At 41.0% G+C, this 72,089-nt stretch overlaps 1 protein-coding gene across 1 annotated transcript; it reads left to right on the forward strand.

Annotated features, from left to right (window-relative positions):
• The first annotated feature begins 15,588 nt into the window (after window positions 1-15,588).
• On the forward strand, window positions 15,589-58,071 carry SIVA1 (SIVA1 apoptosis inducing factor). The gene is made up of 4 exons (XM_044074350.1): window positions 15,589-15,795; window positions 22,560-22,751; window positions 42,573-42,729; window positions 57,870-58,071. Exons 1-4 carry the CDS (start codon window positions 15,678-15,680, stop codon window positions 57,922-57,924), a joined length of 522 nt encoding a protein of 173 aa, XP_043930285.1. The 5' UTR covers window positions 15,589-15,677; the 3' UTR covers window positions 57,925-58,071.
• Window positions 58,072-72,089: the final 14,018 nt, after the last annotated feature.

Genomic DNA, 72,089 nt, shown 5'->3' on the forward strand with positions numbered 1-72,089 from the left:
GACTACGTATCCCAACTTATGTTTAAAATTACAACCTCCATCTCAAAAATGAGGGAGACAGAGTTAACATTCTACTTCCATACAGATATTCACTCAATAAAGGACTGTGTGCATAATAATATATCCATTAACACCCTTCATAACCCAAAACCAGCCGTGTAGCCAAAATAATGAAAACATAATCTGAATGCATGAAATGGACCTGAACTTACAAATACTTGCTTTAAATATCCTAACATAGCATCATTTGTATCACCAGTTTCAAATGTGTCCGCCATTAAAGTTGGAAACCTGGATTGATTTAACTTTGGATGTAAAACTTGTAAACTGAAACCACATGACTAAACAAAGAAAAAAAATCCTTGCCCAATAAAGCCTGGGAGTAGTTTGAAACATTATTCAGGATTTAATTTGTTGGTTTATATAAACATACCAAAAATATTTTCTGAAAGCCCAACATGCAGCACCTCCTTGAAACAAAGATTGCACTACTCCCTGCAAGATACCAAACTACATCCCAGTAATCTCAACAAGCATTAACACAAATCATGCTGTTACAAAAGTATTCACCCACCATTCTGTCTAAAAATGAATGAATAAATAAACACATCATGCAAGTAATTACATAAGCAAGCAAGTAAATATATATACATGAGAAAATAAACAGATGTTCCTTCAAAGCAGCATTATGAACTGTTATACCATGATTATGCAGACAACTAAATAATCTCAATAAAATAAAATTAGATGGCCACTGGTATCCAGAAATCCCAAATAATTCCTACATTCAGAAATTTCCAAAGAAATTTGTTATGAAAGAGAAAAGCAATAAATACAACAGTAGTCATTAATGGTGTCTGTTGCTCGGCACTAGCTAGTAGCAATGTGGAGCATAACACCTACAATGCACTATGCTGAATGCCACATGGTACTTCAATGTCTTCTCTTAACTGAGCCTAATAGTATACACATAAAGCCCCCTGTTCTACAAAAAAGACATTGTGCCCAGTCTCAGAGAGGTTACCATGAGGTGTCACAACAATATTTCCGTATTCAAAGATAGCCCTACCACAGTGCTTTTGCATATAGACATAAAGCAACATGGTAGTCTGTCTCTGTGGTCATGGTAAATACTAATGAGACTTTTTGGAGAGATGCATATCTCACTTAGCCATGTGATCTTCCTTGGAATTGTCTGTGGTAAGGCATTCTTGTCTACATAAATTAATACTCCCCCTACTGGCTGCTCATGGTAATGAACACAGCCAAAGGGTTTTGTTCATCCACTGTGGTAGAGGTAAGTGCTGGAGATTTTAACAGTGAGGCAGAGTTAGGGTGTTTGTGTGTGTGTGTGTGTGTGTGTGTGTGTGTGTGTGTGTGTGTGTGTGTGTGTGTGTGTGTGTGTGTGTGTGTGTGACAGAGGGGTGCTTGTGTGAGTGTGATTCTGCCTGGGTTTGCAGTAGGGGGAGTTAGAGAGGGGGGTAGGTTAGGTGCATATGTGTGTGTGTGTGTGTGTGTGTGTGTGTGTGTGTGTGTGTGTGTGTCTCAGTGTGTATGGGTGAATGCAATTGAATGGGGAGGAGCGGAGCTCTCACGTCTGTGTGTGTGTCTATGTGTTTGTGTGTAGGTGGGTGGATTGGGAAGACTGGCATACTTCCAAAAACTCCTAGACTAACAAGCACAGCCTGTAATAATGGGTTAGGGGAACACCAGTCACCAGGGAGAACACTAAAAATGAGGGGTGGGGCATCCCACTAGCCACCTTGGATAACTGTAGATTATCATGCCTTAACGGCTTTTGGGGGACAAGTAGACACCAGGCAATAACTCATCTTGTGCCTTAATAACACTTATACTTACTGATCTGAGGGGGACCTCTGGGCACCAAGGATACTGTACATATTATGCCTTAAGGCTACTTAAAAAAAAAAACAGAACAACATGGAGCATGAAGCGACTACATATGACTGGTACTCTAAACAGCATGCCTTAAAGGCACTGAAAAGGATTCCAACCCTGTACTCTTCCACCTCCCAAACAGGATATTAGTTCTCTACAAAATTACTACACACCATAAATTAAATGCAAATAAAAGTACAAAGGAAGGAGGGCTTCAAACCCTGCATCCTTGTCACTTTCAACATCAGCATTAACTCACTGCACTGACTGATAAATTAGTACAACATTGTTTTTTCTAACATACAAGGACAAACTTGGGCATTATTCAAAGCCTGCAACAATTCATGGGTTATGAGGTACAGGGACAGGAAAAAAGGAAGCAGACTTCTCTACCAAATATCTCAAGAAATATAAGCAAAGCCAAACAGTAGGACAAAGACACACAGTCAAGGACATATTTTAATTATTCCCCTAGCAAAGTTAAAAAGTCAGTAGAATAACTGATTTTGCACTTGCATGCATTTACTAAAGGATGTACTTCCGCGGTGGTGCAGCGGTAGCGTTGTTGCCTCACAGCAAGAGGTTCTCCCGTTTGATTCTCGGCTGGAGTGCAGGGAGTGCCTTCTGTGTGGAGTCTGCACGTCCTCCCCGTGGTTGGGTGGGCGTTTGAAAGACATGCGTAAATGGGCGTGCCTTCGTTGAAGGCTGAACATCGAGCTGGCACCTTGGCATTCGTGCAAATCTACTGCCAATCATTAATGGACCAGAGTTCCGTTGTGGCGACCCCTAACCGGGAAAAGCCGAAAGACAACAACAACATGCATTTACTAAAGGATATGAAGTGTGAGACTGTAATTTCTGGCATTAGTGACTGGCTGTAATCATTTATGTTGGAAGGACAGAGGAGACATCAGGTATGTTGTCACAACACATGAACACGTTTGGGTTAAGTGGTGAGTATGTGTTTGACTGTGTGTATTGTGTGTGTGAGAGTGAACAGGAGTGCCTGTGCTAATACAGTGCAGCCACTGTTAGCCTGTGCTAATCTGCACTCATGGTAGCTGATGGCAATTCAATAGACATACAAATTGGTCAATAATGAGGTAATTTCTCATTGAAGATAATGTGTCTCTGAATCACAAAATTGTGCATTGCAGAAACAAGACCCTTTTCCACCTTTTTACATTAGTTGTGGGGTTCTTTCTGAATCCTTGGGATTATATTGTCTAAACCCTAAAAAGTGTCTCTGAAGTGTGCATCAGTGTGACTCACCTTTAGGATCTCCACAGCCCTTGTATATAACATCTTAGACTTTAAGGATTTCAAAGGTAGTAAGTATCAAATTCACTCATGGTAGTATCAGTTCTGATAAAGACGCTGCTGGTAACTTCATGAAGGAGCTCTAAACCCATTTAGATAACTGCATACAGATGGCAGTCCCAGAACAAAATATAATGTGAAACATAAAAATATGGGCCTAAGACTCTTGCACGAATGCACTTTTTACCGAATCGCGAATGGGCGGGCATACTTACGGGAAAATGCTTTTCACCGAAGCAGCATTTTCACATAAGTATGCCTGTTGTGCCGGTCGTACTACGGTGCAGATAAGGGAAAATTCCCTTTTCCCCACTGTAGTGCGATCTCGGAGTGAGAACATTAAAGTGTGGGGGAGTAGGGGGGGGAGTAGGGGGTGCAGGGGGGCTTGCCCCCCTGCGTAAAAGTAGATTTAATGTTTTGTTTTTAACACACTTTAGCGAAAGTGTTTTTTCGGTGAAAGCACTTTCGTTAAAGTGTGTTTGGTGATAGTGGATTCAGACTGTTGAACTTTCGTTCAACAGTCCTAGATCCATAAAAATATATCTCCTTGAAATAAACTTTACAAGAAAAAAAGAATATTCTTTAAACTATACAGCAGATTGTAAAACCTTCATGTTAGGGATACTTACAGAAATATAACAAAAAACTTGAAAATTTCTATTAGATTTACTAAAGCAGCCCATGAATATAGGTTATCCTATGCAGCTAAGGAAAGTTGAAAATCCTTCAGATAAGTTAGGAAAATAAGGAATAACACCAAACATTGTTCTGAATTTATTCAAAATTGTATCATCTATTCATGTAAAATAGACATTTTAAATATACTAGTAAACAAATTCACTGCTAAATTTACCTCTGAGATTGCTTTCCAAAGTCCATGTATCCCTGAATCCCTTAAACTCCTTGTTGTCACAAAGGAATATGCACTGAATGTATTTTCTAACACTAAAATTACTTCTTCCATGGGATGGGACAATGTACATGGTTGTTTAATAAACAGTACTTAGTAAGCCCTGGCAGAACCATTTCGCAAACCATTGAACTTAAGTTTAGCTACAGGTTTTGTGCCTGATGCACATTGCAATGGTAATATTACTCTACAAGGAGGTCCTACCACCAACCTTAGGAATTATAAGCCCATTGGTCTGATGAGTCTCACTTGGAACCTAGTGGCCTAATGGATAAGGCACTGGTTTCCTAAGCCAGGAATTCTGGAGTTCAACTCCCATCTGGGAAGATATAATCTTGATACAAGTAGAGCTTTTTGCTCACAATTGAGGACTGGCATAATGGTTAAGGTGTTTACTTTATGAACACAAGGTAGTGTGTGTAATTCTCATCTTGACAAAAAACTGACTAGGTTTAAATGGACCACACGGGCACTTAGCCTTGTATTCACTCATGAACAGACCTTACAGGCTATATCAAAAACCTCATAGGACCTGGCCCACAGCAGCTTGGCTTTATCAAGGGAAAATCCTGCCTAATGAATTTGGTTAACTTTTTTGAGGGGAATACAAAGGCTGTTGAGAGTGGTCGTGCTGTTCACATAGCACATCTTGAGGTAGTCAAGCCATTTGACATCATACCCCATGCTGGCATTGTAAGTAAACTTAACAACTTAAAAATAGACCCCCACCTGCTAAGATGGTTAGCAAACTATCTAAAAGAAAACACATATGATGCAAGTGGAAGGTGCCTTATCCGAAAGTATAAAAAACAGTGGTATTTCCTAGGGCTCAGAGTTGGGAATCCTTCTTTTCAGCCTTTACCTCTCCAAGCTGGAAACAAAGACCTCTGGCTAACTAAGCTGTAGATGATTGTAAACTGTGGGTTATTGTCAAGTCCCACTCTAATATCCTAACACTTCAGCAACAACTTACATAAATAAATGGTGTACTGAAAATGTGCTCAAATTAAATGCAAAAAAGTACAATATTGCCATGTCTGGTAGGCAAACCTCGCCCCCCAGCATATGGCATTGCCAAGAAAAAAATGTTGTTGGAAACCTTCCAACATAGGTAAATAAGTATCTTTTTTTTAATCATCATGTGACAACAGTAGTCAGAAAATCTTTCTGTTTAGCAGGGCTAATTTCCAGTGGAATATTATCTAGATGTAGAGACATCATGCTTCCTCATACTCAGCACTGATTAGGTCAGTTTTGTTTGTGTCTTTCGGCTTTTCCCGGTTAGGGGTCGCCACAGCGGAGCTCCGGTCCGCTAATAATTGTCAGTAGATTTTTACGTACTGGCTTGCCAGGCCTAACGCACAACCTTCAACGAAGGAATGCCCATTCACTCATGTTGCTACACAGAAGATGCTCTAACTGAGAATCGAACAGGCAACGTCTAACTGTGAGGCTACAACGCTACCACAGCACCACCACCGGTCAGTTACTGAGTATAATTCCCTTTTGGGAGGTACCTCACTAGAAAAATCAAACAACTAGGGAGACCCAAGAAATTTCTAACTAAAGAAATCACAGGATTAAAGATACTGAGCTACCAGGACTGTCTCCTTATTCAATATCTTATACTCTCTTGAGGAGAGATCTACACCTTGCCCATTGCCTTCTCGGTCACATGAGACCCAGTTGCACTGGATCTCTTGCATCTCCACATAGATCTTCTCCAACACATAAATAAAATGCAGTGGGGGGACGGCCTAAGTGTGAGTACTGGAAAGCCATAAATCATCAAGGGAATTGGTTGCCTTGAAATTCCTATGACTGTTATGAAAAAACTGATGTCAGCTTCAGAAAAAATAATCCATTAAGTGATGGGAGATATCCAAAAGGAAATATCAAATATAGAATTGTTTTCTTCTTTAATTGCAGTCCTTAGTTACACAGGGTAAGGCAAGCTGCTGCAGCTGAAATATAACCAACACAGTTGCATATCATTTTAATTTAAACTATTTTATTTCACAGAGTTTTTTTCTCCCGGGAGTCACCACTGACTTTTTTTTGCACCTAGTCAGACTTCTCCAGTAAAAAAATGCAAATAAATAATAAAAAGCAGCAATTGCCAGCAATGCAAAATAAACAAAACAGAGACATTTTGCTTCACTGCTAGAGGGCAATGATGAAATACACTGTTAAATGACTGCATTATCACCAATCAAAAATAAATGCAAACCAAGTAAATAAATTAATAAGTAAAGGAAAAGGCTGTCAAACAGTACAATGCTTATAACCAAACACTTATACAAAGAAAATAGTCAAAATTGCGATTGTCCAGAAAGTCAGAGATTCCCACTTCAGATCCACAGTAATAGCAGCATAACCCTGAACTTCACTAAACAAATATTGAAAATAAAACACATTATCAGTCCAATAACATCAACAGTAGTTCACAAAAAAGTGAAACACAAACAGTAACACCTCTGGATTAAAGTTCTTTGTGAACCCATAGCATAACAATAACATTAATTATACTTTGCAATGAAAAAGAAACAAGCTGTGAAGTAAGAATTTTGTTTCCCATGTTAAGCATCATCTTTGTACAGAAAAGTAAAGTTGGGCTGACACATAACTACCTTACAGGTTTGTTCAATCAAGCAACATTTAATTCAATAAAATAAAGTATGGCAGTGTTAGGAAAGAAAAAAAAAAGCTATGACAATATGCATTCCTCGCAACTGCACCCGATTCTGCCTAGCATTTTTGCCCCAGATGTATCTTTTGAGAGAATGTCTCAACTGTGCTTGATTTTGCCTATGTATTTGCCCAACCCCTTATTAAATTTTTGAGTTACCAGTAAAATGGTAAGGAGTACAGTCCATCAATAATGGGATGCATTAGAATTTCTACTTCTTATTCAGAAAAATGTACACTAATGGAAAATCTGTTGCTGTATAACCTTTTCAAGAGAATTAAAGTAATATCAGTTCAACTCAATTCCCGATTTTGGATCTTTCACTTGATTCCCGATTTTGGGTCTGTCCACCTTTGCTTTGCCCCTTATTCTTGAGCAAAGAAATTGAGAGCTATAAAGGAAGCAATCGGTACCGATATTGCTGTTATTGTCTCGTCCATTGTAAAATATGTAATTTTCTGAAAAAGTAGTGATTATTGCAGATGTCAGCAGTACCATATATTGTTAAGAAAATACGTGCTTATGCAAAACATGTTGCTACATTATTTTTAAGGGAATTAAAAGCAATATTTAAAAACTCTCACTGATTTTGGGTCTTTGCCCGCAGCTGTAGCGAGGTCTCCAGGCACCCTATAAAAAAATCTATCTTCTCCAACAAGCTGAGCAGCCATTGCGCTGATTTGTGACTTTAGAAATCTTGCAATGAAGAACAGAGTCTGCTGGGCTTGGTTTTTGCTAAGTGTATCGTTATTCTCAGGCTGTGTCATTGTCTTGCATTACTGTAAATAAGGGCTTCTGCATTTACATCTGCCATTTTTCATATAGCTACAAGTAACGATGTTATCTCTGAAGGGTGACTGCAGTTAGTTACACACAATGAAGAAAGCTGTAGGATGTACAACATTTAAAACTCCAGGATATTTGTTCAAGAAGGTTACATAAAAATGTCAGAGCTTACTGGCTTAGGGATACATATGAGCATTGTTTGAATGCTTGTATTTTTTTATTCAGTGTTTTTACTTGGTATGCCGCTTGATTACTCTGATGTGACACAGAGGAAGAATAATGTCATATTTAGTACTCTGTGAAACAATAGTAAATGCAATTTATGTGCTTACTTATAGTTGAATAACAAAATAAAAAAATAAGATTAATCTTTTGACCATCACATCTGATGAGAGATGCATTGAAGTTAAGTATTTCACTAGACAATTGTGGGAAAGGTAATGAACATGTTTTAGAAGTGGATTTTTTTATCATTACCAGTTAGCATTAGCTTCATTGTTGAACATTACTCTCCAGGTTGCTATGAAATATGTAAGCTGTTGCTATTTCAGTAGCATTTGTGCTTTTGATTAGCAACATTATGAAGTGGATATGTTATGTGCAATCTGAAAAATAAATTGCCATTATTTAACTAATGTATTAATGAATGGTTCGCATTTATCTTTATGCATTTCATTTTTACATACTATAGCACGGTGATACAGCGGATAGCATTCCTACCTCACAGCAAAAGGTTCTCCGGTTTGATCCTCGGCTGGGGTGCCTTCTGTGTGGAGTCTGCACATCCTCCGTGTGGGTTTCCTCCAGGTGCTCTGGTTTCCTCCCAAAGACATGCTGTAGGTGGATTGGACACTCTAAATTAGCCCTAGGCATGAGTGTGTGCCTTCTGTGGAAGGTTGGGTGCCGGGCTGGCAACTTGACACTGTAAAACTCCACTGCCAATCATGAGCAGACAGGTGATCCACTGTGGCGACCCCTAGCTGGGAAAAGCCGAAAGAAGAAGAAGATTTTTACATACTATAGCAAGAATGAGACAGGAATGCTTTGATTAGTACATGATACGAAATTGGAAAGATAAAGCTTTTTAAGATAATGATTACAGCTGTGTTAACAAGGCCAGGTTTACAGACAGGCAGTAGACGAAGAGCATACTTTTGCATTGAGGTTTTCAAGTCCTAGAACAAAGACAACAGTGCTGCTTCAGTGTGAGGTCAGTAAAATAATCACCCATCTGGGTAACATACTAAAAGAAAAAAGCTAGAAGGACCCCCCCCCCCCCGTTCACACATATACTTTGGGGGAAATTAAGATAATCTCTGAGTCCTTGCAGTCAGCTATGTGACATAAGAGATACATTGTTCTACCTTCTTGACAGGTTGGGGCAAAGTGGATATCAAAGAAGAGTCAGTTCCTAGATACTCTGTGCTTCTGCGTATTAGTACTCAACTGCTCTCTTTTTTAGGAGAATTTCTGTCCCTGGCAGTTTCTGCTCCTAGAGAGATTAATGGTTTAAGCTTAGAACAATGTAGGTCTGCTATCAGGCAAGTATGAAACACATCCCAAAAGAGTAATAAGGTCCGTAGACAAAGAGAGAGACAGCTGGCCATAACTCAGATGGGAAAAATAAGAATATTTATTGTGCCCTTCACATACTTTGAGGTCTTAGGCAACCTCTGAATGTACAGATCCTGGAAAAAAAAACAGTAAGGAGTCATGTCAGTAACACTTTTCTTACTTGTAGCAGTTTGTGCGGAAAGAAATAGGTTACTTTGTAGTCATGGTAGGAACTGTGACTTTAGAGAGACTTGAATGTTAAAGTAATGAACAGAGGTGGGAACCTAGGGTTTAGCTAGCCATACTTAGTATACTCAAGTGAGTGCATTCTTTCTGAGCATATTGTAGAAATGTTATGGGTGCAACATAGAATGCTTAGAACATTTTAAATTACGGTCTAATAAATAGTGCTGTCCAAAACATACCTACGTATTAGGAATGTGTTTTGTAAAACTAGCCTTTTTTGGCTATAATTGGCAACAGTTGAAAACAGCAAGTCATTTTCTGAAGAATGTATGGGCAGCAATTTAAGGACAGTACATTAACAATGGGGTAACACTGACTGCTTGATTGAAAAGCAGTAGACATCTAAGAGGCATAGTGCATTCAATGTTTGGAAGGAAAGGTTTGTAGTGAGTGATATCAAATGTGTGACAGAAGGGTAAGATGAGAAATTTGGGGGACATGCTTCATCTTGGGAATGGAGTACTTTTCTGAAAAAGCAGAGCATTTATTATTTGAAGAAATCAAGAAGTTCCCCAGGAGGGTTGGTCAAATGGAAGAAATGATTGGAGTTAACAGAGTGAGGGAAAAGATGCAGGTATTTTTGGGTCCGGCATGGGGATGAATCATAACTTGGAAGAATAGGAGAAGCAAGTAGAAAGAATTTGTTGTTTATGACCAACATGAATAAAGAAACTAGGGGTAAGCAGCTGCCTAGCTAACTTGACTGCAATACAAAATGTAGTCTTTTTACTTATGAAGGCAACAGTATCTTCACCAGGTTGTGTACATCATAATTAATGGAAGTAGGTCACTTTTATCTGAACCATACTGTTTGTATATTGCATTTCATAAATGGTTTCTGCTGACTTTGTTTTATTTGACGTTCATCCTACTGAATTTTAAAAATATACAGTATTCACTTAGTACTTCTGTCAGAAAGCCCACTTCAACCAGGTCCCATGGAAATGGTGCATTTTTACGCAATGCGAAAATATTATGTTCTACATTTTGACTGTTGTCACACATTGATAGGGTCTGTGTTCCACATTGGCCTCTTAAGAGGTTGAGACCTATGCCAACAAGGTAACAATAACCAAAAAAAAAATTGCATCTAAAACTACAGCAAGCTGCTTGCCATTAATGTAAAAAGCAGTTTAGTACATGTAAATCACCAGAACCGTAAGTACTTCAGCTGTGACTGCAAATGCAGTAACAGCATTCGTTTACCGAGTCGGTACCGCGCCATACCTTTCAACCATTCCAAATTACTCGTTTTTTACAGAGTTTTGGGATCCAAATGAAGGGGTGCCATGATTTTTTCTTTTGGTTTTCTTAAGTATTTCAAATATCACGCTGTCTGAGCTGATGTCATCACGTGCGTGATGACGTCAGCTCCGTCAGGGCCGTCAGCCAGTCAGAACTGAGCTCCTTCAGCTCACATCATCATTTCCAGCTGCAAATGTGAGCGGGAAACAACAAAACTCTTTTGGATTACTTTTTCTTCATTGTGGATTTATTTACCAAGAGCAGGCTGGTCGTTGTAGATTTATTTAGGGCCGGGATGTGAAATGTTAGCAGCACTCGTTTCAATGGAATCAAGTATTATCGTTGGGGAATCTAGCAGCAGCATTTGGATTTATTGCAGGCCGGGAAATGTTAGCAGCACTCATTGAATCAAGTGATGGGGATTATCATTGTTGGGGACTCAAGTAAGTGTGTTTGTGTGTGTGTGTGTGTGTGTGTGTGTGTGTGTGTGTGTGTGTGTGTGTATGCATGTTTGGAACTTTACTACTTCCATTTAGTTTTTGAAATTTTGTGCATTTCCTCATCTTTTTCTTTTGTCTAGTTTTCCATCTGTACCTACAAGAAGTGTTTCTAGAGCAGTTTTTTTTGTCACCTTTGAAAGGAGTTAGAATTAGACTTGTTGTCTTCAGGCTATGCTAAAAGATGAACCCTATAGCTGTGATGTCTTTTCTTGGTGGTGTTCCCTTATCCAGCACTTTTGAGTTTCAATACACATGACAGATGTGCTGTTGTGCAGACTTTTGATCCACAGAGCATCATTACAAAGACTTCCCAGGGTAATCTGCTGGCACTGCTCATGAGGTAATTCACTGGCATTACTGCAGCTGAACCTTTCGACATTCTTTCTTCATGTTTTGAACTGCTACCTTTTAGACAGATAGTACTGTGTGCCTAGGGTTAACTGCCTAAATTCTCAAGAGTTCTTTGCTTGTGTCAACTTACCTTGAATTAACCTTTGTGAATTGCAGTATTTCTCCAGTTACATGTCTTGTTTTAGATAGTCTGCTGATGCCAAATGCTTGCAAAAATTCTGTAGCAAGTAAAGTATGAGAATGTGAACGCTACTACCCCCATCAAACTTTTTTTTTCGCGACAGCAACAGGTTACTCATAATAATCATGATGTGGCAATCCTGTCCCCATCTAGAAAATAAGAAAAAGGGGTTGATGATGATGGTGATTAACCTGTCCTGTTTAGGTGGGCAGCACCTTACTGCCAGCTGTAATTTTTCTGTCTGTGCTAGGCAAGTCTTTTACAGACACAAGTCAGATGACACTGTTGTGGATGCTTGAAGACTTCTGGCAGTCACTCTATAATTCAGTCTTTTTATTGTTCATGTGCATTAAGAAAGACGTAGTGGTAGTGTCTTGTGTTTATCCTACATGCATTAAGACTTCTAAATCCTCAGATTGTTGGGGTACAGTGAAAGTAACAAAATGCAACAGAAGGGTCAGAATATGTGTGTGTGTGTGTGTGTGTGTGTGTGTGTGTGTGTGTGTGTGTGTGAAAACGTAATACACCTGGTGGCTAGAGGTATTCAGGCTCAAACCCTGTACCTTTGGTACAGGGTATAAAGAGCCTAAAGTCCCTAGCCACCACCACTTCTGAGCTTTGTCTAGATTTTTTGTGCTAAGAGTTGAGAGCTAAGCCTATGGTGAGAAGTGAACAGAATTTGTATTCCCCTATTATTGGCTTTGTCCAGGTTTTTTGTGCTAAGAAGTTGAGAGCTATGGTGAGAAGTGAGAACTGAATTCACTACATGATAGACATTTTTTAGTGGAGTGCCAATTTGGCATAGTGGTATACTGCTCTGACTGTAGTACATAGGGTCCTGGGTTCAAGTCTTGCCAGTGACATACATGGTGGTAACACATTTTATTCTAGCAACTTTCCAAAATTATACAAGCAATGTTTAAAATGTATCCCTGTTTTTTGATCTTTTGCCCCCCCCCCAAAAAAAAACTGAAGTTGAAAATAAGTGTGAGAAGCCGTGCAAGATGCCTATGGCTTACACTACTGTCATTCTATTTATAGTGTGGGTGTGGAAGTAGACTTTTGTGATGGAAATGTTCTGAATTGGGCAGTTTTGTCATTATTGGTTCATGCATTTTGTTTCATTGCCTACAGTACAACCTACTGGAAAAATGTTCAAACAATAAATTTAAAATGCACACTGTATAACAAGTGTGCTGTATTATACAAGGAATATAACTTAATAAAGTCAGGAATGTGTATCAAAGAAAAGAAAACATGTATGTTTCTTGTTTTGTGTGCAAGGGGCCAATGATTTGAAAACAGCCCAAAGGTAATGTATCCATCTCTGGCCAGATGCATTTTCTTTGGATGTGGTGTGTGGGTTTCAATGCTATTTCAATGGATGTGAGTTTCAAGGGCAGTGAAGTTTTAATGCCAAGTCTGTTTTCATTGTGAGACAGTATTGCTTTGTTTAGCAGATGTCTGTTAGTGTTTTGTGCATTGTTGTGCTGCAAAATGTACAAATAAAATCCAAATAATCATTGAAGAAGTAAAGCAGTATGCACACATTAGTGTTTATGGTAAATGGGGAGAAATCGCCAGGTAATGGGACATTGGAATGGCTGCAGGGGACTCTGGTGCGGTGCCATATTTTGGTTGCCTGTTCTTCAGTTTGCATTTGAAAGTTGGTATCCCACAATTCCACTGGAGTGGGTGGGGCTGCATAAGTATGTATGCAAATTAGATGTTAAACAGTGTACAGATTTGTACCTATTTTTCATGGGCCTTGTCCAGATTTTTGATGTTTCCAGGTTGAGAGGTATGCACCGCACTGCCTCAACATCGCACCCCAGTAGCTGGTATTCTAATACCTGAAGTTGAAAAAAGACAAACGGTCATGAATTACACCTAATAAAACAATGCCAATACATAGTTACATCATTATTTCACTTCTGAAATGTGCCTTAATTCACATTATATTTTTGGTCAACATCTCTAATAGTTCTAATATTTAAAAGGTATGTCTGACTATCCTGATTATTTTTTTCTGTTATCTGTAATCTTTGGAGTTAAGAGGTTGAGAGCTAAGCAGCTGATGTCAAAAGACAAGCTTGCATTTCTGTCGTGCTCCACTAATAAGCTGTCCCCACCTTAGGTTCGGGTCTAGGATGCATAAATTCCTAAATCCTTAATAAAAGGCAGTGAGTGACATCAGGTTTTTGAAGAACTGTTCAGCCCATTCCTTTCAGGAATCATTTTAGGAAATGTCCCCAGAGTAACCAGGAGAAATAGTTGCAAGCTGTCTGGCAGAAATAGCTCAAGATGCTAATGGGGTTACATTTTCTGAAACAAGTTTCACTGTAATATTTTCTTTTACTTGTTTGGAACACAAACCCTATTACAGAAGACAGTTTGCAGCTATTTCTGCAGGTCTGTCAAGGGAGGTTTACTATTTTGCTGCACTATAATACTATTAAAATATCGGGAATACTTATATCTCTCAACTGTCCCTGATTTAGTCCGTTTCCGTACTGCACCTCGCAACATTTTTGATTTCCTGCTAAATCACTGAGGATTCCATTCAGTGAATAATGCTATATTTAAAGAGTTGCGTGCTTCTTGTTCCGAAAATGCACTATAATGCAAATACCATTATTGTGTTAACTTTTCAAGAAAAATCGAGAATGTACTTAAAAATTGTTTCCAATTGTCGAGCAAAGAAGTTAACAGCTATGAATGTGATCGGTACAGAACAGTACATACACAGGACCAATATTGATGGTAAGCTTTTTGTTGTTCCAGCTCAGTTTAGAGCTATGAAGGAATGGATTAGTAGACAACATTACAGTACTGCTCTCGCTGCCAAGATACTGCTGCATATGAAAAAAGTGTTCTGAAAGCTGCATCATTGACACTTTCCCTTTAAAAAACTAACCATAAACTCTCAACCAGGCGGGAACAAATCTCAACAGAATTAGGAACAAATAAAAAATCATGGACAATGAGGGATACTTTTAAAATATTAGCACTATTAACTTGAGACACTACACGAATATGAAAATGTGAATTAATATATATTTTCTGAAGTAACATAAGTTTATTAATCTAATTATTGTCATTGTTTATGAAGTGTAATTCAACACCTTTTCCCGGAAAATTACTGATTTTTAGGACGGAATAAGGACAGAGCTACATTTGAGTCAAAATTGTGGACCTACAGTTGAGCGGTAATCTCTAATCGTATCCCTAAATGTTTAACCCTAACCCCAACCACCTAACTTTAAAACTCAAAACCTGTATTCCTAGCCCTAAAATTAAATGTAACATTTAAACTCTAGATGAGAAAGAAATCTGGTAACAAAAATAATGTTATAATACAACTTGCCCGTAACTCATACTTAACGCGGCTTACTTAGAGAAGGTGCCTGTCTGCCGTAATTTAGTATCACGGTCTAATTTGTATGGCATATTAAGACTATCTCACGGTCGCTGAGCATCAAAAGAGTCGCAACTCTTTGCTCTCAGATGAGAGCAACGCAATATTGTGCCATCGACTTCTTCCAGTGTTACACCTAGTACGATACTGCACATTCATTTGGTACCGCTGAACCGTAATAGTGCCGCGACTTTCAATTGTACTTTTTACCGAGAAGGAAAGGTGACCAAAGAACTAGTTCTTAGATTTGCTCATGCTCTTGCCTCCTTCGTTCAAAACAAAATGCACGTTTCAAATCTGAGCTGATGGCTTTATAACACTTCATAAAAGTAAATTTTAAACCAATTCTTACTGATGCTCTGTTACAGATTTCGGTTTCACACGTGTAGTCTTAGTTTTCATTTCCAAAACACTGCAGTCGTTTCTATAGAAACTGCAGACGCCTCCCATGGATTCTCGGTGACGTCTAGTGCCACAGTTTAAAGGTGAGGGGTCGGGTGTTTCGCGGGAAAGCCTAGTTTATGCTTTAAAGAACTTGTTTGTGCTTTGATAACTTGCTTTTAAGTTGGGTTGTGAACATGCCTAAACGACGAAATCCATTTGGTGATATTGCACCATTACAGTTTAAAATCCACGTTGGTCAGAAAGAGTTGAGTCAGGGAGTGTTTGGGCAGAAATACAAGCAAGAAATATTTGGTAAGCTAAAACGTAAATAACTGTGAATATTTGATTGAGGAATACGGTTGTAATAGTGTTTAGCTCTTTTGGTAAATAAGTGCAACAGATTATGAAAATGCTCTGCCCAGTTTCGAGAAGTATGTATCCTTTCCAAATTCCACAGCAGAAATTTAACTTGCTTTGTAGTTAAGGGTGTAGGGAAATCTGGTTGATAATAAAATAAAAGGGGTATTGCGTTTGACTTGCTGATACTGTTGCGAAACGAGAAGAGTGCTTTTCGTGGATCTGTCAAACTTGTTTATACTCCATAGAAAACCTTCGGTGAAGGCGTCCACTTCTAGCGTTTGTATTTGATTGCATTTATGAGAAAAAAAAGTACTCAAAAAAAAAAAAAAAAAAAAAAAAAAAAAAAAAATTTGCATTGCGTCTCTTTTTAGTTGGCAACATTCATTAACTGCGCTGACTTTTTTCAGTTGATTCTGATCTTCTGTTTTGATTATTTGCCTGTGTTACCATTACTTAAAATACGGTTTCTTGTGGAATTCGTTGGATGGGGAAAGTCCTACACGTTCCAAAAAAAAACTTGGAACTCAGACTTTGTAGAAGTAGGCGCAGTTGGTGTCCCATGTAACCAGTAGTGTTTTAAAATGCGAGGTCACTTATGCAGCTCGGTTGTCTGTTAATGTACCTGTTAAAACTTTTTTTTATTGGCTAAGGTTGAATGCTCTTGTGAGAACAGAGAATTGCTGACTCTGGATATGATTGTATGCGGCTCTTGCATTTGGCTAGCTCAAATTAGGTAGGCTGCCATATGGCCACTCCGATGCATATCACTTTGCCCCTGCCCCCCAAAAATTCTGGCTTGTACACACCATACCAACTCTATTTCTTTTACTTTCAGTTTGATGCATTCCACTTTTTTTTTCATTCATCCTATCCCATTTAAGACGGCACTGATCACGGTGAAGAAGCGTTATGCTGTGAATCTTTGGGGTGGGGGGTGCAAGGTCCCTAAAAGCCCTTGGGGTACTAGATTAAATCATTTTTCATCCCATGGTGTCCAAACCCAAGTTCTGCTTCTGTGACGTGCGTTTTCCACCACTTTGGTGTATAAAATGCCAGTTAATAGCTTCATTCTGTCAGTGAATGAATCTCTAAATGCACAAAATCCAATAAAATCATTTTTCCTACCTGTTACTACTGAGGTTTAAACTTTCTTTGATATTGGTGAAATCAACTGAGGGAAAGCTTAAGTTGCGTCATGACTTTTGTAGAAATATGAGCAGGGACCTGTTCTACTCTGTAGACATTTGCCCAATATAACATCACACTGCTAAACTTATTAGGCCATTGATTTAATAAGTTTATGAAGTTTGTCTGGGTTTTTTTTAGGCCAGACAAGGTTAGACTGCACTAAAATGCATTGTAGTACAGAATGTCAAAACACTTAAACACTTAGGCACTATAAAACACTGTCTCACTGGATGCAGTGGAGTCTTCAGGCGTTTTATGCTGGGACCTCTCCTTTTGATATAGGCTTATTCTTCAGCAAAGTGGATGCCAAAGGGCTCTGACTGATTATATTTGCAGGGGACTATGAGCTAGGAGTAGTCATTGAATTCCCAAATTAATTTACTGTCCTGCAGGAAGGTTTCACCCAAATGACTACCAAAATCATGGACTGAATGTGTGTTCTAGCATTTAGTCCTTTAATGTTCAGAAAGACCTCTACCCTTGGGAGCTACTGTGACAGTACACCTGTAAGAGAACCCAGCCATTTTGGGATTTGGGAACTTGTGTATGGTGACCTAACTTACTACCAGCATCTGTCAGTCCTTCAGTATTGCACAACTAAGCAAAGGGATGTTTAGAGCTAGGGATGTCATTGCCCCCTTCGGGCCTCATGCTAATCATTTGAGTATAATGCCCCCTGTGGCATCTGTCCAGGCACCTGGAATGCCCACAAAGATGCCTTGCTGAAAGGATTACGAGGCCTAAATGTCATGTTCTACATGGCCAGACTCAAATCCTTGTTACTATACTCTGTATTCTACAGACTGAAGGTGACCTGTTTATGGCATGCAAGGCATCTTTGACCCAATACTGATGGATTTACTGTACATCAGCAAATCAAATGGCATCATAAATGCTAGGTTTAGGGATCTAAACCTCTTCTGCAACAAACAGAATGGCTTGGAGGGATGGGTATATCTCTGAGGATATTGCTGCTGTGCAACAGACTTCCAACTTCATCTCTCTATTTTCAGATGCACCTTGTATCTAGGGATGGGGAAACAGAAGTTACCCTAGGTATGTTTCCTGTACTAATGGACAGTAGTAGCCCCTAAATACCTAATTTGAGGGGACCCATGCATGGAATCTATGGTATGATCCCCAGTTATTCTCATTAGGGGTAATGATTACTGACCCATGGGATGGGTATGCCTTATCTATGGTTAATCTTGAGTACAAAAAGGGAAAATAGCCAAACTTAAAATGGCCAGCAAGGGTGGCTGGCTTAGTACCTTTGAACCTGTGACCTTTCCTACAAGGCATTGAGAGTTGTGATGTAGCATGTTACTGTCCAAATATGGTGGAGCAATACAAGCCAACTAACTTGCCAATGAGTAGCTATCAACCAAATTCCCTGTAGTGTGTATCCCTTTAAGAATGTAGAATGCTGTTGTGTGGTTTTTTAAAGATAAAATATGGATTGGAACACATGTTGCATAAACTGAACCCAAACCTAGCAACACTTCATATGGGATGCACTTCAGTTCCTGCTGGCTACAACCTGCTGGAGAACATGGTCATATTTTAGTATCATGGTCCATTCTCATAACCTAAAATAACTTTACCTTTAGAGAGCAAATTAAGTCCAAAGGAAGAGCTACATGTTTCTGAATGGTCCTTAGAACCATTTTAGGTTTTTCACTTAAGACATGGGCAAATATACATTTATATAAAATACAAACTGTACTAGCATTCCTGTTTGCAAACATTATGCATCACAGATGTACTCTTGTGTAATATTGAGATGTATACCAAAAAAATGGATTAATTTCTGCCTTCCCTTAAACTTGACTCCTTCAAGACATTGTTTTATTCAATTCCCACCATTTCAATATTTGTTTTGTAGTTGGCTATTTTTCTCTGAACATCTGTTATAATGTTGAATACTTCAAATATGACTGATTTAGACTTTGATTTCCATTTTCTAATTAATTGCTCTTGTATTTTTTGGCAACCACCAGAATTAAACTCAAGGCCTTACTATGTCTGGGCATTCAGATCCTCTCTGCTCAAAGTTTTACACCATTTGGTTTGCCCATTGTTCCTGAAAGAGTACTCTAGGGAATTTTTGTTCTGCTAACATGTGTTCTGTTACCTCTCCACGTCACAACTCCAAAATAATTTTTGCTCAGGTAGACTGCAAATGTTGGAGTCTGTCTGGGGAATTAAAAATACCTATGCAAACACCTCCAAGCAGAAATTTTCCAGACTTTGCATATTTGGGATCCACACATGTCCTATTGTTTCCTTTGCTTATCCAATCTTGTGTTTTTTTTTTTTTTTTTTTTTCCTAACCTCCTCCGATTCCTGTTGTACAGTATTGTATGTGCCCTGCTAATGACTCTAGAACAAAAGGTGTTGAAGTGACAGTTTTTTAATTGGGATCCCCCGTCCTTTTCGGTTTCCCTTTCCTGTTACTGATTTAAGGCAGTCTCTAGCCTTGCACTCCAAATGTCTTATTGGCTTCTTCCCATTCAATTACATTTCCCTATAGATGTTTGCTCCCAATACTTGAGCTCCTCTGCCAATTTTCTCCAGTAAATCCCAGCTCCCTTGTGTTTTCTCTACTCCTAATTGCCATTATCCCTATTGGCTAAATGTCCTTTCTCCATTCTCATGTTGCCTCTTTCTTGAAATACTTTCTGAATATAATTATTTGTATGGCTGTTATCAAGGATCTGTATCCAAAATCCCATACTCATTTCATGAATCTCACCCCCCCCCCTTTCCACTTTGACTTCGCTTTCTGCTCATGTTGGTATATGAGCCTTATCCATGTAACTCTAAAATGCTTCAAATCTGGTAATCCTAACTTGTGTTCCTATGGAAGGATCAATTTATCCCACTTGACCCTTGCCATTTTCCCATAGCAAATAAAATCCTTCAACTCATTACTGTCAGCAGCTTCTCCACTGGGGTTTAAAATATGCCTGACCTGTATATAAAACCCAGAACCATGGCAAGTATTGGTTTGTTGCCCTCCTAAAGGTGAATGTGTTGCCCCAGTTTTAAAGACATTAACCTGAATAATGGTTTAGGAATTGACAGAATTGTTGCCCTTTTCACTGTAAGGCACCAAAAGGTTCTGACATGAGTTTCTAGCTGTCAAGTTTCCATTCATTACATTTAGCAGAATAAAGTTACTTATGCCTGCATCTTGTGCCCACTTTGGCCAATGAATAGTTCTCTTCACTATTTCAGTAACTTTGATTCATTGTTTTATTCTTTTCCAAGTATTTCTTGCTTTAGCAGGTGAGTGAAGAATCCAGTGATACACTTTTTATCCAGAATATATATATATATATTTTAATTTGTATTGACTAGAGCTTTGTTGCAACCCAGTTCAGAAAAACCTGTTAACTACATCCACATTTTCTGTTTGGGCATAGGCTGAGGGAAATGGAATGGTTATTCTGCTTGATAACTACCTTTCCTAAAAAAATAAAAACTAAGCTAAACTCATTGTATTTGCAGTAGTAGTCCTGGAGTACAGAGTATTAGGGATAGAGTTGTTTTGGTGCATAGTATTCCTAGTTTTGCCAAGCAGTACCATGGTTCCACAAAACTAAACACAGTTCTTGGGGTGTAGTGTATTTTTAGTAGAGTAGTGGTCCTACTGAATTTCACACTAGTTACTCTGCTGTGTTGTATTTATTAGCAATACCCTCCCTGTTGCATTGTCTGCTGTGCCAGAGGCACTACATCTTGGAGGAAGTAGCGATGCACAAAAAGCAATTCTAGGTAGAGTATTTGGGTTTTCCTGCATTATGGAATGAATCCCATTTTCCGGTTACAAAAGTAACTATTTGTAACGCATTTTTCTAAAGCATCATTAGGAATGACAGTCTGCTTCTTTATCTGGGTGTAATCTGGAACTAAATGTTTTAATATTCTGAAGTGTGAACGAATGGGGGTGAAGTTCACTAGGTTAGAAGCTTTTTGTCCTTGTAAGGTGAAACATTCCTTGCTGAATGTTAGTGTAACAGTAACTAAACACTTCATGCTGGGGCCCAACAAGATGAGCTAGATGCATAGGTACCTCCTATGGAGCTATTTGTATAGGTACCCTAAAAAAGGGCATCCTTGCCTCTCCCCCCCCCCCCCCCCCTGTGGAAAAAACAAATGACTTAATTTGTACAGACTTGTGTAAACCATTTATGAATGTCTTCTGATTTGGCTGCATGTATAAATGTCCATGCCTTATTTGTACTTTAACTAATGGGGCTACCTGTGGTACTGCATATGTTTGGCCATTTGTGCTATATTTGACCCAGTTTGCGTTAGTGGCTCAGGTTTTCTTACCCCTGTAAGCACCTCAGCTTTGGTAAGAGGTATCCAGTTTTCTAGAAAGTGCTTTGCTATTAAACAGTTAATCTAATGAAAGTTAAAATGAGCCTTGCTTAATGTATTATCTGTGAAGCTCTTCACACTTGCTCCCCTTACAAGTTGATTTTGCAGTGTCTTCCATATGTCTTGGTAGATCACTGGCTTTTTGGGAGTCTGCATTTGCTGGAGCACTGTAAAGATTGATGGTCTGTAGGTTTGGTAGTGGTATAGGCTTTGTAGGTAGATGTTTTCAGATCAGTTTCACCCTTGAGGGTGTACTAGGATTTACTGCATTGTAAGACGTGTCTTGGATTTTGCACAAGCTGTGGTCGGCAGGATTGTTCAGACAGTTTTCCTTGTCACTGTATGAACTACAGTGGTGACCATGTCACTGAAGTTCTTCACCACAATTGAGATATAAACAAGAAAAAAGACTGGCTCGACTTCAACATCTTTCTTGTATTAGGAAGAAGGTAGAGCAAAATGCTTTATATAAGCATGTGGAAAACAATCCAACACATACTTTTATGTTTAAAGCTATTGTAAATGTCAGATTGGGAGCTAGAGGGGGTGATTTTAAATTGTATACAGAGACTTTAGAATCCAAGTGGATCATTACACTTACTTCACATAGGCATCCAGGCTTAAATGACAAGATACCTTTAAAACCTGCATTACAAAATAGGCGGGTCAAATATCAACAGTTGATTGGTTGAAGCTTGTTTTTAAATGTGAAATTCTATGTGTTTCATTGTCTGATGAAGGGTTGGTGAACCCGAAAGCGCTTACTTTGTTGGAGTACTTTTTATTAAACTTTCTTCACATAGCGGTGTCGAGCCAGTCTTTTTTTCTTGTTTGTGCTTTACTTTGGACTGGCAGACTTTAGCTATAGCACAGAGCATTGACTGTTTTCATTTACACAATTGAGATATGGCAGCTTTTGAGTGATAGCTTTTGTAGTTGCAACATCTGAAACTTGTTGGCTTACTAAGTACTTGAGTTTGTACACTATGCTGAACTTTTCTGTAGTGTCTAATTCTAAATCTCTTAAATGTTATGGTACTTTAATTCTGATGATGCTTCTGTGTGGTTTGTCAGTAACATTTGTGTATTTTATTACTAAACTTTCTGCATATCTGGCAACATGGTCTAAAACTTTCCAGAGAAGACAAAGGCTTTGCTGTTCAGTGGTGCACAAGCTTTCATGAATGGCCTTCTGCAGAGAAATAGTGAATCCTGTACACTGATTCAGATTACTAGCCTTGGTGGCAATCAAGACTCAAGCAACTGGTGTGGACAGACCGTTATTGGCAAAGATGGAAAGCTGTTGAAAAGCATATCTGCATCACACAAAGGCAAGTGCACTTTAAGAATTGTTGTATCTAGCAATTGTTTTAAGGGAGTTTCCAGTGTTCTAAAACTGAGAGCTGCTTTAGTCTAAGAACTGCTTTTGCTTTACTATAATCCCCCAGTACAAGTTTGTCCAGACTCGTCTTGGTTTCACCTGTAGTCTGTTTTTTTTTTGTTCTTTTTATACTTTCCCTGTTATGAATGCAGTAAGTATTTATGTTTCGGTACAATTGAAGCCTTCAAAGGCATTGAAACTTATCAAATTCTTGTATGATGATTTGAAACTTCAGGATCTATTTTTTCCTTTTTAGTAACATTTGCAGATCTGTGCCAGGCTTCTTTGCAGCAACCATCTAGACTAAAAACGTTACTCCCATCCATCTAGACTAAAAACGTTACTCCCATCCAGTTGGCAAGACACTGGACCCCAGTTCTGTTCCCATTACAAGTAGCTTTTTGTTTTCAGACTATCTTGAATAAGGAAGTAACCCCCCCCCCCTTTTTCCCTGACTGTTCCAGGTTCAAAAGTATTCCCCAGAGTTTGTTCTTGTGAAAGTACTTGTGTAGAGCCTTGAGTACCCTCCGATGCCCTTTGCTGGGTGCTGATAATCATCTGGAAGGATACTATCTTTCAGGTCACCTGTAGACTGTGTAAAATAGTGGTAGAGTTGACTCACAGGTCCACCTCCTACTTTTCCTTCCATATTATCACTTTCAGTCCATGTAACTGAGAATTTGATTTTGTTCCCTCCCTGTCACTCTTATTCACACCAGCAGAGGCACAATCTCTTTCTGAGCTAAATGGTTTCTACAGCAGTTTCCTCCATGCGAACACTTTTTTTTTTTTTTTGACTCCATAAATGCACTAGCAGATTTGAATGCTAGTCTCTTTCCTGCATATACACTGAATAGCTCCCTTATCAGTATCTCACCAGCAGTAAATATTTTGGTTGTAATGTGACAAAAGGTTCACACATCTTGGCAACTCAAATAGCCTTCCCATCACGTTCATCTGTTTTAAACTACAGTGGCATGTTTAGTGTGCATCCTTTGGATGGAAAGACTGTATTAATTCTTATCCTTGATGGGTCCACTTATTTCTTTAATTCCTTCGTAAACATTTTAAATGTTGGCAACTGCTAGGTTGACTGCCTACATATAACTTGTATTGAAAAGGATCCAGACACCTTATCAAGGAATGTGAAAGGATCCACCATACATCAAAACCCTGCACACATTGGACCATGCAGCTCAATATGAAATGCTCCTGCACAGTAATTGTAGAGGAAGTGGCCCCTGTTATTGGATGGCACTGCACTTGCATAAGCTCCGACAGCAAGCCCTGTGGCCATTTAGAACTAATTAAAAAATGCACCCATCCGTTCCATCAGTTGTAACCAGTAGCTGTTCCAGATCTCCCTCTATCTAGCTCATCCTAAGGGCTGCATTCTAGTACTGTTTCACAAGTATGTGGAGATTTGAATTAATTCCAGTAGGTGATTGTCTTCTGAAAATTAATGATCCTGTATGTTTGGCTGACAATGTAATCTGACCACTGTTAAGGGTAATAAACTATGCTAGTTTCCTGTTGGTTACTACTGCTGTACTCCAAGGAGGGAGTTCTATTTCAGACCCAAAGATAGGGAAATAACATTATTACATTGGAGTTCTGGAGCAAAGCTTGCAGTCGTCGCCCCCCCCATTCCTTTCACCAGATGTTTGTAAAGCACATTATAGTCGAGATATTTTGGAGGAGATGGAATAAATAGATGTTATAAATGTTGTCTAATTTGCTTGCATTTTAATGCTATCCATGTAACCCAGTAATTTACATTCTCCTTCACGGGCTAGCATTACTTCCATGCTTTTGGCAGAATATTGGAGAGCTAGAATGTATTTTTACCTCTTGCAAAACTCTAAGTTTGCAACCTAAATGTGTGTCAAGACCAAGCTGCTTTCTTAGCTTGTGGTGGCTTTCAGAACTATTGCAGGAGCACGCAAGCTGGCATGATAAAATACTGCTTTCTTGTTTTCTAATGTTGAATGAAATCGGGTCTCCTACACCTGCCACACATGCTGATGCATAAGTTTAGGAATAGTCTTGGCTGTTTCATATGATTTTGTCTGAATAAGCAAGGCTGAGATGGTGGATTCATCTGGGAAGTATGGCAGTCTCAACATTCCATGAAAGTAATTGAATTTCATATTCTAGGTCCCAAGGTTGAGTATGCACCAAGTATCTCAGAAGCTTTTTGTAAGGATATATGTTACTAATGCTATTATCAGTGATGCATTTATATTTGACAATCTGCTTCCTGTTAACTCACTTGAACCCCACTTCCTCATACCACTGATATTGCAGGAAAGTGCTAATATTGGAGATAAAATGAGAGAGTATACAGCTTGCATGGTTTCATGCTGTCAAATGAAACCATGTTATTACCGTTACTTCATCAAGCTGCTCGGGTACTTAGTTTAGGGTAATGTTTTGTTTTGCATGTAGTCCAAGCTCGATGGCTTCCTAACTGCTTTACAAAGACTAAAATTTTTTTTTTTTTGGGGGGGGGGGTGGAGTTACTGTCACTTGTCCATGATGTGTAGTGCAAGCACCATGTAGCAGATAGCAGAAAAAAAGCTGTTGTCATAGCTTCCTCAGACATGTCAGCCAGTTTATTCTGGGCTTTAAGACCATCTGTTGGTATGGGCATCTGAAAGTTCACCCCCCCCCCCACACACACACACACATGTCAGCCAGTTTATTCTGGGCTTTAAGACCATCTGTTGGTATGGGCATCTGAAAGTTCACCCCCCCCCCCCCACACACACACACTTCAAATTCTTATTCTCTCTGGGACCACTTTGCTTTTCTTGATTGCGGTACAAATTGTTGCTTTTTTCTGTTACATGTCCAATAAAGATGTCTCCTAGCAATGACTATTTCATAGCAATGAAACAACTCTTGGTTTTCATCTTTTATGAATGTTAAAAACTTATGCATACAGTTCCTTGGAATAAATTTCCAAAATATCTCTGGCTGATGTTGCAAACAAGGGAATAATCAACATTTGCAGTTCTGATCCACCAAACTGTTCAGGCCATAGTCCTGTACATCTATGCAAACTTCCTCACTAAGCACTTGTACTGCACCACTAAAAGCCCTTTAAGACCTCCTCTTTAATTTTTAGGCAGCATGTGACAGAGCAGTGTACAAATAAGTCTCCCTTTTTAATATGAAAGGGAGAACCAATCACTGCAATTCTAACATCTAATAATTCTAGCATGACATTGTTCCCAATTGGTTGAGTTAGCTTTGGAGATTTTAACTGTTAACTTGCAAAGTATTAACATTTGCATAGTGCTTTTAGCAAAACCATTTCCTGTACCTGTATTGGCTATGCCCAGTGATCAGTATGTACTTCACAGCAAACAAGACCATGATCCAACTATACACCATGATCCAACTATACAAGAGGGGAGGGTCACAACTGAATCTGAAATTGTGTAACCTTTTAACATTGTGCAGACCTGGTTGGGTCATCTCTGAAGCTTTGCTAAAATGTTGGTCCTTTTTACTGTGACTGGGTTATGTTTGATAAAAGCACCACTGTAAAGTGTGGGCCCCACTGTAGAAAGTGTGGGCCCCTTCCCAGACTCCTGAAATATGCACAGTTCAACTATGCCTCATCTGCCATGTAGATGAGGACAAAGCCTAAATGGGATTCTTAAAGCAATGAAATGCTTTTAAGACCTGATTTGCAATCTGTAGAGGACATTTTATTCTGCAGACTTCCCTGCAAGCTTGACATTTGCAGACTTTTAGGTTGAGTGCATCTAGACTACATTGCCTTCCTTTCTGGGCACGGAAGGATTAGCGGCTACTGTTAGACTTCCAAAGGTGCCGAACCTGTTCTAGAAAGCTGTTCTTAGATGGCATATTCTGACCCACTGGAATCTACTCCTTGCAGTTTAAGCACACTGCATTCTCACTTTCTTCAGAACTGCTGTTTATACAGTTACCTGACCAACTTACTAAACATAAGGACGCCAATTAATTGCAGAACACAGTACTGACTGAATTACTGCTCTATCGCAGTCAGGTTTGCTAGGACTAAACATTATTGCTGAAGTTGTGCAAGAAAGTGGCTTTTGCTGTATAATGAATTGGCCTGTTTCTGTCCCTTCATTGTATAAACTTGACTTTTCTGGCTTGTCAAATGGCAAATCATGTTTTGTTAAATTGCTGTTCAGGTAGCCATTTTCATGCGACTTTAGTTTGTACAGCATTGATTGCAATTGGCCTCTCTAGAATGCTTTGGGTACTTAACACATGGGTGTTGTCTGCCCACAGGTTTCTTGGCAGAATTGTTGAATCAATTTTAGCATTCCAGGAGAAAGCTTAGACTCCTACATTTTCAACTTGTAGGATCGCCTTTAGCATTCCAGGAGAAAGCTTAGACCCATACATTTTCAACTTGTAGGATCGCCTTTAGCATTCCAGGAGAAAGCTTAGACCCATACATTTTCAACTTGTAGGATCACAAGGCACTGAGCTTGGTTATTGCTGTAGCAGTGTTGAGTTACAAAATATCAACACTGGATCATAGCATTAAGGCTTCCTGTAAACTTTGTATGGGTGCATGTGTGCTGACAGATTTGCATTGAAGACCAAAATGTGCAAGTTAGTGTGTGCACTGTATTTATATTAGTTATGGAAGAGAGTTGCTTTCTTTCCAGTCCAGACGGGCATGTTATGTGGATTTTCAAAAGTCCTGCTGACTTCTGTTTGGAGTTGTCCTTGCTGCAACTTTCATTCTAGAGTATTTTTAGGGGACTCTGGGTACAGTGTTGGAGCAGGGTGCAGTCTGATTTCTGTAACCCAATGAAGTCCTGTCCTAATGCAAATTTTGTTCTAGGCTGGCAAGTTGGATACTTGGCTCTGCCATGAAAAGTTTGCAGAAAAGGCTGGACTCATTCCATTTTGTGCAACATAGATATAGTAGTAAGGAGGGTTCCTATAATGGTCCTAATGTATCTTCCCATATCCCCATTCCAGTAGTGTGGTATTTGAACTGAAGACTTCCAGTTTAGAAGTTGACATTGGATTACATGGAACAGTTATGCTGTATGAACTAAAATCACATTAAACCAAAATGGTTTAATGAGCAAGGGTAGCAAATCTGCTAAACTACAAACCATGACTGTTTTGATGCAAGCCAGATATACAGGATAGGCAGTATTTTATATACAGCTTGCAACGCTAAAGGATTGGTGCTTAGGTTGTTCAAGAAAGGCAAACTTGAGCTGATGGGAATTGCCTGGCATAGAGAATCAGTATGGTGTTCTGCATGTAGTTCTCCTGTAGTCTGTTCATGATTCACCATTACTAATGGGGTAAAAAAAAAAAAAAAACGAGTGTGTCCTTGTGCACAAAGTGCAAGAAAGCTTGATTCCAGTTGATGTTGCTGTTGGCTGGGATTCCTCAGGCAAGCGCTCTTAACAGCTGAACTCTTGGGGAAATGTCTAGTTGCTTTGAGAACTTCACCAATTAGCAGTACCTAGAAAAAGATGACTTGGTCTAGATGCACTCACTGTACTGACGTGACAAACTGCCCAAAAACATTAAATGTCTGGCTTGCTTGGTTAAATGTACAGGTTGCCAAGATTTGGTTACTTGTCACATCAATGTCTTCACAAAAACATTTTTTTATTTTAAATTTTAATGCTTTTATCCCTTCCATGCTCTGACCACACCTTTACATGGTGGGTTTAGTTGGACTATGCTTCAGGTTAGTAGGGAAGAGGTCAGAGGGCCAAGAATGCTCCATAGTGATCTTGCATGTGTTCATCTCTGAAAATCAAGGTGGCAACTGATTTTGAGAGCTTTGGTTAAAGGACTTATGTACACATTGGCAGGGCTTTAAAGTTGAAACTGGTCTGTGCAGTGTGTGTTTTTTTTTTTTTTTTTTTTTTTTTTTTTGTTTATAGAATTGTACAGGTTCAGTTCTGCCTCGTCCTGTGTCCCTAAAAGCATCCCATGAGGTAATTGTACTGATACCTGGTACAACCAGTGCTGGTGCTGAATGTTCTTGCTAATTGTGTCTCCTATGAGGGAGATTAGTTGGTGACTTTGTGTTAGTGGAGATGGGCAAGATGCCAGATATTGCTTGCCTCAGAGTTCAGTGCTGAAATAGACTGTTGCTCCTGATGGTAGCTAATGACTGATCTTATGAGGTACTTATCTTTCGCTTCATCAGATGTATACCCAATACTGAACTGATATGAAATTGGCTGGAGCTTTAGTGACCTGTTAGCTGAAGGAATAATGCCTGCCAAAAGTGTAAAACTGCATGAGCGACAAGTCCATAATACTGATCTGGGGAACTCCAAAATAAGTAGTCCATTGGGTAGTAGTGGGAGTGGATATAAAGGAGAAAAGGCTCCTCAAGACCATGTAGTTAACTTGCCAAAGATAGTTTTGGCGTTTTCAAAATATGAAAATTTTCAAACTACCTTCAAACATAAGGGGCAAGCCCCTCTACACCCTGATTTTTGATTCCACAACAGTGGAGAAAAAAAACTCGTATCAAAGCTGGTTTCTGTGACCAGTGTTTTGTACACTTTATGCTTGGTGAAACTAACTTTGTCCTATGTTGATTGGAAAGCATGCATTTCATACCTTCACATCAAAACACCTGGTAGCAAATTGTTGCTGTGAAACTAGTAGTTGAGGATTTACTGACCTTCCATGATTGTGCAGTTGAGGATTTACTGACCTTCCATGATTGTGCAGTTGTATTTTTATTTAATCTAGGGAGTGGAGCCGCAGGGGATATAATGCTGTGTAGATTTTTTTTTTTTTTTTTTTTTTTTTTTTTTTTTAAATACTATGTTTGAAAGTCTTGGGACTGTTGGTTTCAGCTAAGTTATATGGAGCTAAATGCCAATCGATGGTATTTCTGGCTAAATGTTGCCAGATGAGCTTGTTGGTACATAGTGAGGAAATATGGCTCATCTAGACATTAAGAAATCCTCCAAAGTTTACCATTGGGAAGCTATTGGGGGGTAAGAAATCCATTGGGAAGCTGTTGGGGTGGGGGGGGGATGATAAAAATGCACAACAGAGGAAGGTGTGCTGCATGAGTCCAGTCTGAGTTTGGAAGACCCAGTAAAGCTGGCATTATGGGCAGATGGTGTTTAAGTGAATCATAATGTTAATACCTTACTTGTAATGCTGGTTACCTGTTGTATACTGACACCTGAAAGGATTAGTCCCACTGTGCACAGGACTGGGAAGACCATAGGTGGCATTCCTCCAGGATGAGGAATACTGTTTCAATAAGTGTGGTAGGATCTTGAGTAAACTGCTCTGGCAGCTGGGAACCCCCCCCCCCACTCATACTGTCCATTCTTAGCTTTTGTTTACAACTGTGCAGGGTCCATGTTAAATTGAACTAAGAGAGTCCATGTCAGTATTCCTATTCCAGCCCTCTAAATACTGTTTTGTCTAACTGGTCAGGTCACTAGTTATGACCTTTACTAGTATACTGTGCAAGGATAACTTCTCATGGCTGCTGCATTTCCTAGACACCAGCACTTTCACAATCATTGCAGTCCATCTGCTTACGGTTTCAGCTTAGGGGTATTGACAGCCTGATTTTACAGAACTTCGTATTCCTAGCAACCCCCCAATTGTTATACACAGCTTGGTTTTATACTAAATCCTACCTGTCCCTGCATTCATATTACTGTCTCTACAGTTGCCACTGTTTGCAATATGCCACCTACATTCTATTCCGCAAGAAATCCCTGTGGCAATTGAGAAGGAACCATTTTATTTTGACTGTCCAGGTGGTGGATGTGACCATGATTTAACATCAGCTGGCTGACAGCTTTGGATATTAAACCTGATCAGCCTATTAACCCTTGAATCTTTTCTTTTCCCATGAATGGGTCCTGGGTCTGACTCTTGACACTCAAGACTCTGGATCTAAATGTCTAGCTCCTGCCTCTACCCATAATACCGTGTACCATCCCTAACTCCTCCAATCTTGTTTCTTACAATCAGAACAAGATCTAGAGCTGGATCTAGAGCGTGAGGGTATAATTCTCGTACTTTCAACTTAGTTAAGGTAGTTTATCTTGTTTCCCCACATCTAGCATTTTTCTGGCATTTGGGATTTTTCTCGTTGTTTTTGGGCTTGTTTTGAAGTTAAGACTTTTAGTTTAAATTTTTTGTGACAAGACCATACCTCAACCATACTGAATTAATTGGAATCTCCTGGTTTTGAGGCTAAAATAATGGTGCCACGAATTCCTGATTGGCACATTCAAATCACTATTTTTCCCCCTTTTATTTGCAATTCTTTTTTGCTACTGTTGACATCAGCATGCCAGGATGAGCTCTGTTAATATCACAAGACCATGCCTGAGTGAATATTACAGTGCAAAACAATGTGCCATCTACCTTTTACATCCACAGGCTCTGAATAGTCATCATAACAGCCCTATCCTGACTCTGCATTTTGGAATGCAGACTAAAGTGTGAATTCCAGCATGTACATTTGGTTTCCCTTTTTGTCCAAGCTAAGTTCTGGCTCTTGAGGCCAGATAATCCAAACAATTTTACCAAAGCAAACCAATGCTTCTAAGTTTTAACTCCTTTTCAGGATTTCCAAGTAGTGGAATAAAATGCATCCAAAGGCTCCCAATGTTTTGGCATATTATTTTCAAAAACAGCAAGTTAATGCTACAAGTATATATTAAATGAAACCTAGAATAACTTGTACTAAAAATGTGTTGTGCAGAATTATCTTTCATGCAGGAGCAGGACTTTGAACTTGGCAATTGAATTCAGTATTTGTCTACTTGCATATCGCCTCACCTCCTTAAAGCATTTTTTTTTTCTAACTTGCATGACTCTGACAAGTACCTGGTTGTGTTGCCCTATATGTGCTTGTGTGGGTGCACCTGTATCTTTCACACAGCCCTGTTGTGAATTTAGTTTGGTCACTTCGTTAGCAACTCTGCACTGGATTTCTTGTCAGCCCTTGGATCAGTGGGAGAATGACTGTGGGACAAACCGAGATGGGGGATATGAAATGGATTAAGCAAGTCACTGCAGAGTGAGTGCCCCTGACAGTACCTGATTTGTTGTGGTGTTGGGTAGGGTGGGTTAGTAATACAGAATGACATTTGTTTCTGTCACCTGCCGCAGTTACAATTGAAGCTGAGGTCTACAAAAGGGTTGGAAAAACTTTCAGTATCTAGTAGTAGCAAGTGCTTGCATGTTTTGAGGGTTCCTGTACTCTTTATAAACTTGCACAGTAGCATACTTGGCAGTTTTGCTATTTGTGTGGTGATGTCATTGCTATATGTTCTGTGTGTGCATAGTGCCCTGGATTTTTAGCAACTAAGTGTAGAGGGGATTGATGGCTGTTAAAATCACTCAAGTTTTAAAAACTTGTTTCATGCTAAGATGGAATATGTACTGGATGGAGTTGTACCTGTCAGAGCAAGAAATCTGGACAGTCACAAATGCTAGTGGGACAGATTTTAAATATTGCTGCTAGCAACTTGGATTGTTGCTGGTATGACACTTTTTTGCATTATTTTGAGTGTTATGGAGTCTAATTCAAATGTCTACCATTTACTGACAAGTCTTCATGTGGGTTTCCCACAATTCCATTGGAGTGGGTGGGGGTTAACATGATTATGCATGTTAACTTGTTAGTATCCCATTTTGGCCAGTTTTACCAACATTTCATGGGCCTTTGTCCAGATTTTTGACCTCTAGCGTAAGAGGTATGGTCGACTCTCAGAATCTTTGTGTGGTGGTTATTTTGTAGTCTGACTAGCCTGCTTTTAAGAATTGCAATTGTGGGCATTAGATTCCCAGTTCTGATGCCCACAAAACTTCTGTTTGGGGCTCAAACCCCCCCTAAATCCCTGTCATGACTAAGAAGAAATTGTCACTTCATCGCAGCCACCTCCTAAAGTGGAAAAAAGCCTCTTATCTGAAAGTCTGTGCCGCCTCCCTTTGGTCCTACAAGTGTTAAGTTCTCATGTGGACCACCTCCTTGGATCCGACAGCCCAGGGCTGAACACCTGAATTGACAGCTTATTTTTCCAGCTCCCCCCTAAAGTTTTTTTGAGACCCATCAAAAGAATTCCAGTCCTGCATCCATGGCTTTATCTTCTAGGAGCTTGACTGAAGCGGATGTAGGTAGGATAATGTGAATATTCATTAGGGCTCAGATCAGATGAGGTTCCTGCCAGCCGTCTCCCACCAGATCTGTGAGTGTACCTGGCCAACCAGTATCTCCTTTGCTCACTGTTTCAGTCTCTGGATCCAAGATCCCAGAGGGTCAACCTCTGATCCTCTCCTCCAGGTTCCCTGACAGCTGTGTTCCATTGCTGTCAGATCCTGTGAAGTTTGTGTTGGGTGGCCTCCATTCTTTCCCCTTGGTGCCTCAGCTGTTAGCCCTGGTTCAGTATTCTCCCGGGGGCTCTGATCAGAGGTTGGTCCTGACCTCTTTTATCCTTGGGCTGCCTCAGGCTTCCAGGTAGTAGAAAGGGCTTCCGCTTGCTATACTGCCATTCCTTGGTCCTACCCCCTTGCCCTGGACGTCTGAGCTCTGATCCATCGCTTCTGTTCCTCCAGGTCAACTCTGGAGATCTCCACACTCCTTCTACAGAGGGATTCCCCCTTTATTCTGACACTACCCCGAACACCCCATGGAAGAGGTACTGTGGAAGAAAACATGCAAAAGGAGGCACAGACTCATGGAGTCTTTCACTGAATACACAGACTGAGGGAGAAGGATCTCCCAGATTGCTGCCTGATGTCTTCCTTGACCAGGGGCTGGTCTAAGCTGCTTTGGTGGAGTTAATGGAGGCTTTTGGGGCTGGTCAATCTTATTCTTGGGTACACCCCCCCCCCCCCCCCCCAGGGCAGATGAACTTTCTAGTTTCCCACCAGCCTTGGGAGGGACTGGATACTGAGCCCATCCCCTAAACACCCAAACTTCTAGTTTTCCCCCATTAGACACCATTGGAGTAAGGGTGCTCCCTGTTGCGGCAGCAGAGGAGCTTTGCTTGATTAGCTCCTTGGCCATCACTCTAGACTCCTTGTTTGGTGGATGGACAGATTTGGAAATTGCATTTACATCTCAGTCATTCGCACTGAGTTCATTAAATTACCTGGCAAACTTTACTCAGATTTGATCAAGGAGCTCTCGAACTCTAGCAAAGTCCAGGTCCATTTCCACAGCTAGCTGCTTTTTCACTTATTGCCAATTCATCAATGAAGCTAACCCCACCCCCCCATGCAGCAGAGGGTGCCTCCATGATCAGCTGGTTCAGGCAGTTATATATGCCTGGATGAGGCTGGGCAACTTTGAACCTTTCAAGATATCCTTTAAGGCTCTCTTTGTTTGGGTTGTCTGAAGGACAGCTTAGACCTTGTCTGCTGTCATGTTTTCTACTCTGTTCATTCTGTAGGAACCGGGGACGTGGTAAGATGTAGTTCTGGAAAGGACTTGTACGGGGATACTTCCTCGAGGCAGAGAGGTTTCAGTGGGAGACCTTGCCTTGGAGCAAGGCAAAGCCAGTGCATTCTTCCTGATGAGCTTATCGGGGCTCCTGAAGTGTTGCCAGACTTTAGTCTGGAGGCAGTTGGGGGGGGGGGGGGGTTTGACTTTCTTTGCATTGGGATGCCTAGGTTATAGAGATTACATCATCCCTTGGCACCCCACCTGTCCTGTATGAGGGCACTTGCAGCTTAAATTCAAAAAGCTGCCAACGGGTTATCCAGCAGGTCCCACAGATTGGAGCCTAACTCCCACTTTTTCTTTGGAGCCTAAGAAAACTGGACATGAGACCAGTTCTGGATCTAAGCAGTCTGAATCTGTATGAGATGTCAAAATTCCAAATCGTCAGTTTGGTCCATTCTGCCTCTTTTGCACAAGGACAATTGGATGTGCTCTATAGATCTCCAGGATATGCACTGGTGTATCAAAATACACAGGCACTCCAGGGTACACTTGCACCTTTTTGGCTGGGAGCCAATCACTACCATTTCAAAGCACTGCCATTTGGACTTTCCACAGCTTCCAGGGTATTCACCAAATGCATGGCAGTTGTGGCCACTCACTTGAGACCCTGAGGATTCCAGGTGTTTCCCTATCTTGACAATTGGCTGCTTACACCCAAACCAGGCACTTGACTTCTACAAGCCAGGGGTTACTTGCTTTGAATTTCTTATCCCTAGGCATTACAATAAACCTTGCCAAATTGAAGCAGACTCTGGAATTCATAGGAGCTCTACTGGATACTACGATTAGTGGCAGAATACTTCATCGCATCACATCATTGAAATCTGGTATGGGACACTTCTGTCCACGCCTGCAGAACTAGTGTTGCAAGCTCTTGGGTCAGTCAGCTGCCATTCTTCTAGTTCCTCTAGCCAGATTCTTTGTGAATCCTTCAATGGACACTGGCAATTTAGTGATCCATATTTTACCAACCTCTAGCTTTTCCTGTAAAGCTCACTCCCGTTTGAAAACGTCACCCCACTGTTGGATCCAGACTACCTTTTTCTGGCAGATCATTCTCCTTCTCAAATGGCCACAGTGACCATGGATGCTTCCCAGCTGGGTGGGGGGGCATTTCATGGGAAAGTCCAAGGTGCACGGTCCCCACAGAGACCTTGGGTTTATATCATAGCCTAAAAGTTCTGCAAATGGCATTTTCATCAACAAATGCTATTAGTTGAACTCTCTCTTATGGGGGGGGCTGTGCCTCCCACCAATTTATATACAACTCACTACAGTGAGGAAAGGGTAGATTTTCCAATCTTCACTATGTACCATGATCTCACTATGCATAGTTTGCTGAATGGTATTTTCGATGTAAATGCCAGTCTGTTCTATATTGCCGGTCTGTTCTTGGATCTTCAAATGTCCATGCTCATAGTCTCTAACATTGAAGGCCTTTCAGGACATTCTCCCTATAGGGACTGAACTGTTGCAATCCATATGAATGTCAATACTTTGGTACAACCCATCTGTTGTGCAGGGAGGTCATGAGGGTCTGGGAATGGGTGATCTCAGATTGGTTTCCTTATTGCAACTCTCAGTCCGGTGATAACCCAGTATTCTTGGCAGGTCCATCCTGATTTCTCACACATGGTAAGGCTGGCCCCATTTGCCTCTCCCCTCAAGTGCAGCAAATGTTTCACTGATTTCTGCCCCCCCCCCCCCCAGGGGGTAGCTAAGGGATGCTCTTTAGTTGGCCTTCCAGTCTCCTCTGTGCTTACCCTACTGTTTAGCTGATCTTGAAGCTTTTACAGAAGGCAAGTAGGCTGAAGAACTGTTCCTTGACAGGCTTGGTTACCCTCCTATATCTCACTTGAAGCTTCCTCCATGGATATTGGAACCCACTCAGGCGCTCTCATCAGTCAGGAATTCCACATCCCGGTCTCCACACCCTCAAACTGGCTGTGTAGTTTCTCCATTTCCTGTGATGGATGGTCTAGGCTTGCATCTCCAGTCTGACATTATATTGGCCTCTCGGAATCCATCCACCAATAGTTTTACAGAAGCAAGATTTTTGATTTGAGCCTTCACCAGAATATCTACCCTTTTTTCATCCCCTACTTCAGCCATTCTCCTATTTCTCACTACTTTAAGGAGGGGGCTGGTTTTTTGGGTCTATTAGAAAACCGAAGGCTCATTCTTTTGAAATGTGTCTTGGTCGAACTTAAGTCTGAAAACAGAAAATATCGAAGCAGCTGTTAAACTAATTCTTTCTCTGCCATTTTCAGCACTGTAGTGCAGTCTAGGAGTTGGTATATTTAAGTAGGGGGTACAACCCCACACTTTAATGTTTTTTTAAATTCATTTTATTTTTTGTTGGAACAGCGATTTTTGTACTGACACTTCGTTGTAAGCTTTCACTTGCATATGGTCAATCAGTTTGCTGTAAGTGTTGGTGATTAAGACCCTAGTTTTTCTGTTGGTTTCCCACATTTGGATATTGGCTGCCAACTGAAGTCCATTATCTCTGGCATCTTCTAGATTGTGTAAAGCTTTCATGAAGGGGGTCTTCCTTGGACCTCCAATAAAAGATGCTCTCCTTGGATCTGATGGTGGCTCTTGGGTTAACTCAAATGTGATTAGGTTTAATTCTTGGAAAAATCACTTCAGCAAAATGAATTTCTGAGCTCCAGGTCTTGGCCTCCTTGCATCCTTTTCCATAAGGGTAGGATATCTCTTTAGACCAGTCCTTCATTTTTACTAAAAGTGGCTACTGAAACTAACAAGACTATTCGGTTACCAGTTTTCTTTTCCAACTTTTACTAATAAAGGCAAATACATGCTGTACCTACTAGATGTCCACAGACTATTACATTTTATCTTCACAGAACAAGAGTACAGAAGTACTGATGAGCAGTTTGCTTGCACCAAGCAGTTGGGGGGGGGGCGGGCGGGCTGGCTAGTTTCCAAAATTACTCTACCAAAATGGATCACTGCATTTCGTGGATTATTCTCAAAGGGATGGAGTTGCTTAGTCCTCAAAGAGCTGACTCCATTAGATCGGACTCCTTCATATGCCTTACTCCAGAGCCTCCATTGACTGCTGCAGCCACCTGGTCGAAGACATGGTATCTAGAATCGGGGCTTCCTTTGGTTTGTCAGTTGCTCCAGCATGTCCTTCCTTGAAGGCCTCCCAAGAATTGCGTTGCTGGGGACTCTGATCCATTCATGAAGAATGAAAAGGACATCCTCAGAATGGCAAGTTGCATACTCGCCATAACTTGCCATTTGTGTTGTCCATTTTCATTCTCGCCTTCCCTCCCAACCATCCCCTGTCGCTGCTAGAAGGGGACTGTTGGAACTAGCATGTTTGAGCCCTGATCCTTTCTGTCCTGTTTCTGTAACACTGGGAGTAAGGCAGCAAACTGAGGAATTGGGGATGGTACAGAGCATTATGGGTAGAGGGAGGAGTTCAAGATTAGGCTCCAAAATCTTGAAGTGGTAGTCTTTTTCTGAGGATCAGATCTGGGACCCATTTGTGAGGAAGAATGAAAATGGGTAACTCTGCCTATCCACCTGCATGCATGCAATCTAAAATAGTTGACCCAACTACCAAACATGACAAATGTTGTGATGTATGACCAGGTGTGATAAAATGTCTAATTTTCAGTTCATATAATTAGAAGGAAACCAGCATTCCCTCAAACTCCTGTCTCTAGTATTTAGTAAATGTGGTAGGACTGGAGGTGTAGTGTTGTAGCTTTAAAAGCAACTGTAGTTTGTGGGCATGTGCAAATAAGTACTAAGCACGTGCAGTTCCATTTTGTGTAAGCAGTTGAAGCACGTGCAGTTCATTTTGTGTAAGCAGTTGGAGTGAAAGCATGTATGTCTAGTTTTATGTTCCAGTAGCGTGTGTAATCATAAACGAACACCCAAGCCTCATCGTCTGAGTACACAAGATGAGTGACGTGGTGTCTGAATGGGATCTGAAGTCAAAACCATGACGTGCAGTCAATGGAGGGATATACAGGAGTAGCGCAAACTACTTTTTAAATGGGTCATGGTACTTGTTTAAATGTTTTTTTTTTTTTTTTTTTTTTTTTTTTTACACAATATTAAAGGAGGCATTCAGAACAAATTGCTGCATAAATGTTCAAAACTGCAACACATTGATAAAAGTACTCTAATTACAAAAATGTTTGAAACAATTTTCAGTGTTAAAGAACTTTTTTCCAATGTATTGTTTCACATTGCAATGTACTGTTTTCACATAAGCACTTCGAATTGTGCAAAGTGTTGGTGTGCAGTATTACAGCACAGTTTTTTTTAGTACAATTTCAGTCTGGTGTGCAGTTGAATATTGCAAGTACATGGTGTGTGTTTGAAACTTGGCATGGCAGAGGGATTTTGCAGACCTGGTCCACTTGTATGTATGAACAAGAGTGTGTTTTCATACAGGCTGCTTTTTCTGATGAAGATGCACTTATAAAAGCATTCTACTCAATTTAGCTGGCTCGGAAGCCATTGCGAGAGTGTTCATTTGTGTATGCATCTGCTGGTTATGCAGAGGTAGTGGAAGACTGCTATATTGTGGTACAGGCTGAAACTCTAATACAGAGTGCTTAAAAAAAACTTGGAGAAATGTGCAGCCCTCAGTTTAAGGAAAAGGCACATTTTTTTACATCAAAAGCCTGGTGAAACTTTTTGTCTACAATGAAAAAATGTAGTAGCTACCACCACTTTGAGAAGACGGTTTAATCAATCAACACTATAAAAAACTTTTCATAAAATGAAATAAACTGCAGAGATTAGCACTTTCAGGCTGTGCCCTTTATCAGATAGTGCTCCATTTTAAAACGCCTTTAAAGGGAGTAACGACCAATCTAAACAATACTGGACCCAACTTTTTTTTTTCAAAGCAGAGAGGTTTTGCTTGAAGACTGATTTTAACTTTAAGCAAAGCTGTAGAGATGTCTGATATAAGCTTACAGAAAAGCACACAAATATGCTTGGGGCATGCTTGCAGCATCTTCAGCACAGGGTTGATAGTATGCCGCACAGGGTTGTGTGAGAGGCCAAAGGGAGCCGCACCCCATAATGAAACCTAGGGCACACAGCAAAAGAGGGATGATTTAAAGAAACCCATGGTAAATCTCATAATCAACTGTCATAATTGTGGAGGCAGTCATGAACCCAAAAGAGCGAAGTGCTTTTGGTCTGCAATGCTACAGATTTAAAAAGTGGCATTATTTCAGAAAGCTTTGTAAATCAAGAGGCACAAGACAGCTGCGACCCTACTTACGTCTATCTCTGTGCTTGAAAAGATTAATGCAGTAGACTTGTTGGCAAAGAGCAAAGCATTTTGTACTGTTCTGATGGGAGACCTATAGAGCTCCAAGTTGAGCTCCAAGCTGATGCTGGTTCAAAGTGCAATGTTATGTCAGCAGAAAAGTTTGCTAAAGTGAAAGCTGGTGGAAAAACTGGTAAAGTGCACAAAGCAACTGAAGGCTCGGTAGTGTTAATGTTCTGCTGAGAACAGCAATGACTTGCAATTTTATGTAGTCATGACACATGCAGTCATTGTTGGGCCTTAAAGATAAATTTGAAGAAGGGACTGATTTTATGTGAGCCTTAAAGATAAATTTGAAGATGGGACTGACTTTGTGAGCATGAGTGACTACGCAGGTTTCACACAGCATATTTTTCTGAATATGCTGATATATTCAAAGACTAGTTTTGCAAACTCCCAGTTGTCTACTCCATGAAGGTAGACCACAAGGTAAGCCCAGTTGTCAGACCAGCACAAAGTTCCAGTAGCAATGCTGGACAGATTACTCTTAAATGCACCAATTTGTACAGTGGAAGAATAATCTGGGTATCTTAGCTCTCTACTTTTATTTGAATGTATAGAGCCAAGAGATTTGAACAAAGCTCTTCAACTGTATAGTTTCTCTGCTGTCATGCCAAATGCCACTGTTTTGGATGCAAAAAGTTCACTTTTGGCAAATTTTGCTTTATCAGAAATCTTCCTTGCTATCACTTTTAGTACACCATTTGGAAGGCACAGATTTTATTTGCATTTGTTTACCAGGATGGTCCACTGTGCCAAAAAGTACCTATTTTCAGTGGAGGCTGGGGAGAAAAGCTCCACAGTGAATATACAATTACATTTGAATAAGTTACAATAACAAAGTTAACGTTTCAAATGGGTGGAGATAATGACACTGCGGAGATTTTTTTTTTTAAAGACTGCAGCATTACTAATGGATCTTGGTGGGGGGTGTTCCATAATCTAGCACTGAATAGGAGTGGAGCAATTGGCCAGCAGAAGGGGGGGGTTCATTATCTAGCAGTGGAACAGGAGGGGAACAATTGACCAGCAGAGAAGCTAGTTTTTTTTACTTGCAAGAACATTTGATTTTCAGCAGAGTGGTTTGTTGGGGTGGTATGGTGTAAGTAGAGAGGGCAGGGCAGCTAGATGGATTGAATATTTGTGGACATTGGTTGTATGTAAGGTGGTGAGGGAGTTCCAGCCAATCTAGTAGACTGAGGTGCACTGGTGAGAAGGGTAGTCTGTTGGTCACTAACTTGGCAATTTTGTTACAGCAAAAGTCTAGTTTGGATTTAAGACCTGCCTGTATGTTGGAGCAGGTAGGAGGCAATGGATAGCTTTGAAGAGCAAGTAAGGAAAGTTTTGTGGCGGTCTAGCATGCCTATTTTCTGGTATGTTTAATGTTTTGTATGTGCATGTTGAACGTTGGGTGTTTGTTCTATAGTGACACCTAGATGTTTAGTCTGTGAGATGACTTCTATGGTAGTGTTATCTTGGGAGAGAATGGAGAGTGGTTAGTGGTGAATAGCACAAGTTTTGTTTGGGGTTTAAGGCAAAGTGGTTAGCCATCCATGCTTCAGTGGAGCTAAGAGCTGACTGGGTGAGTTTCAGGAGTTTGGGTGGAGAGTTGGCAGTGCAGATGGTGGAAATGTCTGCTTATTGTATGACCATGCTTTGGTTTGAGTTGCATTCCGTGAAGATGCTTGGTTCACCTGCTCAAACTTGTGTTGAGAGAAGGTTTTGATAGAGTAGGACTTGTGAAACTTCTGTGACTAACAGATCGTACATGGTTGCAAGGAATGGAATTTAGGTGAAATCGAAACCTTTATTGCCAGTGTTGCAGCATCATAGTCTGTAATGAAGACTCAATCTTGAGTATGCTATCTTAATTCCCCTGTTCTAGAGAAAATCCTCTGGTCCTATCTCAAGACCTAATCCTAGATGCACGGCAACTTGGACATGGATCGTTTAAATTGCATGCATGTGTCATTTGTTTTGAATAACCAAATATCAGAGTGGATGTAGATCATAGTGTAGCTTTTAAAGGCAAGTACTGAGCACATGCAAGCAGTGCCATTTTGCATTTGGAGTGACTGCATGTATGTGTAGCAGTCAGCTAGTTTGTGGTGTGTAATAAGCATGTTAAACACCCAAGCCTCATCGTCTTATTTGAATGCACATGATGAGACTCAACTTGCATTACAGCTCCCATTAGGCTGCAGTGTTACATGTACATAAAATATTGCATTTCAGCCTTGTAATTTTTCATAATTTTGCAACCTTTGTCTATACAATGCATCTTTTAACCATCTTTTTGTTTAAGGGCTCCAGAATGGATTATTACATCTGTGATATCTGAGGGGATGGGCAGCACTTGCTACTGGGTATCTGGACTGGTGAGGGATAGTTCTCAGCTGCAAACACCTTAACTTTTCAATTTTCCCTGTGAGATACGTAGGCAAAATACTTGGGAAGTCTGGGCATATGGTCACTGCATTTTTGTCTGTACTCTGCAGTTCTGTTTTTCCCCTCTCAAACAATTTTTTTCTGTTCACAACCCCACGCAGTATTTTGCTGCATCCATAGCTGTAATTCCCATTGTACTCTTGTGTTTTGTAGTCTTGCCTTTACTTTCTGGTAAAGGAAAGGAGTGGTTTTCACTTCACCCTGATTGTGGAAGTGCCAATCTGTGTGGTCACTTTGCATAGTTGGGGGGGGGGTAGTATCGGGTTATGGACACAGATACAGGATAGCTATTTACTTCAGAGAATACACCTACTGTAGCCGTGACGTTGACCCTCTTTATTTAAAATGTGCTTGGTACTGCCATCCTGTGTAGCTCTGAAACTAAATCTATTTATTTTGAAGTACAGCTGATTGTTTTTTTACAGAATATCTGTTTTTGGTATTAAAGTCCTCTGACTGGCCTTTTTCAAATAAGATTTTCCATCTCTCTGCAGCTGTACTCCAGTCATGTTCCAGAGCCTGCTCTGCTTGTGTGAGATCTGTTGGTGCCATTGATAAATGTACCCAGTGTGATCGATTAATATGTCAGAGCTGCAGTAAATCATGTAGCTACTGTAGCAGAATCTGCTGTTCCTTGTGCTTGGTTACAGCGTAAGTATGTTTTGTAATTTTCTGAAATTACAGAAACTTAAATCCTGAACTTGCATGAATTAAGTCTGCAGAAAACTCAATGTTGGTAATAAGTATGTCCTGTAACTTTTGAACTTGTGTTGAAACTTCTCACTGGGTGTACAGAATTTATATAGTTACTATTTACATATCCTCAGAAGTGCGTTTTGATATGCTGCATTGTTTCTGTCCAGTTGGGGATGTAGTGAGCCAGTGGCAAGTGTAATCCTTTTTAGGAGCATATATTACAAATGTTTAGACAAAACACTGTAGTCACAACCCATGCATTCAAAATTTATTTAACAAAAGCAGGGTTACCAAGTATTCACAAGGTGTGCTTATTTTCAATATTTAAAATGGAATGCATAATTGTAGAAATAATGAAGATAAATGAAAGTGTGAAGCAGGTTGCTGAAATGGTTGAAATGTATTTAAATTTCTGCAACTGATTTAAGTTGAAAAGGTGCAGAGAAACATGGTGCAAGAAGAATGTAATAACTGGAATGTGTGGAGTGTTAAAGGTTGGATTTGCATCTTGTAATGGTTGAAGATTAGTGAAGACTAGGAGAGCTAATGTGAATACTGGGCCAAACTGCAGGAGCTAGCTTGATGAAAGCACACAGACTGGAGGTCTATAGTAGGCTTTGTGACCCAGTGTGCTCTCTAATCTTGGACATAATCTCTCTGGTTGGGGGGGGGGGGGTTAAAATGAAAGTGTCAAACTCTATAAATTTGGGCCATGGTTTCATTAAAGGTTTGCTAAGCCTTATTGAAAAGGCATGGTGCTTTGCAGTGCTTACTTCAACAGATGCTGTGGTGCAGTGTTAAGTTGTGACAGTGCACTTGTATAGTGGGATTCTAGTTGGTTTCCAGTTGTATCACCACACTGGTGTGGCAATGTTTTAGCTCTTACATTTCCATGCATTTCCTAAAGTAAATGGCATTTTTAATCCATCTATATTAATTGCCTAAGAAATGTACTGGAGTTTAAACTAGCTAAGCTTGGACCATACTTTCAAGGACCTTGTGTGTGTGGAAGTGCCATAACTACTTTATGCGACCTAATTTTGGATTGTACACGCCCTTATTTTTCACCTTTGCCAGAAGACTGGTTCCTGCACAGATCATATGCCAAAATTAGATTAACAAGTGGTGGTGTAGAGGAAGTGGTGGTGTGGTGTAGAGAAACTAAGTGGTGGTGTAAAGGATCTCATTTCCCAAGATGCCACTCTGTGGCTGTTGTCAGAAAAGCCAGGGAAATTGTGCACAACACTTGCACTTGACTCCCCCTACCACCATAATATAAAACAGACTTTGGAGGAAAATGCCAGACCTTGTGGTTCAATATATTTAGTAGTCCAGTGAGTAGCATAACCATTCAAAGTGATGGTATTCATTTTAGTATTGAAAGATTTCAAAACACTTGTGCTTGCGTATTGATTTGCATATAACAAGGCCTTACCCAGTAATGGGAAGATGAGATGTGTAGCTGTGAACATGGGATACCCTAGATGTCTCAAGCAGATTCTGAGAACAAGTGAATTATGCAGCCAGTCATTTGAGTGCTGCATATCCATCCATAACCCATGGGTCATTGTGTCTATTTGGTGGTGGCAATCTAGAACAAAGGTTCTCAACCACCAGGTGACTAGCCATGACTGTTCATACCACACACCTGTGGCCAGTTTAGTGTCCAGTCTAGCCACTCAAGGTCTTTGGAATGTGGGAGGAAATCGGAGCACCTGGGAAGACGTTCTGAATATGCCAGCTGCTTAAACCTGTAACACTGCTGGGAAAGACTCTGGAAAAATATAGGGACTTGGAACTCTACTGCAAAACATTTTTGATTCCATAAGAGGAATCCAGTAAGACATGGAGTCTGCTATATGCTGTAATGCCCTCAAGAGGAGTCAAATAAGACATGAAAGCATTAGAACATAGAGCACAGACAAAGGTGTCTTGCCAGCTTGAGGAGGGATTGGCAGATTGTAGAAATGGCAGCCCTGTATTCCAAGGAATACCTGCCACATGATTAAGCTTGACATCTAAGAATGTAATGAAATTACAGCAGTACCATGCCTGTTAATAAAATCTCTGTAGGGTCATTTTAGTTTCATAAAGGTCCTATTCAGTATGTGCAAGTGGGGAGAAAATGACAAATCAAATGGCAAGCTATTGGCAAGATGCTAACCTAAATTAAAACTAGTATGCTGAGGGTTCAGTCATTAGGGTGTCTGAAATTGTATCTATAAATGGCTATTCAGACTGAATCATTTTAAATGTATAGCATATAGTTATTTGTCTTGTTTAGAAGACCTTTACATATTTGAGAATATGCAGCCTGTTTTTCTAGATTCTATTAGCTCATGCAGTGGGCTGTATAAAACTGAATATTCTCCTGTCCTGAATTTTATAAAGACCCAGGAAGAGTGATGTAGGGATATTAACATTTTTGTAGGCAGGATCCTAGCTAGGCCGGTATGGTAAGATATTGACAGACTATTTCAGTTTAAAAAAAAAAAAAAAAAAACTCTTGCCAATTACCTAAATTGTGTTGCTGCAACATTCTGCCTAAAATTCATTTATGTACAGAAGTGAATACAGAAAAATTGAACTTTCATTTTCTGATTAAAATTCAAGATGCACTTTTCCTTTGCCTTTGGAACTGAGAGCACAGGGAATTCCAGTAACATGCCTTGAAAATGTCCTGGGACTGTAGCCAACTTTTTGGAAATATAGCCATTTATGTACAGGAAGTAGAAATGGCCAAACAGAAAGCAAGTTAGTATTTGGAGGTTTAAAGATTATTTCCAGGTCATATTCTTGTGATAATGGCACTGTTGCCCTTCACTATGTTCATACAAATACCAGTGCAGATACCAAAGTTTTACTGATCACGCTGGTCTTCATACTATCTAAAAGAAAAATCTGTATTTTAGAGCAGACCTTATTGCAAAAAAAATGGCAATATGAAAAATGTATTGTATCTAGATACTTTTGGGCATCTACTGCTGACTTAGATCCCAGCATTTCCCATACCTCTGACCAAGGGAGCCGGTGGTGGTGGGGGGGGGGGTGCGAAACCCAGAGCCCTGCCCATGCAGTGTCCCACCCAGCCCCCCCACACACAGCCAGAGCCTGTGGGGGGGGGGGGTGCAAAACCCAGTGCCCTGCCCATGCAGTGTCCCACCCAGCCCCCCCACACAGCCATTCCAGTGTCCTGTTACTTGGCTATTTCTCACAATTTGCCATAAACACTGTTCACTCTGTATGCATACTGTTTTATGCTTTACTTCTACAATGATTACAGATATTTGGATTTTAATTTGCAACTTATTTCAAATTTTATAGCACAAAACACAGGCACACCTTTAGCATTTGCTAAACAAAGCAACAGTCTTGCAATGAAAACAGACTTTGCATTAAAACTTGCCTTCATTGAAACCCACATTCAAAGAGGGCATCTGGGCAGTGGCGGGTTTAAGTTTACCTTTGGGCTGTTTTCAAAGCATATCAAATGCACACATTTTTAGGCCCATGAAAAGTATGGTGGTTCATGTTCCTAATCGAATTATATCCCTTGTATAATACAGCGCCTGCACCACATGTTACAGTGCATTTTCAATTTATAGTTTTGAACATTTTCCAGTAAGTGAAATAATTCAAAACATATGAACCAGTAATGACAAACTGCCTAGTTCAGAACATTTCAACCATAAAAGGCCACTCAAACTTCTATCCTCCACCAATATTAGTCAGTATGCACAAATCTCTGCAGTCATCTGAATTCCACATTAAAAAGATCTGAAACTAATGAAGAGATTTGTTTCTATAAAACATTTCAGTGTTTCATCTACAAATATAGTGCCCATTGCCCTAGAATGCATTGCCTGTTACATTAAAAAATGGTAAGCTGGTTATCTGACTAGCTGAAAGGTTCATAGTTACTAGGCACCAAAGGAGGACATAGTCAAGACAGAACTGCAGCATCCCACCCCCTTAATACACATTTACATGCTGTGGGAGTAGAAGCTACAGCCCTCTATCAAGATGCAAGTATGCTACCTGCTGTGCTACTGACACTGCTTTAAAATTCTATACTAAGATGATACCATTTGCTAAACAAAACAGTTGCTCATTTTTACAAACCTAGCATGATGAGCAGTAGTAAACATGTCTGTCTCGAAGCTCACAATTCCTTGAAAACACAAATTCCACCTGTTTAACTCTTAAGTAGGTCATTTTAGACACACCCCCTACTAAACAATACAGCAGTTTTTTCCCACCTGGTACTACAGGAACAGCACTCTGGAATATCCCTATAATACCACTCATTTTGAAATTTCTCAGGCTACTGTACAATTTTAGGCCAGTATTTAAAATTAAAAAATCTTCAGAAAACTGCTACAGGACAAATGAACCCAATTGCTTATATTTTTCAATCCAGTTAAGCACTTTCATCCTTCAAAACTGATTTGACTCCATACAAGTATTCCTTAATTGCTAACCTATATGGTGTGATTAAACTTCCCAATCAAAACCAGTGCAAAATTCAAAACAATGAATGTATTTAAATTACAAACCATTTTATATAAACTTTTGTACATGTCTTTAACTATATTGTACGTCTGTTTCATTATTTCAGTTTTAAAATAGAACTGAAGACAAATGATTGTTCAACCCAGATTATCAGCACACTATTTCAGTGGACTAATTCCACTTTCTAACCTTTCTTTCCAGGGCAGCCCTCTTTCAGCCTTTTTGATTGTCAAGAACTAATGATACAAATTTCTTAAAGTTGGTACAAACTAGTGAATGTTTAATGCCTTCTTATCTGCACTCTTTATGCCAGTGCACTGTTCATAAATTCAGACCTGAATGCTCACTCAGTCTTAACGTAAAATGCTTAACATGAACAGCACTGTTGTGTGTTTTTTTTTTTGTTTGTTTTTTTACAGTGAACTTCACAGTATCCAAATCTACATTGCTTACACCTGCCACATTTTGACATTTTACCTAAACATTTGCCAAAAATATTTATCTCGCACAAGCAATTGTTTTATGTTCTAAAAATGACTTGTTCCATACCAGTAAACATATTGATGGAACTAGAAGACACTATTCCAGTTTTTGAGGTTCATCTCTAATGCTATTAGCATTTGGAAAATGTGGTTCTAAAAGCATCAAACAGAAATCCTCTGTTTATTTGACCACTTCTGGATCATGTAAAATAGGTTAATGTAATCCAGCTCCATCAGTAACAACAAGGCTGCTGCATTAGTCTAACTTAGAAATATATCCAGTGCTGGTTAACATAACTAAGTTTGTCTTATCTCTTCTAAAACTGTCTAATCTGTGATTAACCCAGAGTCTAATCAGACCTTTAGCTAAACCACATTTGTGGTGTGCAAGATGACAGCTGGAATAATGAGTTTGAAAAGGTCTATTTGCATAAATACTGGAATAATTCATATTATAAAAGACTTCAGACTGGGTAAACTTCTTTAACAAATTTAATGTAAGCGCTTTTAATTCTGAAGTTCATTGCATTTTTATGCACGAAAGTGCTTACATTAAATTTGAAGCAAGTTTACGCATTCTGTTCTTTTTGTTTTGTGCTCTATCTCTTGTAAAATCTTTGTATAAGCTAGGTTGATCTCATTCAGTTATGCATTGGTGTAAAAACAAATGTCATTAAATATACTTAATAGTCTTGCAGAGAAATCAAGATGACTTATAATAACAAGGCTGCTATGAATCCTCCCTAAATCTCCTTTGCACTAGACAACTTTCCAGCACTGCACAAACCCAGACTGGATAAAAAATAATTTAAATAACTAAAATCACGCCCTTTATGTGAACTGGAATGGGATGTACGGCGCCCTAGGTGGGTTGCCTAATAGCTGAAGGTTTGTCTGCTGTTGAGGCAATGTCAAAGGAGGGGGCACTGGACACCACTGGAATGGGAAAATAACCCAGTTTTGATCAACCAGCAACGCACCTCACTTACCTTTTAGTTCAGTTCCCTTCCACTTCCTTCAACACTAAGTGCATACACCACCGGCCTCCCACACAACACTTTGTGTGTCGAATCGGGATACGTGAAATCTTCCACTTCCACCCAGTCATACAAACGCAACTAACTGAGAGATGCAGTTTAAGGAGGAATTGAGGCTTCACAATTATGCATCATGTGACAACTGCCTCCAATAACATCTCTGAACGATGCAGGCTTTACAGAAAAAAAAGCTGAAGAGTTCTGTCAAATCATCATGCAATAGCTTAAGAAAATTCAGAGGTGCAAGTGCAACCCCATGCACCTGCCTGCAGGTGTCCTTGCCTCTGACTTACTTAAATGATGCCCACATTGTTGGAAGCTTACCTTGGATTTGTCCCCTCTGCAACTGCCTGCAGGTGTCCTTGCCTCTAACTTAAATGATGCCCACATTGTTGGAAGCTTACCTTGGATTTGTCCCCTCTGCAATGTGTGCCCCTAGCTTTCTCAGCCAAAGGGCCTAGTAACATCCAAGTTAAAGCAGTGGACAGGGCATGCACAGGTGCAATAATTGTCCAGCTGAGTTTTTTCGTTGTGTTCCTAGGTGGTTGCACAGGGATGACCTGGGGAGCCACCTCGTAATATGCCCTGTATCATGCCCAGCCATCTAGCAACTTTGTCTCATCATAGCTAGTATCACTAACTGGTCGTGTCCTGGGTGTGCCCCTGAACATGTTCTCGCATTCTGCTCCCTCCCAAACAGTGAGCATCTTACCTCATCATTCCTCTTCCCACATCATTCGCTCCTCCAGTACCTGGGCTGATAATCTACCTAGGCTCTGTTTGTCAGAGCTTCTTCCCTATGTACCATAAAACATCTTTAACAAAAAAAAAAAATACAAAATTGAGGTATGATCTCATAAAAATGGAAGGCTTCTGTACCTGTGTTTTTTTTTTGTTTGTTTTTTTAACACTTCATTGAATTGCACTTCATGCTTATTGTGCTACAGAGCTAATCTACTACATTTTGTACTGTTAACTATATTTTCATTGCTAGTGTTTCATTACTGTAAACTGCTTTTTCATACAGAGTGTTGTATTTTCTGTTTGAGTGCTCTGCTTCTCTGTGAGGTTTCTGTTCTAGTCAGGTAACCTAGTCTGAAGGCCTGCTATATCCAGACCTGGTTGTTTTGCTAGTTTGTTTCTCCACCTTTTATGCTGGTAGGGGCTTGTCTTCTGTTAGAGTAACAGGACTGCCTGACTTCTCTAGCACGAGTAAGTGCAGGGGTTAGCAGTTTTGGGTAGGAATTAAATCTTCTAGATTGGATCTTTTTGGTATCTAAACCCTGCTGTTGCGCTTGCTTGCTAATCGTGCACTGCTGCTGTGCTGTTTTAACCCATTGCAAGGTGTCTCGGTTGCATTTTTCACTTGCTAGCAATCCTGTGTAACTGATGCCCTCCCTTGCAACTACTGTTGTGTGTTTTTTTTTTTTTTTTTTTTTTTTTTTATCCAGTCCTACTCGCACCTATAGATACTCTATTCTGATAGTACCCACTCTACCATCTTTGACCTCTCTTCCACAGAGTCCAACAACCATGGGCTGACAATTTCCTGTTTTTTCCTAGGAACACAATATGTGAGATGCAGTTAGATTGAGACAGCAATGATTGAAAGTTAATCACAAGCAAGTTTATCTGGCACCGAGAAGGTTGTCTGCACAAACACCACCCACATCCATACAGTACATTCCTATATAGGTTTTTTGGTTGAACCTCCGCCTATCTAAACGAGACCTCTGAGGCAAAAGCACATGCATCATAACCTACTGCAGCAAGCACCACAGGCAGTACACATGCCTGTCTCTCAAAGCCTCAAAGGACAGGCCACAAGCCCAACATACTAGTCAAAGAAGACTATTGTGAGACAGATGTGCCCCTCACCATGCTAGACAAAGGGGGGGGAAGGCACTTCAGTTGTTGGAATCCACCATTTCAGTTGCACAAGTCTCAATAGGTACTGTTATAACTCTGTTGGTGTGAATGACTTGAGACGTACCTCTCTGGACTATGAAGAGACATTATTGAACTTGCTGAATGTGTCCCAGGCAGGTATGTCCCTAACATTAAGCATCCTACTATCACACAGAATGATGTCACAATACAAACGGAAAATGATTGACTTTAACTGGCTTAGTTTCTGGTGTCATTTCAGGGGGATCCAGTACATGCCAGCCTGGGAGGACATGATTGACAGACCACTGCTTTTCCAGAGATGGCATTCATCTGTCTCCCCTGGGCTTCAGGTTTCTGGCAGAGGCTCATGCCTCCCCCATAGTGCCTTTTAGGCAGTCATGAGGACAAAATTGACAATTTGAAAAGTTCTTTAAATTTAAAGGGCGCTGCTAAAGACTAAGAGGCTTAACATGAAACTGCACTCATTGCAAGTCTTCCTCACTCTGGAAGATGCTGACCATTTCTGCAGTAACCAAAACCTGGTTCAAAGCTGTGGAGAGCACCTCAGCCTTAGCAGGTTACTTGTCCTACCATGTTTGCAGACCCCAAGCAAAGGGCTACAAACCCAAAGGAGGTGGAGTTTCAATATTTGTCAGACGTACACTCCTCCAGGCTGGTCAAACAGTATGAACACACAGACGCTCCAGGTGGAGTAAGTGACACTTGTTCAAATCATAGCTAGCTACAGACCTCAGTCATGACTTGGGAGGCCCACTACACCTAGATTCAGCCCTCTACCCTAATCCTGGATGGCTAACTACCCAACCACAGAGTTGGAAGACCTAGGTCAAACACTAACACTGATTCCTCTACTTCAATGCATTGGATCAGATGGTCAACTCCCCCACAAGGTGAAAAATATCCTGGACCTGGTAACCAACACGAGTAGCCGCTGTAATACCCATACAGTCCTCCTTGCCAGGATCTAACAAATTTTCGAAAGCTAGCTGCAACCTCCTGAGAGCAGGTTAAGCAGCTTCACAACCCACCATCCTTTCAATTGGAACAAGCACCAATGTCCAAGCCTATACCAAAAAACAGAGCACCTATATAGCTGCATGGACTCTGCAGTACCTGACAGGACCAAATCCTCCTCAAGGAAGAGTAAACATGTCTGGTGGAAAACGGCAATAAACACCAATTTAAATGAAGAGTGCTCAGGACCTAGAAGGAGCAGGTGCCAAGTTGGAAGCAATCTCCTTTGCCTACACAAGCCAAATAAGATAACTGGTGAAATCCTTAGTCTAACCAGTCCAAATTGACCACATCCACTAAAGACGATCCTAAGGCCACCTTTGCATACATCTGCAGTCTCAAAGGTAACTCTGAAATCTGCTCTGAATTGGTGGTAAAGAATACCACCTAGACAAACGCCATAGATGTAGCCAAACTGCTGGCAGACAAGTTCAGTGAAAACTTCACCCCTGTCCCATCAGTAAACTAAGACATCCACAGCACCTGCTCCCCTAATCACAAGAGAGCAGGTCATTAATTTAATTTATTTTTATTTTACATTTGTTGACCGGGCTAGTCTAGCTGGATATATTTCCATTTTCAGTAGAGGCCCGGGGAGAAGCTCCACACAAATGGACACAAGCATCATACAATCAAAAAGAAATAGCAACAGTAAAAAAAAAACAGCAATGCTGTCTCAAAAGGCATAAAATACAGCCTCCACAGGACCAGACAACATCCCTGGCTGTCCTACATGGACTCTGGCAAGAGTCATCAGCACCACTAGGCACCCTATTCAACCAAAGCCTGCGCACTGGCTTTGTGCCAGCAGAATGGAGAACAGCCACTGTCCTCCATCCAGGCAAGTAGACTCATCAGCCTAATTAGCCTGATCTGCAAGGCCATGGAACGCATTATGGACCTTATAAAGAACATTGGCAGCCTCCAAACGATTGATCCCACAGTTTTGTCAAAGGGAGATTGTGCCTGTTTAACTTGGTTGCTTTCTTTGAAGTAGTCACCAAAGCCACTTTGACCTAGCCAAAGCTTTTGACACTTCCCCACTCTGGCACAATAGATGCACTCCCTGCTAGGCATCAACATCTATGTTATCAGATGGGTAGCTAACTGGCTCACTGGTAGAACTCGCTCAGTAAAAATAGGGGAAGCCACCTCTAGTAGTAGACCTGTAACACGTGGCATACCCCAAGGATCTGTCTTGGGGCATCTACTGTGTGATACACTTTTCTGAGGTGCAGGCCAAAACCAGTAGTCTGTAACCAAGTTTGCCGATGACTGCAAACTGGGTACTGTCATAAATTCCCCTAGTAAAGCGAACATCCTCCAAGAGTACCTTAACCAAACTAATGACTGGTGCTAGAAGCATGGCCTTAAACTGAATGCTAAGAAATACATAATTATCCCCTTTGGAGAAAATGGCGTCCCCACTAATCACATTTAATAACTTGCCAAGCACACAATCTGAGGGACTGGAGTACCCAGGTTGATAGCAACCTGACTTTACCACCATGTTGCCTCCATTGTACAGAAGGCTTTCTACATGGCCCACCTCATAAGAAATGGGTATTTCATTTAGAAACCAGGTCATAACATTCCTGCATGTCTCCCTTATTAGATGCATAGAGTACAATGCTCCCTTCATGTACCTTGCCAAGCACATGCAGAAGTTGGAGACAACATAGGTTCCTGACCAGGAAAATAGTCTCAACTCCTATACAGAGGCTAAAAGCCCTGTACTTGTACTCTGTCTTTTACAGACTGCTCAGAGTTGACTGGTGTCTGGCATAAAAGGCCATCTCGGACTCTGCCTTGGAGTTGCTGCATATCTGAAAGTCAAAACTCCACTTGCACAACCCACACAAGGCCTCAACCTGGTCTGTGACCTTCATAGAACTTAGTGAGATGGATTTGTGTGTCAACGACTCCATCTGTGGAATACTCACTCTGTCGGAGTGCCTCACTAGAGTACCTGTAGTCCTCTTGAGAGGAACCTGGGAAACTGAAAATATACCCCTGGGATCCCAGCTGTGTCCCTGCTGCACAGGGAAACCAGGTGCTGGCTTTCTGGGAACATGGGTGAAATTCTTCACTAGGCTTATAAGGTCCTCAAAGTCCAATAGCCTAGTGTCGTCCTAATGAACCTATGATTCTGCTACTCCCTTGCCCCTTTCCCCTTGGTTGGGCAGCAGATATTCCTCCAGGATGTCTGGATCAAAATGTCCAGTCTGTGGGCATGATCACATTTCTCAAGCATACAAGATTTTTTGTTACATCTTTGAGGATACGGCATGGACCTAGCATTAGAAAGGGAGGATACTGTGTTCCCCCAGGCATGGACCTAGCATTAGAAAGGGAGGCAGCTTTAGAAAGTAAGGCAGCTTTTTTTAATGTGGGTATGGGGCTGTGGAAAGTCCTTGTTGGCTAGAAGGTATTGAGCATTCAGTTCCTGGTACTGAAGAACTGTCTGGAGTTGTATCCTGGACCTGGCAAACTTGCATATGAAAACTTTCCACATTGCTGCTGCATGCCTGGAGTCTGAAGGGTGCTTAACCAAATATCCCCATTCATTTAAATGGTTTCAGAATCTGGGCAGAAATCTGTCTCTCCTTTTAAAGTCATTCCTGCATGTAAGTTGCGTGGCCTTCCTTCACCCATTTGAGGACAAAGGAGATGCATATTGTATAGCTAGTTGATGGCCCCATGTTGGGGACTTGAGGCTAGAGATGTGTGAAATATGCAGAGGGCAGTAGTACTCGTATATCTATCTGCCATGGGAGGTAGTGATTTGAATAGAAATTCAAGTAAAGTCCAGCCTTGTGGTAGGTAAACAAGCTTTATCTTGGAAAGTGCTCAGATTCTGATGTCATTTGACCAGGTATAGGTCCAGGGTCTGTAAGCCAGGAAGATACTGACCCTTGCATGCCTGCAGTCCCCTAAATTTCAGTAGTATGAGTGTTAAATTCAGCACATCATCCTTGCTCTGGATTCTGCTGCACCTGTCCCAAGAGTTCTTTGAGCTGCCAAAGTATACGGAGTAGAAGGTGACAGTCGCCCAAGTTTATTTTTATAATTTAAAAATATACAAGTATTTGTATAATGGATGCTTTGGACTTAGTTTTGCTCCAGGATACTGTTGCATAGATGAGGCAATGCCAACAGATATGGCTGCAAACTGCTCAGAAGGTTCAGTCTGTGGTCTGGTAAACTACTACCATGTTAAGTGTGGTGGTGTCAACAAGCAGAAAAGCATTTAAAAGCAGTTGTAGTGCTCCGTGGTAGTATGAGGCTACATTCCACTTGAGTCTACACCTGCAGGCCACCCACTTCTACATCAGGACAGTATGTGCTGGTGGTCCATCTAGGTTCCGTAGAACTACAAACTACATTTGGACCTATGAAAGGGAGTCCAACAAACATGCTACAAATTAAAGTGGTGATCTAGTGCGAGTGTAGTGCTGGTTTCCAAATCCAAGTAGGAATCCATACAGGTGAAAATTTTATTTGCAAAATCAGATTAAGCGCTTTCATCCTTACAAGTAAAAGACTTCAGCAGAATAAGCAACAAGCCTAAAAGACTGTTAAAATGCTATTTTCAAACAAGACCTCACTTGCATATTGGCTAATTTAAACTTCACAAACTCCTCTTAAAGAACCACTACTAAGACTTTGCATACATGAGTAGTTTTAAGCTGTTAAAGGGCATCCCACCTAATTGAAAGATTCAAGAGGGAAATTATACAGATCTTTCATATCTTGGGAAAAGGAGCAACAAGGTGTCATGCCCACAGTTTGAGCTTTAACAGTTTGCAAACAGAGGATTTGTTGAAGTTTGAACTATTTGGTTTTTGCCAATATGCAAGTGATGTCGGGTTTGAAAATCATTAACTGTCAGTTGTTAACTTTTGCTGAAGTCCTTGGCTTAAAGGGTGAAAGCACTTAATCTGATTTTGTAAATTTATTTTATCTGTTTGGATTCCTTAGATTTTGAGACCAGTACTACAGTAGTCAACACTTCAGAATCTGGACCTCTTGTCATCCATAAGCATCTGAAACCTTGGAGTCTCTTGACCTTTATCACCAGCACCTCAGAGCCAGGTCATGGCCACTGGATGCATTTGATGTGGAAAGGGGGCTTACACTGTAGAATGAGGGGGGGGGGTAAAATCTCTAGAATGATGGGGGGGTAAATTCCCTAGAAGGCAGCAGTGGAGTGCAAACCTACTTTTGGCCCAGGCAAGTCCAGCTGCCCACTAGTCTGTATCTGGGGTGTAGAAACCCTGTTTGGAATGGTTAGTGTTGTGCTAATAGTGCACATAAATCTAGACCAAGACTTGGCAGTTTGTTCTTTGTCTTGGGCTTCTGGACAAAATAGGACACAGTCAAAAGGACAAATTGTAATTGGTCAAAGGAGGTAGTGCAGTGGCCAGGGATAGGTCAAGTTCTGACAAAAGGCAAAGGCTTTGCAGCACTTGCAGCAGAGTTTCTGGCAAGGGAAAGTAATTTGACCATCTCCAAATAGCATCTTTCAGCTATCTTTATACACTTGCATCTGCATGATGTGGTCAGGCAGTAATGGTCTTCCATCTCCTTTGCAAACATACTGTCAAAGAAGCAGAGCTTTGGGCATAGGTATTTGTTGCTGCCGTCTCTGTCTATAGGTAGCACTGACTCAGAAAAACTGCCTTGAATTGCCTCACTATACTGACTGCTTCTCTGTGGGCTTGTACCCAATAGTAGGTCCTTTAGTTACAATTGGGGGCACTGAGCACCCTCTGGCAATGACTTGAACGTGCTCTAGCTGCCATCTCTCTGGGCTAGTCTTTGGAGGTAGAAGTTGGGGTCTGTTCAGTTAGGCTTGCCCAGATAACTAATCTTTTTCAGATAATTCAGAATATACAGGGTTGAAATGATTATGAATTTTGCATTAGGGTGCAGGGTGATGCAAGCTTGGCCTTTATATGCATTACAGGAGATAGTTCTTCAGTTTTGCCATTCCCCCTACATGAGCTTTAAAACTTCCCAGCAAAGTTAGGCTGTAGATGCTCTCATCACAATTTCCAGTATGTATAATTGACTAAGCTACATTTTAAGGGAACACACTCTTCTCCCCACTTGGAAGACTCTGATTTTTATGGTCCCAAAGAGCAGTTGGAATACCTAAAGTCCACCAGCAGCCATAGAGAGGGAACAACTCAAGGAAATATTTGTCTTGAATACTTGCTGTTTAGTGCTTGCCACTCACTTGCCTTTGGTGGGCTTGATGGGCTTTGTGCTGCCACTTTGGGCTCATTTATAGATTGTTTTGGACACCAGGTACTTTGTCAGCTAGCACTCCCAGCCTGGCTTCAGGAGCTAGATCCATGTGGGGGGGGGGGGGGGGTTCTAGATTGCTTCTTGCCTCCTTTCCCGCCTACCAGATTTCTTTGTTAAAGGTGGCCTTGTTGCACTGCTCCAAGTATACATTAGAAGTTTTGGTAGAAGATGCAAGCCTGCCTTCTAGAATGACTTGTATAGGTGTTCTACTTTACCCCTTGTAGTGCAAGTGGCACTTCTAATAAGAGCATGGAACCACATTGGCAGTGCAGAATGGTGGCATACAAATAGCCCAGAGCTGCTTTAACTCGGAGCCTCCACTTTTTGAAAGACCTGCATCCCAAACTTCAGAAAGCAAAATCCTAATAGCTCGTGCAGTTTAGCTTAGTTGGATTCAGATCCTACTGGATTATTTTTTAAGTAAAATTATAATACCAGTCGAGTCATGTCCTTGTTTCTGAAATTGCTCTTCTGGTAACAGTGAAGACAAATTTGGCAACAAACCAGAAAAGCTAGTTTAAATGTAGCCTTTTTCAGTGAAGGTTACACCTTTGCTGATGTGCTCTCTTTTGGCTGTGTGAAGTAGCTGTGATGGTCTGTCGGGGCAGGAATTATGCACGTAATTGTGTATTGGAGGTTAACCAAGTTTAATGTGGATTTAAATTTTCTTTAGTGTCTCCTTTTCTTTTTTTTTTTTTTTTGCTCCATCTGCTTGCTGAAAAGTTTGAAGGCGCAGGATTCAGATGCAGTATCACTTGCTCAGATTAGTTTATCTGAAATCTATTCTGTATTGCATTGCTTTAACTGCTTTTAATTTTTCTTTCAGCTTTGATGGGAGCTATGAGAAGATGCTGTGCAATGACTGCTTACTGTACAGCTGAGATACAAATGGTACTTCATCGTCCTACAGTGAAGAGAACTGTCTCCAGAAAACTTGTGTATTTATTGCTGCTTTCATAATTTTTATGTAAAAGTATATTTTAAACTTTTTATAATACATGGTTCTATTAAAATTGCTATTTCAAAAACACTGCGTTGGTTTATTTGAAGACTGGTTCAGTCAGTCCTATTAAGTAGTGATATTTATATAAATATACAATATATTTTGAGGCATTATCACTTTACCCCTATTTCCTTGTAATCTGAAAAGATTACAGTTGTCCTTAAAGGTGCCTTTTCTCTTGTCTGAGGAATCCATACTGAGGCTTGAGTGAGCTATGTAAAACGAACAGCCTTAAGGCTGTGCAAAAATGCTGCTCTACTTGCGCAGCCTCCATCTTTAAGCAGATGCTTGAAAGCATTTTGTGCTTCATATGCATCTTGTTCTGTGCGGAGGCATGTGTGAATGGGTGTGCCTTTGTTGAAGGTTGTGCGTCAGGGCTGGTAACTCGGCACATAAAAAAATCCACTACCAAACATTAGCGGACCGGAGTTCCGCTGTGGCAACCCGTAACCGGGATAAGCCGAAAGACACAACCAACATGCATCTTGTTTCTGGCATATGCATGCCTTCTCTCCAGTTACATACCTGTGGAATGTTCACTCTTTAAATACAGTTGCTACATGGTCAGATGCCCAAAGAAAGGGTATTGCTTACTGAAGCATAATTTGCATGATATCTCCATGCTTTAACTTATTTCCAAGATGACCTTTGCTGAATTCTCCTATTATACTGAAGTTTAAAGGACTGTAGCAATTTTCTATAATGTAAAGAGGTTAACCTATTGGAGCTTTGACAGGCTTCTAAATTGGTCCCCTCCATTTAAAAGGGACAAGTGGTGACCCTTTCTTGAAGCGACATCTTTTCAAGCCTGCATCTTCATTTGTAGGAAGCTTGTTGAATGTACAAATTTGCAAATTTTGTACACAAGTTTTAATGCGGTTTGATCTTGCTTCAGTGTGTGTCCACCCCCCCTTATTCTCATGCGCTAAATTTGTCACATTGTTTGATTTTATGTAATGATAGAATAGAAGAATGTGAAGTGCGAAATGGGCTAGAATACTCTGTAGGCAGGAGGACTTGTTTGATGCAAACTGACTACGTGTTCCTTTTTAGTGGTAGGAATCTGTTAATCTGACTAATTTTAGTTTTCAGTATACTAAATGTGATTCTCATTTCATTAGAATATGTACCAGAATTCTCATTCCAAACCACATCAGTTACCCCTCCTTTAGTCTAGTTTGGGCAGAACGTTTTTCTAGTATTCTGCGTTGCTGGACTGACTTGAGCCTGTGGATAGGATGTGTGGAGCTTTAATTGGAGCCCCACAAGCTGCTGGCTATGGGGAGCAGACCTATCTAACCCAAGCAGGGGCCCACCCCATTCTCCAGCTGGTAGCTCTTCCACTTCCAATGAACAGTATTAATAGCTTCAGTTTCATCCCATGTCTCAGCTTCCACTGCGACAGTGAGGTTCTGGTTTCTTGGTAGATGGCCTGCTTAAGGCACATAGTCCAAGCCAGTGAAAGGATACTCTTTCAGCTGCTTGTGCTTTCTCAGTAAGTGAGCATAAAGTATTGCTGGTCAAGCCTGTCATTCTGTATCTGAATGAAAGTATGCCCCAGGTGCCTGCTTTAGCGAGTAGTTTGGGCTTTATGAGTTTGAATCATGAACCGTGCTTCCTGCCAAAAGTAACACTCAACACATTCCTGAAGAGGAATAAGATCTGGTATACTCCAGCTAGCCTTAACCCTTGGTTGTGCCACAGCTGAAGAGGAATATTCTAGGCCCAACTGTCCTAACCATTGACTTCAGGGGCTTTAGAAAGTAACTTTTGGATAATGAAAAGCTTAAGCAGACTTCTGAATACCAGAAAATAGAGGGGGGACAGAAGTGCCTTCAATAATACTGTATTGTCAATGGCTACCAGAACATTAGGTAGCCTGAGAGGAAGTGTAAATGCCTGTGTCCTATAGTAGTAAATCAAGCAGGCATTTATTTGGATGCTAGTAATTCATATTGGCTACTTCAAAATAAGGCCATGCCAAGGTATTGGATGACTGTATAAAGGCAATCATCCCCAAATGTTGAACTAACTGGGGATGATGGAGGATATTCCAGGTGTAGCCTTGAAACACAGCAGATACTAACTGGGAATATCTGCACAAGATTGCCCATCCCTTTAGGCACAGTTAAAATGTGCTGAAAACAGCCAGTGCCCAATGTTAGTGGTAAATTATAAATTTCCCTGCATCCCACGATGCTTCAATTTTAGGACAATTTGTACAGTCTTGAGTGCTAGTTATTTCAAATAGACACCAATTCTGGTTACCAGGTTGACTAGCAGTAGTGCTTTTGCAGCAAAAATGTTGACTGCATAAGCTACATACAATCTCCCTCCCACATTATGGGTAGAGGAAGAGCTCTGTCCAGGGACTAGAAGCTTGACTGGACAACTAATCTCTGGGTAGGGTGTCATTAAAGTTCCCTGAACATTGGGGTTCAGGGTCCTCCACCATTCATGGGAATTCTTCCCCTTCCCCCTAGATTGCCTTGTTTGGCAACCCATGGATCGGGGTAAGCTTTTTTTTTTGACCCCCTTTATACAAAGTGCTAATGCTGCATGCTATTTTATATAGTGCAAGTGTAACACAAATTCATTGTTTTGGTCCCAGATAACTAGATGGCTAACCCAAGTTCTCTGCAATCTGGCTCAAGTTATTCCCAGCTAAATGAAAGCTGTCTGCAGCCCATTCATTCCCATGGGGTGACTGTTGCTAAGGCAGTGACCCAGGCATTACCACTCCTCAATGCCCATAACATTCATGTGTGCAGTGGGAATGTGTATTATCCATGTGTGATGCAACCAAAACCTTGCCCCTTCCCATTACAGGTAGCATTTTTGCTTGATCTGGTCTACCTTGGAAACGTGCTCAAATTCCTCCTCCCATCTCCAGTGGGCAAAACTTACAATCTGGCATATGGATTGTAGTAAACTTGGCCAGCTCCATTGAGTAGAGGACTTGTATGGGATTGCATATACTGGAAACAAAAATGGGTTTAAACAGTTCATTAACACAATGAAATGCTGACTAGTACTTATGTGCACGTTTGGATGTGGTATCAGTGAAGTTAGCATCTTTAAATGGAAAAGGATTGTACTAAATTTCAGATTTTAATATATTTTTTTTAAATGTTTACGGTTTACCTTGTATAAAAGCATAGTAACCAACTTTTCCAAGCACCAAAATTTGAGGGAGCAGATTCAGCTGCTCTTCAGAGTTAAAGCACCTTGTAAGTCTAATCATTGTTTTTGTAATGGTATAATGTAAAGGGTTGCCCAAAACATCTCGGCATAAAGCTTATCTTGACCAAATCTGTTTACCGTGAAATATAATTTCCACTTCTATATTCTCCAAATTCCTTTTTTGGCTCTTAGTCATTTGATAGTTAAAACTACTTTTGTGAAACTTTATACTTGTGCATGGCCTGCTTAACTGCTTTTAACATTCAGGAAAGTGTCTACATTTATATGCCTGTGAGGCAATCCTAAGTACTACACCAGTTGTGTTAACACCCTGGCTATGCCTGAAGTCACTTTTTTGGGGTCTGTGCCAAATCCCAGGCAAAAGGTTAAATTGTAACTTTCAGTCCAGAGAACAGCTAGGCCACTTCATAGCCTACTGTTGATGAATACAGACTGTGCCCCCCCCCCTGCAAGACTGCTGCTGAAAAGTATTTAAGACCCCACCCCGTATCACCATATTCATGGAACACTGGGGAATTTTCAGGCTCCTGTCTGACATCTAAGTTTCTTGCCCTCTAGTTTTCTACTGCTTTTAGAGTATTCGCCAAATATATAGCATCATTTCCTCCTGTTTGGTTCAAAAGCCACACCTACCCTGCCTGGATTACCTTATTGAGCTCTTTAGCCAGGAAGAGTTGACAATGGCCATGAATTTACAGTCTACTGCTTAGTTCGATCTGGATATACCCATATAAATTAAAGATCCTGTCTTCTCCATGGGGAGATTTCAGGTGGTCTTGCACAAAAGAAAACTGATCTTGTCTAGGGAAATGCTTGAACATTTTCAAATCCAGATTGACATCGGACTGTGGGATGCATGTTATGGTAACTAAGTTGCTACTAGATTTTCCTTGAATGGCATTTGAAGTTATGGCAGCAACAATTCAAGAACAGAAGGTATTGCTTGTTCAGTCTCCTCCAGAGTTCAGGCAGTGGAAACAGGTGCTGGCTGTTGCAGGCCTGTGCTTTTTATCCTGCAAAAGATGCTTTGCTTCTGTGATGCCCCTGCACTGGCCCAGTAATGAGCATAAATCCTTGCCACTAACACCATTGAGGGACATGCACATTGGGAGGATGACAAGTATACACACAGTAAAGTAAAATTTCTTAAGATCACACATTAGTCAGTCTGGGGTTTTTCCCTTTTCTTTCCAGATCCCCAATAAGACCTCTCCACTGGCACAGTTATAGGGTTAAGATTTCAGCCAAGTGGTTGTCAGAACCACCCTCTGTCCAACCATTCTCTGCCCATGTAGCTGCCACACGCTTGAGTTTTGATTTGTATACAAATGCACACTCCTGGGGAAGGCTGGCACAGGTTCACTAGCTATGCCCCCTTTTGCCAGACTAAGTACCAACTGCCACCAACCACCCTTGGCTACTATAAGGCCCTTTCCCAATGGGTGACCAATATTACTATGCAATATTAGTTATCCAAATGCAAGTTTGACCAGAGCTTTTAAGGCCATTTAGTAGTGGCCTATACAGCATCACCAAATACCTATGCAATGTTTGTCTTTTGACTTTTCTCAGTTAGGGGTCGCCACAGCGGAACTCCGGTCCGCTAATAATTGGTAGTGGATTTTTACGTACCGGGTTACCAGCCCTGATGCACAACCTTCAACGAAGGCACTATTTCCAACAAGCCAGTCACGAAAAGGTTTAAATGTATTTAATGATAAAAGAACAAGACAATACTTGACACAGTGACGAGTTCAGAATCACAGGCAATAACATTACAGGACCGTCTCGAATACAGAAGACATCTAGACTAATTTTTGCTATAATTATTGCTATATTCCTATTTCTAAAATAATTTGCTACTTGTATTAGCAAGGCAGATACAGTACTGCAGTAGTGTTGTCTCATAGCAAGATGTTGTCCCGTTTGATTCTCAGCTAGAGTGTCTTCTGTGCGGAGGCGTACGTGAATGGGGTGTGCCTTTGAAGGTTGTGCATCAGGGCTGGTAACCCGGTACATAAAATCCACTACCACTCATTAGCGGACCAGAGTTCTGCTGTGGCGACCCCTAACTGGGGAAAAGCCAAAAGACGCAAATTGGCAAGGCAGAAGTGTTTGGATGTCAGATCCAAGACAAGATACAAAATGCGCTGACTTTCTCGAGTTTTTAAATTAATCACATTACTGCTGGGTTAGCTAGAAGACCTTACTATTTAACACCTGCCTTAAGTTCCGAGGCTAAATAGATGCCAACCGAATTTAACCAGTTTATGAAATTCATATTTCTCAGATGAACAGCTGCTAAGAAGCCACAGAGCAATACAAATACTTTACATATGAAACCTAGTAATTGCTTTGTCTCCAACAATAGAAAGAACCCCCTAGCGCTAGACATCCTGTCCTGTCTCCTAGCGGAGATAAACTAACTTTACTTTTACGTGGTTTGCAAATTAACTCTATTCCAGCCTTTACCATCAACACGTTTGTATAGGCATGTAGTTTATATACATTTTTGCTCTTTCCAGCAGGGTACACTGTGGTTACATTCTTGAAGTTTACTACAGAGCATGTAGTTTTTACATTTATAAGACAAGCATACAAATCCTATTACAAGTCACCAATGACAAAATTTTAGTTAGCGGGGCTAGCAGCCCTCTGTCTTCCTTTTGGAGACCACCCAACAGCCCTGAAGGCACAGGAGCAGTGCACTTCCCAGGGGTGGAAGGTGTCATTATAAAATAGATGGCCGCAATATACTGCATTCCAGGTCTCCCAGAAACTCCAGGTCAAACAGTTGACGCAAGTTATGATACATAACTGAGGGGGCTGATTAAAGTACAGTTTTGTACCTACCATAAATGTAGATGTTCGAGGATCCCCATTGCTGCAGTCCTTACTATTGGGTATAGTCCGTGTCCAGTCGGCCCGAATACCAGAGTATAAGGCTGACGTCGGTCAGGGCGCATTAGACTGACGTCAGTACGTCAGGGTACTAATGCGCATGACCGACGTCATATCCTCAGTCTTTTCTTGCCCCAGATGTCAGAAGACCCTAAAAAGACAAGGCCCAAAATACCTGCACCAAACATATGTACAATATATACAAGAATATATACAAAAATATAAGCATGTAACCTCACCTACACAACCACCCCTAAACACAGAGGGAAGGAGGGAGGGTAAATTGGACTGCAGCAATGGGGATCCTCGAACATCTACATTTATGGTAGGTACAAAACTGTACTATGTTCTTCGCTCCCCATTGCTGCAGTCCTTACTATTGGGTAGAATCCCAAAGCAGAGGTAAGGGAGGCTGGCAAATCATAAAGAAGCAGGAGCTGACAACATGCCTTGCAAAACAGCTGTGGCAAAACCAGCCCTAGACTTAGAGTAGATAGGAAGGTGATAATGCTTAGAGAAAGTATGCACTGAACTCCAAGTAGCTGCTTCCAAAATATCCTTAGTTGCCACCCCTTAGAAATGCTGTTGAAGTGGCAGTAGCCCTAGTGGAATGAGGCCTAATCCCAGCTGGAATCTCCTTGCCATGATGGGAATAACAAAATGCAATGCAAAAGCCAATCCACCTAGAAATAGTTTGTTTTGACACAGGCTTGCCCTGGGAACTCAAAGCAAAAGAAACAAACAACTGCTGAGACTGCCTGAAATCCTTAGTCCTGCTTAAATAATAACGCAATTGCCTGTGTACATCTAAAGTGTGCAAAATCTTTTCCCCTTTATTTTGGGGGTCTGCATAAAAAGTAGGCAAATGAATAGTTTGGTTTAAAGCCACACTAGAAACCACCTTAGGCATAAAGGAAGGATTAGTACGTAATGATACCCTATCCTTATGGAAAATCAAAATGGCTCTACTGCCATAAGGGCCTGCAACTCAGACACCCTTCTTGCAGAAGTAATAGCCAACAGAAAAGCAGTCTTCCATGACAAGTATTTCAATTCAGCAGTAGCCGCAGGCTCAAAAGGTTGTAGAGTAAGTTTTTCCAACACAAAATTGAGATCCCAAGCAGGAGTAGGAGCTCTACGGGGGTCTTATATTCTTTGCCCCTCTAAGAAACTGCTTGAACAAAGGATGCGAAAACAATGGTGGGTCACAATCATAGTGAGCTGAAATTGCTGCAGCATGAATCTTAATGGAAGAGAAGGACAAACCTTTGTCCAATAACTCAGTAAGATATTGAAGAGCCACACTCAAATTAGGCTCAGAAACCTGCAAATTCTTTGCTGTACTCCAAAATAAAAATCTCTTCCATTTTTCATGCGTACACTTTCCTTGTACTAGGTCTTCTAGCTTCCATAATCACATTTAAAACTTGTTGAGGAAGTTGAGACCTGCTGTGTTTCAACACAGAATATGCCAGGCTGTTAGATGAAGAGAGCGAAGCTTGACATTGAGCAGATGACCATCCTTCTGAGATAACAGATGAGGAATCAGAGGTAAAGGCCATGGAGGCTTCCTTACCAGACTCCGTAGTAGTGGGTACCAGTGTTGCCGAGGCCAATCTGGAGCTATCAAAATCATCCTTGGCCTGTCTTGTCTGACCTTTAATAGTACCTTTGGGAGAAGAGGCAGAGGAGGAAAGGCATACACATGAAGATTTTTCCAACTGAAAGACAGAGCATCCACTTTCCAAGCTGTGTGATGAAACCCCTTTGTGCAGTACTGTGGCAGCTGGTGGTTTAGTGGAGAAGCGAACAGATCTATGTCTGGAGTTCCCCATGACACTGTCAATTTTTGAAATACATGAAGATCCAGTTTCCACTCGTGGGGATCCATGATTTGTCTGCTTAACACATCTGCTAAGGAGTTCTGTGCTCCCGGCAGAAACCTTGCCTGAAGAGTTAGTTGCAAGCTTAGCGCAGTCTCCCATAAAATCATTGCTTGCCTGCATAGAGGATAAGAATGTGTTCCCCCTTGCTTGTTGATGTACCACATGACAGTTGTGTTGTCTGTTAGAATCAACACCTGCCCTGGAAGAAGTAACTCCTTGAAAGCCATTAATGCAAACTGGACTGCTAACATCTCTTTCATGTTGATATGTAGATGCTGTAGTCTGGCAGGCCACTTGTCTTGTATCCACTTTCCATTTAGATGAGCTCCCCAAGCAATGTCCGAGGCATCTGTTAAAATCTGACTCGCCTCTGGCCGGGTCACAGAGAGTCCCTTGTTTAGGTGACATTCCTGAGCCCACCACAAAAATTCTTTTTGAAGGCAAGGTATTTGAATGACAGTGTCCAAATCCTGGCAGTGCTGTGTCCATACATTTTTGAGATACCATTGTAGCTTCCTCATACGCAGTTTGGCATTGGGAAGCACCAGAATACAAGATGCCATGAACCCTAATGCTTGAAGGACTGTCCTTGCAGTCAGCACGGACTGATGAGATAGTTGATGGAAGTAAAGTGATAGACTCTTTTGTTTGTCCGGGGTTAAAAAGGCCATCTGGGCTGCTGTATTCAGTCTCACACCCAGAAAGCACATGTCTTGAGAGGGTACTAGACTGGACTTTATTTCGTTCACAGAATACCCTAGGCATCTTAGCACTGCTATAACATATTCCAGATGCTGTAGAAGATCTTCCTTTTCTTGAGCCAGAATCAGGCAGTCGTCCAAGTAAGGATAGATTTGAATACCTTGAAGCCTGAAGTAAGCTATCACTGGAGCCAGAACCTTTGTGAATACTCTGGGCAGTAGATAAGCCAAAGGGCAATGCAGAGAACTGATAATGAGAATTTCCAGCTCGAAACCGCAGATACTTCCTGCAACTTAGCCTTATAGGCACATGAAGGTAAGCTTCCTTGAGATCTAAAGTTACCATCCAGTGATCTTTGCCCAGCAGAGGTAAAAGCTGTTGTAACGTCAACATCTTGAACTTGGGAATGTCCAGAAAAGTGTTGAGGAGAGATAAATCCAAAATTGGTCTCCACGTGTTCCCCTTCTTTGGTACTAGGAACAGGCGAGAATAAAATCCTAGGCCCCTTTCTGATACAGGGACTAGCTGAATGGCCCCCAACTGGAGTAACTGAGAAACTTGCTTGTGAGCCTCTTTTCTTTGTGGAGGAGGAACGTCCGGCATGCCTTTGAAAGGGGGCATTGTATGGAAATAAAATCTGTAACCGTGGTGAATGATATCCAACACCCATTTGTCTTGAGTAATTAAATCCCAATTTTCTTTGAAAAGAGACAGTCTTCCTCCCAAAGGAGCTGCCAGACGAGAATCTACTGGCAGCTGAAAAGACAGGTCATTGGGTCTGTTTACGAAAGGACTGACCCCTGCCCTCACCAGAAGTCTGAGCAGGTGAACTCCCTGTTCTAGGCCTAAAAGAACCTTGAGCCCTGCCCCTACCACGTCTAGACCTACCCCTAGACTGGGAATCATAAGCAGGATGTCCACCCCTTAGCAGGCCAATTTCTACTAAACTTCGGTGGCTGCACCTGCAAAAAATCTTTAACAGTTTGCATAGACTTAGCTTTGTCCTCCATTTTCTTTAAAACTGCTTCCACAGGCAATCCAAACAACACATCAGACTGTAAAGGAGCATCCAAAATCCTTGTCTTAACATGCTCAGCTAAATTCTGATCCTTCAACCAGGCATGCCTGCGAAGAACAGAACTAGTAGCAGCCACCCTCGAGGAGGCCTGTACAGCATCAAAACCACATTGCAAAGAATGCTTACCCATTTGTTCAGACACATGAACCAAATCCAGCAACTCTTTACACTCAATACCTTCCGCCAAAGCATCCACCTTAGATTTTAATTGTGAAAGGAGATAATTCTGATATTTTAGCATGTGAAACTGACAATTCAACGCCTCATGGCTAGAGTGGAAGAAGTATACACTTTCTTTCCCCACCTATCCAAAGCCCTTGCCTCTTTATCAGTGGGAACAGGATTTTTAACCACAGAAGCCTTAACACCTTTAGGCCCTTGAGAAATAGTTTCTGGGTCCGCCCTAGGACTCTTAAACAAATACTTATGAGCTTGGGCACCCTATAATACCTATCAGGCTTAACAGGAGCAGGAGGCAAAGAGTCAGGGTTCAGGGAAGCCTCTGCAAAAACATCTTCCACCACATTCAAGACAGGAGGAATAGCTAAGGGCCTATGCTGGGGTAAAAACAAGAATTCCCTAAGCCTTTTCCTGAATCAGAGTAATCCTGGCCTTCCCATTTAAAGTGCTCCCTCATGGAATGCAGAGTCTCTGAAAATGAGAAATCCTCAGGAGGAGAAGCTGTAGGAGTGGAATCATCCACATCAGAATCAGAATAAGTAGGATACTCCTGCAAGTCTTCCACAGAAGACTCTGAAGCCTCTGAACACTGTTCAAAACTATCAAACTCCGGTTCCACCCTAGGCCTCTTATCAGGCGGGGCATAGAACCTCTAATCATAGTAATCAAATCTTCTGCCATTTTAAGCATATGTTTCTTAGGTACAGAACCCGAAATGCTAGGAGAAGCCCCCACAGAAGCTGAACTAGGCCTACCTCTCAAAGAAGTTTTGGCAACAGAAGGAGAGGCTCTAACTACCTTGGGAAGAGAGGGAAGAACAGTTACCTGAGAAGCCCCGTCAGCCTGGCCTACCTCCTGAGAAGGCACATCCTGTAACAGTAAAGTTTCTGCCTGAGACTCCATGGAAACTCCTGGCAAAACCTCTGGCTCCACTGAGCCTTCTAAAGAACCGACGTCCGGGACTGCCGGTTCATCAACCCTAGGCTTAGCTGTTTTGTCCTTGCGCTTCTTGGACGAAGCGGGCGTCGGAGCATCCGGCGGCATTTTATAATTGCAACGCTTCCCAAACACTAACCTGGCACAGTCTAACCTCCTCTTAATAGTGCGTTTGTTAAACCTAGCACAAGAGCGGCAACCAACAACGTCGTGCTCAGGCCCTAAACAAGGTATACACAAGGTATGGTAATCCCTATGAGGTATCTGTTTCCCACAAGAAATACAGTTATTCACTTTTTCTGACATCCGTTAAATACTGAGGCAAGAAAAACAAAATGTTCCCCAACGGGTACTTAGCCAACTCTGTTTCGGTCTGAAACTCCGGTTTCGGAAATATTTCAGAACGCCAACCTGCACTCGCAAAACTGCTTCTGCATCGGACCATGCGGCAAAAAAGACTGAGGATATGACGTCGGTCATGCGCATTAGTACCCTGACGTACTGACGTCAGTCTAATGCGCCCTGACCGACGTCAGCCTTATACTCTGGTATTCGGGCCGACTGGACGCGGACTATACCCAATAGTAAGGACTGCAGCAATGGGGAATGAAGAACATCTTCAGTTTAGCAATGTTGACATATGATCTGGCCACATAGCTTTTCTACCAATTATGTGTTCAATTTGACTGGAATGAGAAGCCAGTTTGGTAGATCATTCCCCCAATCTGCCCAATTGGAAATTGATTTGTACAAACTGACCCTTTTATTGGGCTCTTAAGATGGAATTTCCCATCTAAACCACTAGCTCTAATTCTGGCCCTGCTTACCTACACAGTGAGCAATGAATGCCTTGTCTCTGCACAGAAAACCGATGCATACCTTCCAGCCCATCTTTCTCATAGTTCTAAAATAAACAATTGTACCCAATCATGAGCAACAGTTCTACCAATTGCTACAGCTGCATATGAGGCATCATTTGTACATGGAAATTACTAGTTCAACAGGGAGAAATCTTGCATTCAGCTTTACCTCCTTTCCCATTTCTGGAAGCTCTCATTTTACTTTCCTTATAATGGTTGACCCTTCAAGCTCCTTGAACAGTTCAAAAAATGTTATTGTAAATTAAAACCGGTACCGCATGTGTCTGCACAAAGTTATGTAGCTATATCACACAGTGCGTCTTAATAGTATGATGGAACCAGCACAGCAACATTTGTGGTGAACTTCATGCTGTAAAGATTTATTGGTGCAATATTGCTAGACTTAAAGCTTGACACATTCTTAGTGGATTATTCAGACTCTGACAGCACTATTGGATGGTTTAGAGAACAGATTAGCTGTGAAGTAGAACTTTGTTCTAATGTAGCAAAATCCTGTTGCAATTAGTCCTGCAAGGCATAATGCTTTACCAGTCTTTGAACAATTTCACTGTGCAAAGGTAATGCCACACTTCCAGTATGCAGTTGGCTTCACAGTTGCATTTCAGCAGGTTTGCTCCACACCTCTTCTGCAGTTATCCTTTCACATGGTGAGGACATGGCTAAATTGTACAGGTCTGCTGCTACATCTGACAATTATCTAAGCCTACCCCTAGACCATAAGCTTCTCAACCTTGTGTGTTCTGCCAAGCAACTCATCTCAAGTTTCTCTCCAGTTGTAGGAGATGACTAACTTTATCACGGGTAATGCAATGAATCTTCAGTTGTGTGAATCAGCACCGTGAGCAAATACTAGCCTCACTCAACTGTAGGGACTAAATGTTATCTAGAAGTCAACTGCAGCTTTTCTACAGCTAGATTCTCCTGTTTTTATTCCTCCATTTTAGTAACTTTACCTTGGTACATCAAAGCAAGCTAATATCTAGCTTATCTTACTTATGGACAATGTAACCACAGATGTTATGTAGTCCAGTCTTGCCTACATTCTTACCCGTGGGTTCGGAGCCGAATATCTGCTCTGACTTGGCCAAACTTTTCTAGCTCCAAGTCTTTCTATTGGCTGGGCTAAGAAGGTATCCCATGCTGCATTGCTCTATCCCCAGATCTCATTTGCCGCTAGTGTAGCTCAGACGTGGTCTCGCTCTTGGCTGTGGCAAAGTACCTTTTTTCTTGAGGAATTTATTTACAAACAAAAGCTATTTTAATAGCTATTCCTAGTTTGGTGTTTAATTTTTTGGTGTGTGTGGATTGTTTTTGTGGTATCCCACTAGCTGTTCCAACTGGCTAGGCCTGTTTCAGTTAGAGGACCTAGTCTGTCCCCTTGCTTCCCTGTTTTCTAACTTCTGGTCTAAAACCGTTTAAATTGGAGGTTTTAGTCTTGGTTCCCTGTATGTGTGTATACTGGTCTAAAACAGTTTAAAGGTTTTTAGTCTTTGTCCCCTTTGTGTGTGTGTGTGTCTGTATCTGAGGATTGTTTTGTGAAAGTTGGTTAGTGGTAGTTTTCCTGCGCTCAGTGTGGTGTAATTTGTGACTGTTTTTCTCCAGTCGGTTCAGTACCGGTGATCCTTTGTCTTGGTGGTTGTGGTAATTTCTCAGGATGTCTAAAGATTCCAAGGAGCACAAGCCCCTCTGGCTTCAAGAAATGCTCAGTGTGGCTATAAAATGTCCATTACAGATGGATATTCGGTATGTGTCTATTGTCTGGGAGCAATCCATCTGCAGGAGTCTTGCAGCTTTTGTCATGCATTTAGTCTCTGGGTACTTCAGGAAAGAATAAGTTAATTCTGAAGGGACTTTTGAAACCCTCGTTCGAAGAGGTCCTGGAATCTGCTTCCAGCTCAAAACCTAGATCCACTAAATCTAAAAAGAGGTCTCTGGCTCCTTCAGTTTCCTCTGAGCCACCGGAGAAAGTAATTAAATTAGCTTTGACATCCTCAGCTCCACTGTCCTCTGGGCCGCAGGAAGTGTCTGTGATTATGGAGCAGGCGTTGGCTCCAATTATATTGGAACCCATTCGGAGCCGATCGCCTAGTATTAGGTAAGTATCACCTGAGAGATCTCTATCTTCCTCCCTGTTCTCCAAATCCTCCAGGACACTATCAGATGTGGATGTCGATAGGGTGGTGCAGAAGACTCTCGGTCACCGGTTCTGACTAAATTTTCAGCTCCGTCCCAGTCTGCTCCGGAGCCCATCCTGCAACCTTCTTAGTGCATCCCA

The sequence above is a fragment of the Protopterus annectens genome, chromosome 6.part0 (genome assembly GCF_019279795.1).
Source record: "Protopterus annectens isolate FY-2018-M chromosome 6.part0, PAN1.0, whole genome shotgun sequence".
Classification (NCBI taxonomy): Eukaryota; Metazoa; Chordata; order Ceratodontiformes; family Protopteridae; genus Protopterus; species Protopterus annectens.

Coding starts and splice junctions, on each gene's coding strand:
- SIVA1 (XM_044074350.1), top strand. CDS start 15,678: ATGCCTAAACGACGAAATCCATTTGGTGATATTGCACCATTACAGTTT. Junction 15,796..22,559: donor ATACAAGCAAGAAATATTTG/GTAAGCTAAAAC, acceptor AAAACTTTCCAG/AGAAGACAAAGGCTTTGCTG. Junction 42,730..57,869: donor TCCTTGTGCTTGGTTACAGC/GTAAGTATGTTT, acceptor TTTTTCTTTCAG/CTTTGATGGGAGCTATGAGA.